Here is a 72,089-nt window from a genome sequence, read left to right on the forward strand (position 1 = left end):
CCAACTTACAAGAATTGCAATCATATTTTTTTGACAAAATTAACACTTTTATGATTTTTTTGGTGGCTTTCTTGATATCTGAATGCAATTTTGATTGTGTAACTGCATGTATAACATAAATCTAATCTTCCTTCAGTTCTGGGGGATGTTAGCATTCTACCATTGGATTGATGGTACCATGCATATGGGTGAGCAAAACTTTTGGCTACATTTAATTTATTTGTGTATATTTATTTTATTTTATTTATTCATCCTTCTTTTATGTGTAAAAGAAGGATGAGTGCTTTCTAAGAATTTTCTATCCCTATAGCTTTTCATCCAATCTTTCATCCTCAATGTCTCTACCTGTGGAAGCCCCATTGGTGCCAACCCATGCTTGCCCATCTCAAATTCAGTAAAAACTGGCTGCAAGCCGTAGTTTTCAACGAAAACTCGCTTCATAGGTTAGCCTATACCCTCTTAGTCCCCAACATGATCCTTAAGTGCATCACTATGTGGGGCAACTCTCCAAGGATTCCCCAACAACACCACCGGGTGGCGCAACTAGCAGGGGGACATGGAGTAAATGACATGGTATGAAAAAACTTTTTACTCCCCCGAGGGGAAAACTTGCCTCCTGCCCCCACCGGTTTTTTGGCAGTTGGAGGCTCTTTTCCCATTGTCAACTTGTCAGCTTGCCAGCCCTAACCTGAAAAAGTAAAAAAGTAAAAGTTGCCAACAGGATACCTCAAGCTTGTACACCTCTATTGAGCACTCAATCATCCCCCTGAGATAGCAATGGAAACATAACCCATCTCTTTCATACAATTCTTCTCAAGTGATTGTGACCTTTGGGCAACTCATTATCAACACTTATGAGTGTCCCTGCAATCGGCATTCTAGAGGCTCCTACTTTCATCTCTTTCCTTGGCTTCTTGCAAAAATTTGTGTCACCATTCTAGCATACTCTCTACACTTAGCCAAATGCTTGTGGGAGAAACTCTAAAACCCATGATTTTCAAAAGCAATTGACGAAGCGACAGCAATGCCTCTCTCCAACAGCACGGTTGACAACCAGTTGTTGTTCACATTTGCTTCATCAAATGTTGGCTATCTTTGCTTCATCTGTGTACACATACCCACTAGAGCTTTCTGGCTTTGAAAGAACAATTCCAGAATAGCACTCTCTCCCGAGGCCCCTGTCACCATGCGCTCTGCATGCAGAAAGTAAAGCTCGCCATTCTGGAGCATCAGGTGAGAAAGGGGAGCTCTTTAGTAACGTCTCCGCCTCATCTAACTTTCCTTCCCTACTCAGAAGATCGATCATACAAGTGAAGTGCCTACAACCAGGAGAAACACCAAAGCTCTCTTCCATTGACTGCAAATACGCGTTCCCTTCCTCTGATTTGCCCGAGCGACTACACACGGCCAACACGCTACAATACGTCCTGACATCTGGCATCAAGCCATGATTTCTCATGGCTTCCAGGCAGTACTTTGCTGCAAGATAGTCTCCATGCAGCGTATAGCCAGCAATCATTGCATTCCATGCCACCACATCACGGTTGGGCAGCCTATCAAATAGTGCCCTTGCTTCTCGTATATTCCCACAATTTGCATACAAGTTGATGAGGGTACTTCCAACAACCATATCAATATCACAGCCACTTCTGATTATCTGATCGTGCACAAACATCCCCTGTGCTGGTGCACCACAGTTGGAGCAAGTTTTTAGCACATCCAAATAGGAGTTTTTTTCACCCTTCTCTGCATGCATATTTGAGAACCAATCAAAGGCCAAGAGCCCATTCTCATGTGAAATGGGCTCTTGTGGCGTATGCTCAACAATCTTCCCATTCCCAAGAATGCACAAGTTGTTTTGTACATCACCAAAGGTGTTGGCGCCTAACTGCAAGTCAACAATATGATCCTTGATATTAACACACTGCTCAAGCCCATGCCTCAAGATCTGATCATGTACCCACCTTTCTTCCATGCCCGCTTCAATGCTGCTGCACGCTTTCAAGGCATGTGAATAGGTGACCTCGTCTGGTTGTACACTCTCCTCTTGCATTCTTCCAAAGAGCTTCAGAACCAAAAAGGACTCGTCTTGCTCGGTAAATCCACTGATGATCGTGTTCCATGTAATGATATCCGTGCTCATCAGCGATTCGAATACTGAGTATGACTCTTCCATATTCCCAAATTTGTTGTACATGTCGACAAGTGAATTTCCAGTTCCAAGATCACATTCACAATCACTCAGAATTTGATGATGTATGAGTCGTCCACTCCCCGTGTCCTTGATGTCACCACAAATTTTTATCACGCAAGAGAATGTGAAATTGTCAGGTGTTATCTCCTCAACCTGCATTCTCTCAAACAAATGAAGTCCAGGGACAGCCCGTCGAGTCTGGGCATATGCTGCGATCAAAGCATTCCATAATACCAAGTCCTTGTCAGGAAAATTATCAAAGACTTGTCTCCCATCATCTGGGGCTCCACAAATAGCATATAATTCAACCAGAGAGCTACCAATACTTTTGTTTGATTCAAACCCTCTCCTTATTATCTCATCATGTAGAACCATACCTTCTTCAAAATCTTCTTCACTTGTGTATGCTTTCAAAACCCATGAATATGTTACATCGTCTGCATGTACTGCATGACGTTGCATTTTCTCAAAGAGGATAACTGCAGCCGTACTATCCCCTCGTGCCGTGTATCCCGCAATTATAGAATTCCAAGACACCACGTCACCGTTTTTTTGCAGGTCACCAAAGATCTTGCATGCGTCTGACATACGTTCACATTTAGCATACATATCAATCAGCATTCGTTTAACAACCAAATTATGCTCAATTTCATTCTCTAAAATTAGAACATGTAACAGCTTGCCTATATCAAGGGCGCCTAAATTACCGCATGCCTGCAAACTTGATGCATATGTGTACTTGTCAGGCTTTGCTGTCGACCCCTGCATTTCTACAAAAAGCTGAAGGGCCAGCCATCCGTTCCCATTTTGCATATAGCCTGCAATCATAGCATTCCATGTCACCGAATCTTTGCATACTAGTGAGTCGAACAATTTGCGGGCTATATCTAGACTGCCACACTTTGCATACATGTCAATAATGCTATTTGCAACCGATGTAATTGACTCTAGTCCTCTTCTGATAATCATGTCATGTGTTAAAAACTTGAATATTGTGGGAGATTCTAGGCTGACACAAGCCTTCAACAAGCACAAGCAAGTTATATCATTAGGTACAAAACCTGACTGCATCATCACTTCACTAACCTTAGAAGCAGAAATATGATTGCCAGATTGTACAAACCCACCAATCACTGTATTCCACAGTACAACATCTCTCTCTTTGAGGCTATTGAACACCTGATAAGCATCATCCATGTCATGGAACTTTGCATACCTGTCAACAACAGCGCTTCCAATGACAACATCCGCATGTAGTCCTTTCTCAATGACATAGCCATGCAGCAGTCTAACCTGCCCCAAGCTCCTCGAGGCTTTCAATACGGCCAAGAAGGTGAACTTATCTGGCTCTACATCTAGCCAGTTCATTCTGTGAAACAAGTCGAGTGCCTTGTCGAACACTTCTAGCTGCACATGGGCATTCAAAATTGAATTCCATGAGTACAACGTTGGACAAGTGTTTTTACAGAAAATTCCATAGCCTTTGGTCAAATCTCCACACTTGGAATATAGTTGGATTAGGTGATCTCCAAAGAACCCAGACGAGTCAAGGCCAAGGCTTACCAGAAGAGAATGAAATATGCAGCTAAGAAATAGGTCTTTGTTCTTTTCACACTCATTCAAGAAATAATTTATCTCACAGTCTGGCAGTGATGCTTCTTGATGCTTAGTTTCTATTTCCCAAAGTGCATTGCGCAGCTGCTTCACCCACTGTTGTCTCAAAGGAAGAGTGCCCGTTGAGAAAGGTACAAAACCACAATCAAAACTATGATGCAGACAACCCATCAACTGTTTTCTCAAACAATGCCTGAAAGAGACGTCAGCCAATATCACAATCCATTACATCAGTCTCCATATGAATTGACCTCCTTTGCCGTCAAGGACTCAAAATCATTGTCGCTTTTAACCAAAAAAAATCCCAAAGTCAAACAATGCTCGTAGTTTAAACTCGTTCACCTTCAAGGAACAGATAAGTGTGACAAACAGGACTTCTTCAGCAGGTCCCAAGGAATTCCTAAATAATATGTATGAAGTTCATGCGAACACGTTGCCTCTGCCTTTAATCATCATCTCACATGTCCTGCATTTTCAGAGTCAATTTTATCAAGATAGTTCACAGCCAAGCTCAAAAGCGGGCAATGCCAAAGAGATTGATGATCCTCTTTTAAAACCATGAACACGCTCCTCCAAACCTTCGAGACATTATTGAGGGGTAAGAGCAGGAATGTGAAATCCTTCATGATTGTTCAGCCACCTGTCAAATAAGTCCGTATGACACAAGATATTAGATCAATCACCAATGCACAAGGCTTTAATCTTGGCCTTCCATATGCTATTGTTAGCATCCATCTTCGCAAACTTCGATAAAACCTTGTCCACAATTTGAACCCACGTAAAGGTGGGTTTGATATGCCAATTTCAAGATCTACAGTCAGCCAAACCCTGGAGAGTACATATTTCAACACAATTGAAATATGATCTCAATACATGCAACTCAAAAAAGCCTTAACATAAGTGGCTGTGATCAGCCTCTGCCACTCAAAGGGTGGTAAAGACCGTGCATCACAAAATTTGGAACTCAACCCTTCATTAAAATTGCAAACTTTCAACCAAAACTATTGATTCGTAAGGTGCAGCAGAAGTGAATGTTGAACTTTGCTCAAGATGAGTGCTCCAAACTGTGCTCAAGGGTTTCTTTTACTTATGGAAGGGAGAGCCTTCCATTCCTTTAAGTGCAAATCATCACAAACAAAGTGAAAAGACACTGTGAATGAAGGTGTTGAGATTGAGAGATAGAGAGAGAAGAATACGACACCAGAATGTTGTCAAACCCTCCTCCAAGGGCCCCACTCTCTATGACGAGAGAGGTCTATGCTATTGATTGCACAAATCTCGTACAATGGTCTAAATGCAATGGTCTTGCCGACGATGTCGACGACGATGAGGACGGCGACGAGACGGGCTGAAAACTAAAAACGCTAGGGGCTGAAATCTGCAAATCTTCTATCTGCTGAATTCCGACTCTGTCGGTGATGACGGTGATGACGGTGATGACGAGGATGCAACGACGATGCGCCGAAAAAGCAGATGCTGAAATCTGCGAATAGCGGGCTGAATCTGCAAACGCAGATTGATCTGACCGTGCGGCGAGGATCTGCTGCGGGAAGGTGAGATCTGCGAGGTTTGGGAACTGCAATGCGGAGTCTAACTGCTGAAAACTGAAAACGCTGATGCAAAAATGGGTTGTGTCGCCGGAAATCTGCAAAATGCTGATGGTAATCTGCAAATGCAAACACTAGGCTGATCTGTTGTCTGCAAAAACGCCAGGCTGACCTGGGAATCTGCAAACGCTAGGTGATCTGCTGCAAACTGCAAACTGCAAAACGCTGATCTGCTGCAGAAAACGCTATCTGTGTCTTGATGGCTGAAAAAACGCTAAGTCCTCCTGCCGGTCTTGCTGAGAAGGTGCACTGCCAGAACTGGGTTCCCTACTGCCTCTTCTGCCAGAAAGTGCTAGCGCTAGTTTTCTTATATATTAACTTACCAGAATTGCCCTACCCAGTTTCCCAACAAAGTCGGTTAATAATAATAAGTGAAAAATGGCTAAAATAGGAAAAATAGGTTCTATGCACTGCAAAATGCTCCTGATGGGTACTGACTGTAATCTGATGATCATGCTATGTGCAACCAGAGGAAATGCAACTACTCTAAGTGTTTGGACATGCACGGCCTGCGAACAGACTCACAAAGGTGCCAGAACACTTCCTAAGCTAACTGAACCCTTGTCATAAAGTAGCTTGCCCACATGCACATAGGGTTAGATGTGCACGCGACATGATTGAATAGGACAACAAAAGTGAAGGGAAGAAATGAAGAGAGAAGGAGAAAGGCAAGTGGTGGTGCATACAATGTACATGGTAGAAGTGCAAAGAGGGATAATGCGACCAATAGAGATAAAAGTCGTAGCAAAAGCAAGGCCAAACACGTGACAGTGAATGCTACCAATGTGGTAGGAAAGGTCACAAAAAGCATGATTGTAGGTTCTTCGAGAAAGAAGAAGGGAGGAAGAAGGGGATGCAAGGCAAAAAGAAAGGTGATGGCCAAAAGGAAAAGGATATTGGAGATGCTTCCTTCTCCAAAGAAGTTGAAAAGGCCCATGTTGCATCAAGTGTGGTGATCAAAGAGCTGACAAGGATGAGATACTAGTTGTAGCTAGCGAGTCTCATGCATCGAGTTTGACACATGTACAGGACATGTGCATTACTTGGCATGTAATGTGCAACGGAAGTGAATGATGGTGTATGCTCAGGATGAGTGACCAATGGGTGCTCAAGGTTCCTTTTACTGTAGGGGCGAGAGAGCCCCCCTTTCTACTTTATAAGAGATTGTGCAATGGACCAAAACAAAAGAGAATGGAAAACAATGAGAGAAAGTGTTGTGGGTGAGAGAGAGAGAGAGAGAGAGAGAGAGAGAGAGAGAGAGAGAGAGAGAAGATTAACACCAGATGGGGTCCCAAACCCCCCTCCAAGGGGCCCCCTCTCTATTGCTAGAGAGGTATTTGCCTTAGATTACACGAAGTCTGGTACGATGGTTCTAAATACTGAGATGCTTGACGACGACGACGACGACAATGATGCTTGCGATGGAGGTTGAGACTGCAAGGCTAATGGGCTGAAAACTGAAATCGCTAGAGATGCTAATGGGATACTGCAAATGCGGCGAGGCTGAGGGCTGATCTACTATCATCGATGACGACGATGGCTGAAAACGAGAAATGCGACCATGACAAGGCTATGGCTGTTCGCTGAGGTACTGCTGTGGAACTCCGATGAAGAAGCAAAAAGGTTGATGCTGCTGAAAACATTGGGGTACTGCTAAGAAAACGTCAGGAGGGCTCCTTGGCACTGCGGGTGCTGAGGGTATTGATGCTCTCCTGCTTCTTCTACCTTCTTCCCACGCCCAAGGGGCTGCCAATATAGGTGTTTTATGCTTGGTCAAGCAGGCTTCCCAACAACCCACCATTCTGAAAATTAAAAGGTCATTTTATTAATAAAATGTCTGTAAGAGGTGGTTCACACGTAGTTCTGGAAATGGTCATATGCGGTGAAAAATGCTCATGCTGGTGCTAGGTGTCACAAACGGGAGCGCATAGCAATATAAAATAGACTCGGATAAATAGAATTTATCACTTAATATTGAAGCTAGAGGATATAGAGAGGAATAGAGAGAGAGAGAGAGAGAGAGAGAGAGAGAGAGAGAGAGAGAGAGAGAGAAGATCGACATGATATTGGGGACTAGAAGATGTGCTAGTCCCCCCCCCCCCCCCGTAATAGTATCTTTATTACTGAGGAGAAGTCTTTACAAGCACTTGAAACAGAACGTATCATCACGTTCGTTCTAGAATAAAACTTGATGTTTCCTGGAAGCCTCAGCTTCCTATTCCTAGGGCAAAACCCTATTCCAAGGGACTTCCGTTCCTTATTCCAAATCCTCGAGATTCAAGGTTCTCGCCTCTAGATCTCACCTTCCAGACTCAGGGCATGGCATCCCTACAACTCTTTTCCGACTCTGTTTCCAGAGTCCTCTTCTTGCAGAACAACTCTGCTTTCTTGGACGTGAAGTCCTTTCCTTGGGAATCTCAACTTCCGGATCACATCTCGAGAGTCTACCTCTCTAAGATCCGTGGATCTACTTCCCAAACTCGGGTATGAAACCCTTGGGCTGATCTGGCTCTAGTTCCTCAGAGCGCTTTCTCCTGCAGAGGCTCATGCCTTCCTCTGCTCCTACTCCCTCACTAAGAGGAAGTACACCTGCAAACAAATACTCAGAGTTCATAACATGAAAATCGTTACCTTCAAAGTCTCAACATTCGAAACGCAACTTGGTTCTCGAAAAGAAATTTTTCCGAAAGAGATCTCTACAAAGAAAATCCTCTCTTCCAGTTTGATGAAAATCAAACGATTCGATGGTCAAGGCTTCAACCTCTGGCAAGAACGCATGCAAGGTATCCTTTTCTTAAAGGATTGTGAAGATGCATTGGAAGAGAATAAGCCGCAAGGTTTGTCTGACGAAGAGTGGGCTAGGTTGAATAAGAAAGCTATGGCCTACATCAAAATCGCTATCAATGATGACATTTTGACGGACATCAAGCGTTTGGACTCTGCTTATGCAATATGGCAAAAGCTAAAGTCCAATTATGAAAACACCAAACCAATGAACCAAGTGCATTTGATGCGGAAGTTGGTGAATATGCAGCTTGATGACTCGAAGTCATTTTTTGAGCATTTGAGTGCTTTTACAGGTGTGTTGAGTCAGTTGTCACAAACAGCTGACGTGTCAAAGCCCTGAAGAAGGGAGTCAACTGCAGATGTCGGCCGAGGGGCCTAAACCCTAAGCCAAGTCACATAAAGGAAATAAAGTAGGACCCCCCCACACACACACACAAGAAATTGAGTCTGTTGATGACGTGGCAGATTTCTGAAAATTACGCTGGCTGATGACGTGGCAGGCTGTACGGATTTCCGTAAATTACGCTGACAGCTTTTGGCATTGCTTTTGGGACAAGAAGCTTTTGAGTTTGAAGGCTTTTTACAGTAAACTGCTTTTGGTACCTAGGGCCTTTAAATATGAGGTTAGGGCTCATTCTCTGGCATGCTTCCTGGAGAAGGTGCAGAGTCTGGAGTACCGGCTTGTACTGTGTTGATGCAATATAAAGAAATACCAAAAGGGGCGCCAAGATTTGGAGCCAATACCGTGTCGCGTGTCGTCTCTCTCTCTCAGTTCTGTTTTTATTGAAGCGCTAAAAGTTTATTCAGTCTGTTCTTTTCTATTGGCCCGTGGTGCCCGTCTTGTGACAGTGGTATCAGAGCATCAGACGTGTGCTTTTCTGAAAGCATACCGGTCCTACAAAAGAGCAGACAGAGCTATTGGAATTTGATTTGAGATATACTAGCCACTCCGACCCCGAACTCACTAGTCACTCCACCCTTACTTCATGGCGCATCGGACGCGCTCCCATCTTCATCGTTGTGTCTTACAGGACATAAGCCATAAAGAACCCAAGACTCGGAATTCATGGATTCATCAAAATATTTGCAGTTTCTGCTCAACAAGCTTCACGACATTCTTTTGCGGCATCGTCAGCAGAATCTTTCGATGCTACAAAGTTTTCAACAATTTTTGAGCTACATGTTACCCCTCTCATGCCCCAGGTGGTACCTCCTCCTCCGACACCAGAAAGTACGAGAGCTTCCAACAGGAAACCTTCTTAGCCGTCTGTTGCGATCGAGGGGGTCTTCAGAAATATGATGCAGCCATCTGACCCTGATCCAGTGCAACCGCCTTTGCCACTGCCATTGGCCCCACCTCCACCACCACCCCCACCAGGCTACAATGGTTGGAGCCCATATGGATACCCTTATTATCCATACCCAGGATATGCGCCTAACCAACCCAAAGATTTCAGAGATGATGGCACGAGTCAAATTTTTCACTTTTTCCTGGGTGAAAGGTCGCGAGAAAGCATTGCAGCTCCTACAAACAATTCGACAACATCTATGCTTTGAGGAACTATACAGAAGAATCCAAGATTTCTCGAGCAGCAGGATTTCTTAAAGATAATGCTATGCAATGGTGGAGTTCAATCGCGACACAACCGCATGCTCCAAGGACCTGGCAAGCTTTCAAGACAATTTTTGCACGTAGTTACATGACTTCGATGTTTGAAGTCCGGATTTTGGCAAAGTGGGGCAACTTGAAAATGCTTGTCACCAAAACCATGGACGACTATAACCAAAAAGCTTCTCGACGTGTACCTTCCGGTGTCCTTCTTTAAGTTCATTCCCTTAGAGGACCAGTGCGAGCGCTACACCATTGGACTACCATCACCATTGCAAGAATATTGTCTCTCCAAGCAAGTCTCTACCATGCAAGAGCTTATGGACCATGCTGCGGTCGGCTACAAGCTCATGAAAGGAAAGTTGGACTTTACCACAAAAGAACCTCCGGCCACTAACCAGAACTCCCAGCACAACGATTAAATTCTAGAAAATCCCATGAAAACCAACCTCAACAGCCTCGTCTGACAAAACGTCAACGAGACGCCTTGTTACAAGAAGGCCGATGCTTCGAATGTTTCCAAACAGGGCATACGTTCAATATATGTCCTGAGCGAGCCTCGATGTCCTCAATGCAACATTCTGCTCCCTCGTCAGACAGATCCCCGGGGCCACCTCCGTGCAAGAAGGCTAAACTTTGCTATTGGACTAGTACCCGATATTTATGGTATACACCTCGAGAGTTTTAATGAATTATGCAGAGCTTATGGAAAAGTCAAAGGCTTGAAAGCCCTTATTTTCTTTGACCCCGGAGCTATGGAGAACTTCATCCATCCAGAATTCTTGAAGCAGATGCACTTTGATTATGATGCAGAGGGTGGAGAAATTAACGCTGAGCTAGCCACGGGGCAAACTCAGAAAGTGGTACCGCTCATTGGTGCACTTCCAGTGACTATACAAGATTATCATGGAAAAACCGATTTCCACATTATGAAGTTGGGCAATTGCGACGTTCTCTTGGGCATGCCCTGGCACGACAAGAATGATGCAACTCTCTAGGTCCGGAACCGAACCATCACCGTGATGCAAAAGGGCAAGCCCGTTGTCCTCAAAGTTCGGTTGTCCGAACAAAACCTTGAATGACCTCTCTAGTTGTTTTCTAGTTAGATACTTTTGAACATTGTTTGAAAAAGTATTGTTTGAAATTTGTTTGAAATGGATGCTATCTGTTTTAAACCTATCTTGGTGCCGATTTGAATTGTTTGACTCTGGTTTAATACTAGTTTCAACGATTGGTGATTTTACTACCGGGTGGAGAAGTGCGAAATACTGTTTTGGTATTGTTTGAACCTCGGAACGACGCAGGCCGATGCCTGGGGAGCGTTCTGTTGTATGCTAGAAAACCTCCGAACGACGTAGGACGATGCCTGGGGAGTGTTTGGTTGTATGCTTGAACCTCCAAGCGACACAGACTGCAGTCTGGGAGCGTTTGGTTGTAAGTCCTCTGAGCTCATGGCCCGAACCTGGGTCAAGCAGGCTTCCCAACAGCCCACCATTCTGGAAATTGAAAGGTCACTTTATTTATAAAATGTCTGTAAGAGGTGGTTCACACCTAGTTCTGGAAATGGTCATATGCGATGAAAAACTTCCATATCCTGGACAGCATGTTGGGTTAAAGGCCTAAATAATCCCTTTTTGTACATTTTTATACTTTGTCCAGGTTCAATATGAACCTGGACACGTTTTTTTTAAGTCACTTATAATAAAAGTGGGAAAACCCAAAACTCACTTATTGAGTTTTCCCCAAACACGCGAGCTCTCTCTCTCTCCCTGCTTCGATCCCTAGCACTTCCTCTCTGCTGCACTCCGCCTCCTGCTTCTTGCCCCAATCCTGCACTACATCGTGACGCGCACCTACCGGTACCTTCTGTTTCATGCTTTCAACTGGTATCAGAGCCCTAGGGTTTCAAAACAGCCCTGCGCAGTCTGCTGGACAGCGAGTTAAAATTGCTCTTCCGCGTTCAAATTCACTTCCATCGCGAAGCCCCTTGCTTTCCGGAGTCGAAAAGGTCACCAAAACAGCCAAAACAGACTGTTTTTAGGTCAAAACAAGTAATTTACATGTTATAACAGGTCAAAACAGCAATACACAGGTGTACCAAAGTTGTGGGATCACATGTATTGATGTTTGTCGCGGCAAATTGAGTGAAAAGCTGAGTACAAGTGCTTGAAATTGCACTTTTCAGCTAAAATTTCAAATTTGGACAGTTTCATGTAAAGAAATTGAGGTCTATCGAATGCAAAGTCTTGTGGTTGCTCCTATTTGCTGAAATTTTCAGCCTATTGCATCTCTCTTGTATACACACTTGTGGTTGAATTGAAATGGCTTCTTCCTCTTCCGCATCAAACACTAAAAGTTTGATAAAAATCAAACGGTTCGATGGTCAAGGCTTTGACCTCTGGCAAGAACGCATGCAAGGTATCCTTTTCTTAAAGGATTGTAAAGATGCATTGGAAGAGAATAAGCAGCCAGGTTTGTCTGACGAAGAGTGGGCCAGGTTAAATAAGAAGGCTATGGCCTACATCAAAATGGCTATCAATGATGACATTTTGACGGACATCAAGCGTTTGGACTCTGCCTATGCAATATGGCAAAAGTTGAAGTCCAATTATGAAAACACCACGCCTGTGAACCAGGTGCATTTGATGCGAAAGTTGATGAATATGCAGCTTGATGACTCGAAGTCAGCTTCTGAGCATTTGAGTGCTTTTACAGGTGTGTTGAGTCAGTTGCAAGACAGTGGGCTTCAACAATTCGATGATAAGCTGAAAGCTATTTTCTTGCTTACGGCATTGCTAGATACTTGGGAAACCTTGGTTGTCTCTTTGAGCAACAGTCCCACCCTCACGTATGACGGTGTGAGAGGGTCTATTCTCAGTGAAGAGATTAGACGCAAGTCTAGTGGGGAAGGTGGCAGTTCTGCCTACAATGCAAGAGGTAGAAATCAAAAGCGTGATGCGGGCAACAGGACTCAAAATAGAAGTAAGAGCAAGACAAAGGATAAGGATGTCATTTGTTATCAATGTGGCAGAAAGGGTCACAAGAAACCCGATTGCAGGTATTTCAAGAAAGAGCAGGAAAGAAAGAAAGAAACGCAAGATAAGAAGAAGAAAGATGAGAAAAAAGGAAAAAAATCAACAGGTGATTCCTCCAGGGATGTTGAGAATACAAATGTATCCTCTAGTGTGGTCATTGAGGAGTTGTCAGACGTTGAGGAAATCTTGATTGCGGCTTCATGCCCCTCAGATTTGGTGATAGCTAATGCAGAAGACATGCTTATCTCGAAGAAAGATGTCATCGATGCATTGCTCAGTGCTAATGATGGCCTATCCCAGTCATGGATAGTCGATTATGGTGCTTCATTCCATGTGACTCCATCTTTGGAGTGTTTTGCTACATATGCTGCAGGCAATTATGGCAAGGTATACCTTGGTGATAATTTTGCTTGCAATATTGAGGGAATGGATACTATGCGTTTGGCTCTTAACAATGGTCAAGAGCTTGTGTTGAATGATGTCAGGTTTGTACCAAGCATTAAGAAAAGTTTGCTATCTGTTGGCCAGTTAGATGCACATGGTTATACTACCATCTTTGCTAGGGATTCATGGAAGTTGCTTAAGGGCTCTATGCTTGTTGCAAAAGGGTCTAAAAGAGATACTTTGTACTATCTTCGATGGAAAACTTTGCCTGGCAAGTTTCTTGTTGTTGTTAAAGTTGTTTCACACACGGAATTGTTGCATAAGAGACTTGGCCATATGAGCCAAAAGGGTATTGATGTGCTTTCCTCTCTGAAGAGGGTTAATGTAAAAGACAAAAACTTGGATTTTTGTAACGATTGTCTTTATGGAAAGCAAAAGAAATCTTCTTATTACTCTGTTGTCTCTCGCAAAGCTAATCCTCTTGATCTTATTCACTCCGATGTATACTATGCATGTTAAGTCTTTTGGTGGTGCATTGTATTTTGTTACATTCATTGATGACTGTACTGGGTGCATTCGTTGAAAAGTAAGAGTGAGACGTTTATGCTTTTAAGAAGTTTCATGCTTTTGTCACTACGCAAAAGAGTACTAAGCTTAAATATCTCAGATCTGATAATGGAGGAGAGTATGTATCTGCTGAATTTCAGCGTTTTTGTGATGAAAATGGGATTAAAAGGGAGTTGACAACCCCTTATAATCCGTCTTCTAATGGTGTGGCTGAGAGGTATAATCGTACTTTATGCGAAAGAGTGCGTTGCATATTGTCCACCGCTAATCTTTCCCAAGAGTTTTGGGGGGAGGCATTGAAAACTGCAGTTCATATTTGCAATCACTCTCCTAATAGTACGCTGAAAAATGACATTCTAGAGGAGGTTTGGTCCGGCAAACCTGCCTCGTATGATCATTTGAGAGTATTTGGCTGCGAAGCTTTTGTTCATGTACGCAATGACTAGCTTGATATGAAGTCCATTAAAGGAGTCTTCCTAGGTTATGGGGAAGAAGGTGAAATGGGCTATAGAGTGTGGTTACCACAGTTTAGAAAGGTAATACGCAGCTGAGATGTAGTGTTCAATGAGGCAAAATTGCTTAAGAATGCAACAAAATTTGATGCTGACAAGAAAACAGTCAGATTTCAGCCTTCCGTGCCACCCATTGATGTTGAAAAAGAGCCTCATGATGCATTACCGCAAGCTAAAATTGATAATCAGCCGGTTAACCTTCAGCCAGAAAAGGTAGGACATGATTTTGATGCTCCTAATGAGGATGGGCAGCCACCTGAATTGGCTGAAAATGATTTTTAGCAGCATGATAGAGCTGAAAATGAGTTGCCTTATGATGTAGAACCGTTGCCTGAGAATGTAGATCATTGGGTACGCAGGTCAACTCGTTTGAAAAGGCAACCGCAAAGATTTAACCCCTCTTTGGATCATGTAATGTTGACAGATAAGGGTGAACCTCTTACATATAAAGAGGCCAAATCATGTGAGTCAAGCAGTAAGTGGGAGCTTGTGATGCAAGAGGAAATGAAATCCTTGTATGCAAATGATACTTGGGATCTTGTGCCATTGCCTAAAGGGAGAAAGGCTCTTCCTAACAAATGGGTATATAAGATTAAGATAGTGGATGAAAAACCCAAGTACAAGGCAAGATTGGTTGCAAAAGGATATGCACAGAAAGAAAGAATTGATTTTCAAGAAATCTTTTCTCCTGTTGTAAGACTTACAACTTTACGTGTCCTTTTTGCTCTCGTTGCGGTGCTTGATTTGGAATTGAATCAAATGGATGTAAAAACAACATTTTTGCATGGTGACATTGAAGAGGACATATACATGAAACAGCCTGAAGGTTTTGTAGTTCGTACACGCGAGGAACTTGTATGCAAACTAAAAAGGGCTCTGTATGGTTTGAGACAATCATCACGACAGTGGTATAAGAAGTTTGACACTTTTATGCTGTCTCAAGGCTTTAAACGCAGCCATGCAGATCATTGTTTGTATACGAAAAGGGATGAAGATGGTAGTCCCATCATACTTCTTCTCTATGTTGATGACATGCTGCTTGCCAAGAAACATAAGACTAGTCTTGATGCTCTGAAACGTAAGCTAAATTCAGCATTTGCTATGAAGGATTTGGGTGATGCAGAGTATATTTTGGGCTTGCGTATTAAAAGAGATAGAAAGCTGAAATTACTGTTTTTGTCTCAAGAAAGGTACATTGCAAAAGTACTTGACAGATTTAATATGGCTGATGCTAAGTCTCTTGGGGTACCTTTACCTCCATACACTAAGCTTAGCAAAGCAAATTGCCCAAAGGATGAGGTGGCATTGAAAGCAATGAAAGGAATCCCTCATGCATCAGCTTGTCACGAGGACGTGGCAACTGCTAACCTTAATTGTTGGTTTCTTTCCAATGATTTTTGTTTAATTTTTGAGACCCTCTTTTTGAAGTTGCAAATGGTCGGACATTGTATGGCCAATGTGAATGGTAGTTTCACCCGCAGACGGGAAGTTGGTCGGCACTGGAACTCGTAAAGTAAAAGGATGTCTAGGCTCAGTTCAAGATGATGTAGGTCCCCCCGTCGCACTTAGCAAGTTGGTGGATACTAGGAAATGAACTCAATAAAGGCCTAAAGTCAAGGTGTGACTACCAACAGAAAAGTATCCGACAGTTGGGCCACATTGCATTTTTGGATGCGGTCCCAATGAGGATAGATGGTCAGAAGACCAGTGAGAGCCCAACGGAAGCATCTCCTAAAATTTAGGGAACTGCTATTTTGGGCCGAGAAATGTGTTCGCGTCATTACCTCCGGTATGACTAGGAGAACATTTTACAACTCTGCCGCAAAGTCAACTGGGCGATCAGTTGGGATATTTTTAAGCGGCGAACCCGAAACGGAAAAATGCTTGTAAATGCGCCAAGTGTCACATTTTTGTGCACTTTCCAATGCAAGGAAGAGTTGGCGCTTATTTTACAGCTGGGAGGCTCATTTGCAACTCTCTGTCACACAGGTTAAGAGCTATGGAGTGCTTCCTTTCCCTCTTATGTACAGAGCGGTGCCAGGAGTGATGCCCTGCACGCTACGCACTGCTCTCTCTCTCCCCTACAAGCAGTATGTTATGCCCCACTAGTGGACTTTTCATTTGACCAATGTACAGTTATGTGGGTTCATGCGCGATTGCCGAGGCAAGAGCCTCTTGGCAATCGTGCCTCTTGCACAGGTACTGGATTAGCTAGCGGCTAATCCCCCGCAGGTACAGGTGAATTCGGAGAGGTTTCATGCCAGAAATCTCGTCCGATTCAAAGGGCAAGTAGCCCTACAGGTGCGGGAGCTTGAGGTCTTGCTACAGATGCGACCGGCACGCGAAACGGAGCCCAAAACAGGGAATTACAGCCTGCTGTGTATTTTTGCAGGTTTAGGGTTTCGGCCCTAAACGGACCCTAGTACCCCCACGAGGTTCGGGGACGTGAGGGGACCGTTGTACAGGTGAACGGGCACATTTTCCGGGCAGAAAACAGAGAATTCAGCGTGCTGCAGATTCTCGCCAGGTTTTGCAAAGTGTTCGTATGCGTCGGGAAAGTCACCTATTGCGTGGGGATACTGACTGTGAAGCGTCCTAGTACAGTTATGCTGCCGAAATCGGGCCAGAACAGGTGTTCCTTAGCCTAGATTGTGCGGGGCAGCTTGTAGGAGATCACAAGTTTTATTCCCTCTGTTAAAGAATAAAGAAATACCAAAAGGGGCGCCAATTTTGGGGCCTACAGGTTGTCGGCGTCTGCTCGGAGCATTCTAGCTTCCGAGCCGTGTGTGTACTTAGGTGTTAATCCCCGTTACAGGTTACCTTTGCAAAGTGCTCTGTGTGTGTGTCTAAAGTAAAGAATTTCGGGTGAAAGCCAACGCCTACCGCCCCACCACGGGCCGGTTTCACAGCTTGTGGTTCTCTTATGTATGCTATGGTTGCCACTCGTCCTGACATTGCTTATGCAATGCGAGTTGTTAGTCGATACATGTCGAATCCTGGCAAAGCGCATTGGGAAGCTATCAAATGCATTCTGAGATATTTGAAAGGTACACAATCAAAGTGTATCTGTTATGGCAAAAGTGACTTAAAGTTGCAAGGATATTGTGATGCAGACATGGCAGGTGACATGGATACCAGGAAATCTACCAGTGGATATGTATTTGCCATTGTTGGTGGTGCAGTCTCTTGGTGTTCTAGGTTACAGAAAATTGTGGCATTGAGTACTACTAAGGCTAAATATGTTTCAGCCACAGAGGCTTCAAAAGAGGCCATTTGGTTGGGCAGACTTACAAAAGAACTTGGCATACCTATTCATACCCCCGTGTTGGGTTGTGATAGCCAGAGTGCTATCTATTTAGCCAAAGATGCCATGTTTCATACGCGTAACAAACACATAGATGTGCGGTACCACTTCATACGACAGGTATTGGAGGATGGTCTAGTCACCTTGATTAAGAACCATACACAGGATAACCCTGCAGATGTTCTCACCAAGAGTCTTGCTAAGGCTCAACATGAGCATTGCATACAACTGTTGGGAGTTGGTTAACTTAAAGAAGTCATTTATGCCTTTAAGTGGGAGATTGTTGGGTTAAAGGCCTAAATAACCCCTTTTTGTACATTTTTATACTTTGTCCAAAACCTGGACACATTTTTTTAAAGTCACTTATAATAAAAGTGGGAAAACCCAAAACTCACTTATTGAGTTTTCCCAAAAACGTGAGCTCTCTCTCTCCCTGCTTCGATCCCTCGCGCTTCCTCTTTGTTGCACTCCGTCTCCTGCTTCTTGCCCCAATCCTGCACTACATCGCGACGCACACCTACCGGTACCTTTTGCTTCGCGCTTTCACAACATTGGTGGGAGCATGCCAAACAGTAGGTGATGTCAAAAGGACATGCCATGGTGTTGCTTGGTACTAGCTACTGATGCTAATGCTAATGGGTTGTGCAATCAGCGAGTATGCAACTACTCTAAGTGGCCTGGACATGCACGTCCTGCGCAGGACAGTTCCTAGGTTGTCCTAAACCCTAGAAATAGTAGTTACAGCTTGTCCACATGCACATAGGATTAGATATGTACGTGACACGACAAGACGTCATTGATGCCTTGTTGTCTGTACATAATGGCTTGTCACAGTCCTGGAATGTCACGTGACACATCCAACCCTATGTGTCCGTGGACAAGCTACAGTGTCACGAGGACGTGGCAGTTATTAACCATGTCACAGAGATGTGGCAACTGCTAACCTTGGTTGTTGGTTTCTTTCCAATGGGGTTTATTTTATTTGTTTTGAGACCCTCTTTTTGAAGTAGCAAACAGTCGGACATTGTATGGCCAATGTGAACGGTAGAATCACCCGCAGACGGGAAGTGGTCGGCACTGGAATTCGTATGGTAAGAGGATGTCTAGGCTCAGAGCAAGATCATATAGGTCCCCCCGTCGCACTTAGCAAGTTGGTGGATACTAGGAAGTGAACTCAATTAAGGCGTAAAGTCAAGGTGGGACTACCAACAAAAAGTATCCGACAGTTGGGCCACATTGCACTTTTGGATGCGGCTCCAATGAGGATAGATGGTCAGAAGACCAGTGGGAGCCCAACGGAAGCATCTCCTAAAATTTAGGGAACTGCTATTTTGGGCCGTGAAATGTGTTCGCGTCATTACCTCCGGTATGACTAGGGGAACATTTTATAACTCTGCCGCGAAGTCAACTGGGCAACCGGTCAGGATATTTTTAAGCGGCAAACCCGAAACGGGAAAATGCTTGAAAATGCGCCAAGTGTCACATTTTCGTGAACTTTCCTCTTGCAGAAAAATGGGCGCTGATTTTTATGCTGGGAGAGGCCTCATTTGCAACCTGTCACAGGTTAAGAGCTATGGAGTGCTTCCTTTCCCTCTTATGTACAGTGTGGTGCTAGGAGTGATTCCCTGCACACTACACACTGCTCTCTCTCTCCCCTACGTGCAGTTATGTGATGCCCCACAAGAGGGCTCCTCATTTGACTGATGTACAGTTGTGTGGGTTCATGCTTTTGTGCTGAGGCAAGAGCCTCCTTGAGCAGGAACAGGGGTAGCTAGCTGCTGCTCCAAAGCAGGCACTGGTGAGGGTCATAACCTCACCGTACAGGTGCGAAATCAGCGCTGTGTATGCGCTGTAAATTCACTGTTTTTCAGCCATACGGACGCCAGGACCATTGGGAATCGTGCCCCACTGGCAGAGGACAGTTAGGGGACTGTTTGGGGTTGAAAACATGGCAAAAACCAGTAAATACAGCGTGCTGAATTTACTGTTTTTGGACAGGAATCAGAGGGTATACGACAGTGCAAGCGAGTTCCAGCAGGGGAATTGGTTTCGCGCAAGTTTTGGGGCTGTTATGCTGCCGAAATTTGGCCAAATCAAATGGTATCTAGGTGGATACACGTGAAGGATTCCCAGGACCTTACCTTGTAATTTACCCTCCTAAAGAATAAAGAAATACCGAAAGGGGCGCCAATTTTGGAGCCTACATGTTGTCGGCGTCTGCTCGGAGCATTCTAGCTTCCGAGCCGTGTGTGTGATTAAGTGTTAATTCCCGTTACAGGTCTCCTTTGCAAAGTGCTCTGTGTGTGTGCTTAAAGTAAAGAATTTCGGGTGAAAGCCAACGCCTACCGCCCTACGGGCCGGTTTCATGGTTCCGTTGCCGGGACATCAATCACTTTTTCCTCAAAGAGTGAGCCTGGATTGTTCAGGGTAAAGACACACAGTCCAAGAACGCGGGGATTACTCTATGGCCGACAAGGGGAAGGGAATTATGGAAGAGGGTTCCTCTCCAAAGGACAGGCAGGAGATTCCTATGGTTTTTGAGATTGGCGAGAGCTCACGGCCACGTCAATCTGTACCTCCTGTCAACATGAATGTCCCTCCAATAGTACAGGGCTTTATGACAGGGCAACTTGAGGTTGATGCGTTTAAGACTCAGTTAGTTGCCGCGGTGAATGTCTTTTCGCAGCTGGTGCAGAATCCGAGGTTTATGGAATTCTTGCAAGCGCCACCAGTGCAACATCAAAATAGGCAACCTACGCCGCGTACGGAGCTTGTTGAAGCTCAAGCCCAGGTACTTCATGAGGCACAGGAGGAAAGGGAACACTCGCATGTTGCGGAGTCGGGGGCTCCAAAGCAGGTTCCTCCCGTGCTTGAACAGGTGGCTAGAACGCCAATTCCACAGGTTATGCCAATTCAGCCCGCCACCTTTCAGAGCCAGCATGCTGTCTTGAATGGGCAGAGAGCTGGATACCAGGCTATGCACTCAGTTTTTCCACCACCCACGGTACATCCTGGGTATTTCGGGGGTGGATCAGTGTTCCAAAGTATGGCTGGTTATGCGTCTGGAGGTCAGCCGTACATGCCAGGAACAGTGTTCGGGGGTATGCAAGGCATCATGCCAAACCCCAGGTACTATCGGCATGCAGCAAGGTTTCCACGGCAACCAGGGCCAGTTTGGGGTGCCACAGGGTCATTTTGGCATGGCTGGTTTTTCTGGACAGCAGCCAGATATCGCACCTCTTACGCAAAATGTGAATGGCCAAGGCGTGCCGATCATGCCTAGTACAGTGCCCATGTTGCAGACCATTCCGTATGACAACTTGGGGACACTAGAGAAGCCGAAGGCTTACAAAGAAGGTGGTGCAACAGTAAAGTTCAGTACCTTCAGTGGTTTCGAGGACAAGACAAAGGCCCTCACTTTCCTCCAGCAGTTTGATACAGCTTATGCAGGAGGGAATTTTACAGAGGCCTCGAAGGTTAGGAAAGCTGCCACTTTCTTAAAGGACAATGCGCTTACATGGTGGACGACATTGTTAATGCAAGGACAGGCACCCGCCACTTGGGTTTACTTCAAGCAAATGTTTGCATCTGCTTGGCTATCAAATGAATTTGAAGCCGATGTCCTGACAGATTGGCACCAGCTTACTTCAGCTTCGTGCAAGAGCTTGCTGGAGTACAATGGGAGGTTTTGTAAAGCGTTACTCACAGTGACCTCCTACAGATTTGTGCCACTGACAGAGCAGATAGAGAAGTACTGTTGTGGGCTGCCTAAAGGGCTTCCCGATTACTGTACAAAGAACAGAGTGGCTACTCTTACTCAGCTTATGGAAGTTGCGAACACTGGTCTTGCCTTGTTGAAAGGAGAAGACAGTGGATTTTCGAGCAGTGATAAAGGAGGGCAGCAAAAGAAAAATTCAGCGAAGAAGCCCTTTGTGAAAACGGCTCCTGATGCGTCACAGGGGTCAGAACAGGCCACCAAGGACAAGGATTCAGCTGGGACTTCTGGAGCGCAGGCAAAGAAACAGAAAAGGAAGCCTTTTGTGCGCAAGTCGCTCGAGGAAAAGAAGGTCCTAATGGCTGAGAACAAATGCTTTATATGTGAGCAGCCTGGTCATATTTCTATCAATTGTCCACAAAGGAAAAGGCCAACTGACTCAGAGGATAAAGAAGACCAGAAAGGCAAGAAGCCAAAACCCACGGCAGGTTTAGTGCCAGACATGGTGGGTGACAGGCCCAACACAGATGCCAGTGAGTTATGCAGGGCATGGGGTAAAGTTAGGGATCAGACGGCACTCATCTTCTTTGATCCAGGTGCCAAAGCCAACTTTATCTCACCAGAGTTAGCTATGAAGCTGGACATCAGAGCTGAAGAGATGGGGTACACCGCAGAGGCAAGGTTGGCATGTCCTGGCCACTCAGAGTGTGTTACTCCCATCATTGGAAAACTGCGTCTGCATATTCAGTCGTATGTGGACACTGAAGAGTTTTACATCATGCCGCTGGAAGGTTGTGACGCCTTGTTGGGGATCCCGTGGATGTTCCGAGTGCATGGAGTCTTGGATGCCTACAACAAAAAGATCACTGTACAACATAGGGGCAAAACTCACATCTTGGATGTAAAGCTTAGAGGAGAGTCAGTCCCTATTGTATCTGCTTCTGCTATCACTTCTGTAATAAAGAATCATCTTTCTGTGTACTTGATTTTTGCACGTGATGTCTCAGATAGGGATCAGTCTAATTTATCTGTGTTAGATAAAGAAAGCTCAGCATTTTTGCAAAAGTTTAGTGACTGTTTTTCTGATTCATTACCGTCGCAATTGCCGCCAGAGAGACCTGAGGACCATCGGATAGATTTGGTGCCAGGGTGTAGCCCACCAAATAGACCTCCCTACAGGGTTAGTGCGGCGCAGCAGAAAGAGATTATGGGCCAGGTTGAGGAGTTATTAGAGAAGGGGCTGATTCAGCCTAGTTCTTCACCCTTTTGCTCCCCAGTGCTCCTAGTGCAGAAGAAGGATGGCTCATGGCGCATGTGTATTGATTACCGTGCGTTGAATAAGAATACCATCAAGAATAGGTTTCCTATTCCTCGCATTGATGATATTCTCGATCGTTTAGAGGGTGCTGCAATTTTCAGCAGGATAGACCTTAAGAGTGGGTACCATCAGATTCGTATAAGCCCAGAGGATGTGCACAAGACTGCGTTTAGAACGACATTTGGTCTTTATGAGTTTCTAGTGATGCCGTTTGGGCTAACAAATGCTCCTGCCACGTTCAACAGAATGATGGACCGGATTTTCCGCTCGCATCAACAGTTTGTTGGAACATTCTTCGATGACATGATTGTGTATTCGAAGAATGAAGAGGAGCATAGGCGTCACTTGACCATTGTGTTCGAAGAGCTGCGCAGTCACAGGTTACTTGTCAATCCTAAGAAAAGTGAATTCTTCCTCGAAGAGATCCACTTTCTGGGCCACATAGTCTCAAAGGATGGTGTTAGCATGGATCCCGCAAAGGTCGAAGCTATCAAGACATGGCCACACTTGAAGACTGTGCATGATGTCAGAAGCTTCTTGGGATTGTGTTCCTACTATAGAAGGTTTATCAGAAATTTTGCAGAGATAGCATCGCCTCTTCACGCATTGCAAAAGAAAGAGGTCACTTTCAGATGGACCCAAAAAGAGATTTCAGCTTTTAGTCTATTAAAGGAAAAGTTGACTTCAGATCCAGTTATTGTTTTGCCAGATCTCAGGAAGTCATTTGTGGTCCAGTGTGACGCATGTGGCACTAGCATCGGAGCAGTGCTAATGCAAGATGGACGGGTAGTAGCCTATGAAAGCCGAATTTTGCAAGGGCCAGAGAGGACTATGCAAGTCTATGAGAAAGAGCTCTTGGCCGTGATTCATGCGCTTTCTAGCTGGAAGCACTACCTCTTAGGTGCTGATTTTGTTGTCCAAACAGATCATCAGACCTTGCGATACTTCTTGACACAGTCAAAGTTATCCGAAAAGCATATGCGATGGGCAAACATTCTTTCCATGTTCCACTTCCAGATTATGCATGTGGAAGGCAAGAAGAATGTTGTGGCTGATGCGTTATCAAGAAAGCCACAAATTTCAGCTGTGTCAATTCCTTATCATCATGAGTTAGATGACATGAAGGAACAGTATACTGCTGATGAAGATTTTGCAAGGATCTTTGAACAGTTACAAGAGGGGCAACATCACGAGCACTACCTCCTCAGAGATGGTTTTATGACGATGCATGGCAGACTTTGTGTCACTAGGCCACTGCGACATAAGGTCATGGAAGAGAGTCATGTCCCACCGTATGCAGGGCATCGTGGCATAGATGCAACAGTTAAAGCGGTAGAGACGTTCTTCTATTGGCCTACCTTGAGGAGAGATGTGGATGCCTTTGTGCGAGCATGCATAGTTTGCCAAAAGGTCAAGTTTGACAAGCAAAAGGCACTAGGGTTGTTACAACCACTCCCAATTCCGGATAAGCCATGGGAAAGCATTGCTATGGACTTTATCTTTGATCTTCCAAGGACGCCAACAGGGAATGATGGTATATGGACCATTATCTGCAGGTTCAACAAGCAGGCCCATTTTATCCCTGTCAGGAAGAAGATAAAATCTGATCAGATGGCACGCTTGTTCATGTACAATGTGTTTAAGTACCATGGTATGCCACAATCGATTATCAGTGATCGTGATCCTCGCATGACCAGTTTGTTATGGAGAGGATTGTTTGAGAACATCGGCACTACGCTCAAGTTTTCGTCTTCGTTTCATCCACAAACTGATGGACAATCAGAAGAGGCCAATTCTACTGTCTTAGATCTACTGAAATGCTATGTGTCAGATAATAAGGGCAAGTGGGAACAGTATTTGCCTATGCTTGAGTATACGTACAATAATACGGTGCATTTGTCTACTGGCAAAGCACCTTTTGAAATTGTTGAAGGCGGCAAAAAGGTTCCTCCCATTTTGCATACAAAGGACAAGATCTTTGAGGCAGATCGATATGTTGAGAACATGGATGAGATGTATAAGAAGATTAAAGTTGCCTTGGAGAAGACTCGGGCAAAACAGAAAAAGGCTGCTGATCGTCACCGTCGTGAATTGTTACTATCACCTGGTGATTGGGTTCTCTTAAGGTTCGAAAAGGCAAGGTTAAAGAAGATGAAGGGCAAGGAACGGCTGTTTCCTAAGCTCAGTATGCGTTACTATGGGCCTTTTCAAGTGCTTGACAAGATCAGCGATGTGGCTTACAGGCTGAAATTGCCTGATGCGTGGAAGATTCATAATGCGTTTCACGTGAGTCTTCTAAGACCCTTCGTGGGTGATGTGCCAGAAGATATGCCAGTTGAGGATCAGCCAGAAGTTGAGGAACTTGATGAGATCCTGGTACCTGAGCAAGTTTTGGCACATAAGGACAGAAAAGTTAAAGGACAAGTTGCAAGACGTTATTTGGTGAAGTTCAAGAACTATCCGCCTATGGATGCAAAGTGGATGGAAGAGCATGAACTGTCAGACACCAAATGTATTGCAGCTTTACCTTGAAGCCTTTGGGTTACAGCCTACTTATGCCCCAACCCAGCGTGTGCAAAGGAGGGGTAATGATAGAGCTAGTACATCAAATGTACATATGAATTCAGTGCCATAGATGGAAATGGCAAAAGTATGAAGGCCTCATTAAGTCATTTGTATCTATGTATGTTACGACCTTTCTTGCGGATACATGCGATGATAAAAGAGTGTTAATAGCACAAGATCATCAGTGGCGTGTATTTATGGTATGCAATCGAGGACGTTTGCGATTTCAAGAGGGGGGTATGTCACGAGGACGTGGCAGTTATTAACCATGTCACAGAGATGTGGCAACTGCTAACCTTGGTTGTTGGTTTCTTTCCAATGGGGTTTATTTTATTTGTTTTGAGACCCTCTTTTTGAAGTAGCAAACGGTCGGACATTGTATGGCCAATGTGAACGGTAGATTCACCCGCAGACGGGAAGTGGTCGGCACTGGAATTCGTATGGTAAGAGGATGTCTAGGCTCAGAGCAAGATCATATAGGTCCCCCCGTCGCACTTAGCAAGTTGGTGGATACTAGGAAGTGAACTCAATTAAGGCGTAAAGTCAAGGTGGGACTGCCAACAAAAAGTATCCGACAGTTGGGCCACATTGCACTTTTGGATGCGGCTCCAATGAGGATAGATGGTCAGAAGACCAGTGGAGCCCAACGGAAGCATCTCCTAAAATTTAGGGAACTGCTATTTTGGGCCGTGAAATGTGTTCGCGTCATTACCTCCGGTATGACTAGGGGAACATTTTATAACTCTGCCGCGAAGTCAACTGGGCAACCGGTCAGGATATTTTTAAGCGACAAACCCGAAACGGGAAAATGCTTGAAAATGCGCCAAGTGTCACATTTTCGTGAACTTTCCTCTTGCAGAAAAATGGGCGCTGATTTTTATGCTGGGAGAGGCCTCATTTGCAACCTGTCACAGGTTAAGAGCTATGGAGTGCTTCCTTTCCCTCTCATGTACAGTGTGGTGCTAGGAGTGATTCCCTGCACACTACACACTGCTCTCTCTCTCCCCTACGTGCAGTTATGTGATGCCCCACAAGAGGGCTCCTCATTTGACTGATGTACAGTTGTGTGGGTTCATGCTTTTGTGCTGAGGCAAGAGCCTCCTTGAGCAGGAACAGGGGTAGCTAGCTGCTGCTCCAAAGCAGGCACTGGTGAGGGTCATAACCTCACCGTACAGGTGCGAAATCAGCGCTGTGTATGCGCTGTAAATTCACTGTTTTTCAGCCATACGGACGCCAGGACCATTGGGAATCGTGCCCCACTGGCAGAGGACAGTTAGGGGACTGTTTGGGGTTGAAAACAGGGCAAAAACAAGTAAATACAGCGTGCTGAATTTACTGTTTTTGGACATGAATCAGAGGGTATACGACAGTGCAAGCGAGTTCCAGCAGGGGAATTGGTTTCGCGCAAGTTTTGGGGCTGTTATGCTGCCGAAATTTGGTCAAATCAAATGGTATCTAGGTGGATACACGTGAAGGATTCCCAGGACCTTACCTTGTAATTTACCCTCCTAAAGAATAAAGAAATACCGAAAGGGGCGCCAATTTTGGGGCCTACAGGTTGTCGGCGTCTGCTCGGAGCATTCTAGCTTCCGAGCCGTGTGTGTGATTAAGTGTTAATTCCCGTTACACGTCTCCTTTGCAAAGTGCTCTGTGTGTGTGCTTAAAGTAAAGAATTTCGGGTGAAAGCCAACGCCTACCGCCCTACGGGCCGGTTTCATACAGCATGACCAAGGTTCAGTTCAATCAAATCAGTCTAGGATAGGAAGTGATCTGGCACTATTGTTAGTTTGTTCGCAGACCGTGCATGTCCAGACACTTAGATTAGATGCATATCCTATGGTTGCACACAGCATGACCATCAGATTCCAGTCAGAAACCATAAGTAGCATTTTTACAGTGCATAGACCTATTTTCCCTATTTTTGACATTTGTCACTTATTATTTTTAAGTGACTTTTGTTGAAAACTCGGTAGGGAAAATTTGCTAAGTTTGTATATATAAAAACCTAGCGCTAGCACTGTAAGGTGCAGCGGAATGAATGTTTGAACTTTGCTCAAGATGAGTGCTCCGAACTGTGCTCAAGGGTTCCTTTTACTTACGGAAGGAAGAGTCTTCCGTTCCTTTAGTGAGAGTGCAATGGACACAAACAACGTGAATGGACACTGTGAATGGAAATGCATGAGACAGAGAGAGAGAGAGAAGAGAATACGACACCAAAGACGTTGTAAAACCCTCTTCCTGTTAGGTGCAGCGGAATGAACGTTGTATTTTCTCAAGATTAGTGATCTTTATTGCTCAAGGTTCCTTTTAGTTCTTAGGGAAAGAGAGAGCTTTCCGTCTTATGGAGAGTGCTATGATCACGAACAAAGTGAGTGGATATTGTGCGTGCAAGTGAATGAGACTGAGAGAAGGAGAGAGAAGAGATACGACACCCGAGAGGTGGTAAAACCCTCCTCCGAAGGCCCCACTCTCGTCGACGGGAGTGGTCTACTTTGATTGCACAAAGGTGTACAATGCGTATGCAATGGACTGATGCAATGGAACTATGCCGATGATGACGACGGTGATGACGACGACGACTCGATGGCTGAATCTATGATCTTCTTTGGCTGAATTTCGTGGACTGTTTCGGGGCTGAAACTAGCTGTTCTACTGTTGTCTTGATGGCTGAAAATGATCGGCTATGTCGGGGGTCATGCTGAGGATGAAAACGCTGATGTTGCTGGCTGGAATTGCTGCGTTTTCTGCTGATGATGGAGGCTGAAAAAACGCTGGTTACTGCAGGTGTTTTTCCATGCTAAAAATGGCAGCAATAGGCAGCAGATACTGGCATTAGCATTTGCTGAATTTGCTGAAGAAAACGCTGAACAGCAACAATCCAAAAACGCTGGCTTTTGGGGCTGCCGCTGATGGTCAAAACGCTAAGGCTGAGGGTGTCACAAAAATACGGAAGCGAAAACTGACTCTTAAATGCAATTTATATACTCAAGAGACTTTGGAGAGAAAGAGAGAAAGCTTGACACATCATTGGGGACCAGAAGATGGGCTGGTCCCCCCCCATAAAGAGAATATCTTTATTACTAAGGGAGAATTCTTTACAAGCACAGGAACGGGGAGAAAGCCCGTCCTCTATTCTTTCTTGTCCTCCTCCTTCTTCTGACTGAGAGAGTAGAAGAACTGCTCTCCTGACTACTAAGAGGATCTTTCCTCTTCTGTGAGATTTTGGGAAGCTCTCGTAGATGAGAGTCTATCTTCCACAAAACTCATCGGAAGCTCTCAAAAACGAGAGTATCTTCAGCTAACTATGTCTCTTCAGACATGATCATTCCTGCAGTCAACCCACGAAGGAAACATGCAAAACACACGCACACACGCTTGCTGTAATTTTCTGCACATAACCAGAAATTGTTACCTGAACGCGTTCCAATGCCGAAACGGAGGTCCTTTTCGCGACAGAAATGCTCCAAACTTTGTGTGTGTGTATAGTAGGTAGAGAGGAATAGTTTCCTACTAAAGCTTTGCTAAAATTCACCCTAATACATGTGATTAGGGACTGAAAACAGAGAATTTGCAGCAGCTAGTAGAGAGAGAAAAAGAGTTTTCTACTACTTTACGCGATGAAACTTCTCCCACAGCTGCCTATGACCATGAGAGGCCTTGTTCTAGGTGATGGGTGCACATAGGCTCCACATACACCACAAGGTGCTGCTCTCAAGCTTCAATGGAGAGCTTCACTGCGTAGAGGACGTTCAACTTAAGGGGGGTAGTGCACTGCCAACCCGGCAAGAGGGGGAGGGGCTGCTCTCTTATAGCCTCCCAGAAGAGGGGGCGCTAGCATGGAGAGAGAGAGAGAGAGAGAGAGAGAGAGAGAGAGAGAGAGAGAGAGATTGCATGAGAAAGTGTGCCAAGTGGCACACTTACTTTAAAATTTAAAAACCATTCAACTTTTGACTTTAAAAATCCTATGCTAGTTAATGAAATGTGCAATTAAGTGCACAACTGCACACATAGATGCAACCAATTAAATTGTTAGCTGCTCCCCAACGCAGTGCCGTACCGACACTGCTTTGGCATTACCTGTTCGTACTTGTCCGACCATTTGGTCCAGCGCAAATCATTTAAGAATACTTTAACTAACTTATCCTAAGGGCGTAAAATAATCAGGCCTTAGGGTTATTATTCTAAGGACCCCATCTCATTCCTGTGGTTGCACTAGCGCGCGTAATTTTCTGAGCTTGAAATCTGAGGCTACTATCTACCCCTTCATTGAAGACCCGATTTCCCAATCGCTAGGGCTTCAGGGTATTTTTTGCTAGGGTCTCCCTGAGGTGCACTTGCCCAAACTTGGGCGCACCTGAGGCCCCAGAACTGCTCAATCTATTCTGATGTGCACACAACTAATTAGATAATTCTTTTCTCGTAAATAAATTAATTATTTACAAAGTTTGATCTGCTGAGGGGCGATTCTGCTAGGGATGGGGGGATCTGGGTCTGTGGCGATGTAGTCCTGCTAGAAAACGCCAAGGTGTCACGAAGGGGGGTACTGCTGAGAAGTTGCCTGTTGAGCGGGAAGCTCCTGCTGCCTCTTCTGCCAGAAAGTGCTAACTTGGGTTTGGTTATATATTAACTTAGCAAAATTGCCCTACCTACTTTTGTTGGAAAGTCACTTAAAAATAATAAGTGAAAATAACCAAAAATAGGAAAATAGGCTAAATGCACTGGAAAATTCCCCTAACTGATGCTAATGGATTCTAATGGGAATTCCGATGATCATGCTGTGCAACCGGAGGATATGCATCTATGCTAAGTGATTGGGCATGCACGGTCTACGAATAGACTCACAAAAGTGCCAGATCATTGCTAATCTAAACTGATTGGACTGACTGAACCCTGCTGTGGTGTAGCTTGTCCGCGGACACAGGGTTGGGATGTGTCACGTGACACCTCCGAAGGCCCCACTCTCTATGGCGAGAGCGGTCTACTTATGATTGCACAAATCTCTACAATGCTTGGACTTGCCGACGATGTCGACGACGATGAGGACGGCGACGAGACGGGCTGAAATCTGAAAATGCTAATGGCTGAAATCTGCAAATCTTTATCTGCTGAATTCTGACTCTATGTTGATGACGATGTCGATGGCGGATGACGACGCGATGAAAACACAGATGCTGAAATCTGCGTTTTCCGGGCTGAAACTGTAAACCTTCCGGAAACTGACCGTGCGGCGAGGAATTGCTATGGGAAGGTGAGATCTGCGAGGTTCGGGGGTTCTTCTGTGATGTCTAAAGGCTGAAAATTGAAAACGCTCGTGTTGCTCGAGGTTTCGTCGCGGTAATCTGCAAAATGCTGAGGTTGGTCTGCAAATCAAAAACGCTAGGGCTGAATTCTGTGCTTCTGTAAAAACGCTAGGCTTCTGCTGTGTCTTGCTGTCGTCGGGTTGGTCTGCAATGCAAAACACTGGGGCTGATCTGCAATGGAGAAAAACGCTGGCTGTCCTTGGCTGAAAACGCTAAGTCTCCTGTCGGGGTGGGTCTTGCTGAGAAGTTGCCTGTTGAGCAAGGTGCTCCTACTGCCTCTTCTGCCAATTAGTGCTAGTCTAGGTTTGGTTATATACAAACTTACTCAATTTGCCCTACCTACTTTCCAACAAAAGTCACTTAAAAATAATAAGTGAAAAATGTGAAAAATAGGTAAAATAGGCTAAATGCACTGGAAAATTTCCCTGAAGGATTCTGATGGATTCTGATGGGAATGCTTATGATCATGATGTGTGCAACCGGAGGATATACATCTACACTAAGTGTCTGGACATGCACGATCTACGAACACTCACAAAAGTGCCAAATCACTTCCTATTCTAGACTGACTTGATTGAACTGAACCCTGGTCATGCTGTAGCTTATCAACGGACACATAGGATTGGATGTGTCACGTGACATCTCCTCCTTTTCAAAGTGAGGTGCTCGTACCGAACTGTATGGCGTCGAGAGAGATCGCCAATACCATCCGGAATCCTGGAAGGGACTCTTCGCCGGCCCACTCTGATGTGTGGGTCGTGCGGTACTTGAACTTCATAAAGGTCTACAAACGCTTGCTTCTTTGGGCCGCGCCGAAAGCGACACAAAGTCTTCTGTGGCTCCTTCAATGCTTCAACTTCGTCGAGAGTCATGCTTCTTTCTCTTTCAAGAATCTCCATGGCTGAAAATTCCTGAAACCATTTCCAACACAAAACCATGAACATACCTATTCCATGTAAAGTGAGTGGAAAAAATATTGTCGTCCTAACAGACTGTACATGCAATGTAGATGAACAAAAGAGAGAGTACCAAACGGTTCACCATACACACGCAAACAATGAGATCGAATCTTTCTCTTCTGATCTAAAACAATCAACTGTGGCAATTCACAACGGAAATGCCCATGCTTGGTGCTCATACTTTCATGTGCTCTTTCGACGAATGTGTCATGCCAAGGAAGAGACATAGAATGTGACTTCTTTGAATGCATACTTTTCAACTTTTCATGAACAATCCACATGCAGTCGTGCTCATTCATGAGTGAAACGTGCACAACGTACAATATGGCATGCCTAGGAAAAGAGATCACATAAAGACACTGACTAAAATACAGGAAACAATCACCCCAAGAACCCAAGACCCACAAGAACCCAAGTTCCTCGTGAACTTAAGAACCCAAGACTTCAGTGGATGGTCACCACCCGAAGCAATGGATACTTCGCATGGAGGTGATGAACATGGAGGTGGCGAAGAACTTTCCCCACCAAGAGGTTTTTCTGACCCTCCCCCTTCCCCATCTACGCCAAGGATTGCACTAACTCCTATGGAGGAGTTGGAGCATATGTTTATGGACAGCAAGTTAGAGCGCGAAGCAAGGAAGTTAGAACGCGAAGCAAGAAATGCAGAAAGAAAAGCAGAAATACAACGTAAACACGAAGAAAGAATGGCAACCATAGAGCATGAGCACAATGAAAGGAAAGCCGCTTTGTTCCGATTCTTTTCTCGAGTACAGGCACAGATGCAGGAGATTCGGGAAAAGGACTCTCTCTCAGTCTCGTCTTCTCCAAAGCAAGACAGGCAAGATTTGCATGATGATTTGGATGATAATGACAAGCATTTGCATAATCAAGATGTGATTATTCACGAGCATGATGATTTGCATGATCAAGATGTGATTTTTCACGAGCATAATGATTTGCAAAAAAAAGATGTGATTGTTCACAAGGATGATGGTTTAGTTGATGCATTTTCTAGCGAAGCTAGCCTCATTGCAGATTCGATCAATCACGAAGAACTGATCTTGGCTCTCGAGTCGAGGTCCAAAGAACCCCCACAAGAAGATTCGATCGATCACAAAGAACCCATCTTGGCTCTCGAGTCGAGTTCCAAAGAACCCCCACAGGAAGTATTATGTGTTCGTATGATTAGTCAGCACGCATTGTTCAAGTGTTTCATTCGTGATCGTTTCTTGTATTTTAGTCAGCGTCTTTATGTGATCCCTTTTCGTAGGCATGCCATATTGTACGTTGAGCACAATTCACTCATGAATGAGCACGGATGTATGCGGATAACTCATGAAAAGATGAAAAGTATGCATTTAAGGAATTCACATTCTATGTCTCTTCCTTGGCATGACATAGTTGTCGAAAGAGCACAAGAAGGATTGAACATAAGCATAGGCATTTCCATTGTGTTTTTGCCACAGTTCATTGATTTAGATCAGAAAGTCAAGATCGACCCTATTGTTTGCGTGTGTTCGATGAACGGTTTGACACTCCGTCTCTATGTTTATCTCCATTGCATGCACAGTTTGTTCGAGAGTCTAGATTTTTTCCAGCCACTTTACATGGAATGGGTATGTTCATGTTTTTGTGTTGGAAGTGGTTTCAGGAATTTTCAGCCTCAGAGATTCTTGAAGAAGGAAGAAGCATGACTATAGACGAAGTTGAAGCATTGAAGGAGCCACAGATGACTGTCGCTTTCGGCGCGGCCCAAAGAAGCAAGCGTTGCAGACCTTTATGAATTTCAAGTATCGCATGACTCACGCATCACAGTGGGCCGGCGAAGAGTCCTTTCCAGGATTCCGGATGCTATTGGCGATCTCCCTCGACGCCATACAGTTCAGTACCAGTACCTCACTTTGAAAAGGAGGGGATGTCACGTGACACATCCAACCAAATGTGTCCGTAGACAAGCTACAGCATGACCAGGGTTCAGTTCAGTCAAGTCAACCTAGGATAGAAAGTGATCTGACACTTTTGTTAGTCTGTTCGCAGACCGTGCATGTCCAGACACTTAGATTAGATGCATATCCTCTGGTTGCACACAACATGACCATCAGATTCCAGTCAGAAACCGTAAGTAGCATTTTTACAATGCATAGACCTATTTTCCCTATTTTTTATATTTTTCACTTATTAGTTTTAAGCGACTTTTGATGGAAACTGGGTAGGGCAAATTTGCTAAGTTTGTATATATAGAAACCTAGCGCCAGCACTTTCTGGCAGAAGAGGCAGCAGGAGCACCTTTGCTCAACAAACAACTTCTCAGCAAGACTCACTCCTTCAGCAAACCTAGCGTTTTTGCTCTGGCAAGACCTAGCGTTTTTGGACAAGATCAACCCCTGGCGTTTTTCTTTGCAGATCAGCAGATCCACAACAAGGCACAACAGATCCACAGCAAGACACCACAGACTCCCTAGCGTTAGCAGAATTCCACAATAGAACTCCAAATCAGCCTAGAGTTTTTGGATTTGCAAAACCTCCCAGCGTTTTGCAAATTCTTCGCGACAAGACACTCATAAGCACTAGCGTTTTCGGTTTTCAGCAGTCAGATCTTGCAGTACGACCCCCAAAGCTCGCAGATCCCACCTTCCCGCAGCAACAGATCCTCGCTGCACGGTTAGACCCCGCGAAGTTTGCAAATTCAGCCTGGAAAACGCAGATTTCAACATCTGCGTTTTTAGCCCGTCGTCGTTGCATCGTCGTCATCGACATCGACATAGATGTCAGAATTCAACAGATAAAGATTTGCAGATTTCAGCCATTAGCATTTTCAGATTTCAGCCCGTCTCGTCGTCGTCCTCATCGTCGTCGACATCGTCAGCAAGTCCAAGCATTGTAGAGATTTGTGCAATCATAAGTAGACCGCTCTCGCCATAGAGAGTGGGGCCTTCGGAGGAGGGTTTGACAACATACTGGTGTGGTATTCTTCTCTCTCTATCTCTCAGTCTCATGCACCTTCATTCACAATGTTCATCACTTTGTTTGTGTCCATTGCACTCTCTCACTAAAGGAACAGAAGGCTCTCCCTTCCATAAGTAAAAGGAACCCTTGAGCACAGATCGGAGCACTCATCTTGAGCAAAGTTCAACATTCATTCCACTGCACCTTACATGGAAAGTGGACAGTGGTGCCTCTTTTCATGTGACACCTTCATTGGAGTCTTTTCACACTGTTGGTTAAAAGCTCGTTTAGGTTAATCTCGTTTTTAACCTAGCATTAGATCCTAATAGGGTGTTGTGTTATCTGTTTCCTCATTTACCCTTGCATATCTTAGTTAGATTGCACTATCTAGTTATAGAGAATTCTTCTTTAACTCTTTGGCACAAATAAAGTGAGTCTTTTGAAGGCCTAGCTAATATTGCAAGAAAGTGTGGCCGAGCATCTGACCTCAAGTTAATGGAGTAGCCTTTTTTGAAAGGTAAACTTATTCCCACACCTAATTCAAGGGTGGTGAGCCCATACCCGTAGGAGATGAGCCCACTCTGCTCGTAACAAACCGTACTTCACCATTAAGGCTCCCTCGGGCCTCAAACCTCGCCATCAACAGAGCCTCACATTGCATTCAAGGTGCTCTAAACTCTTGCTTCTAATTTGCTTTCAAGCTTCTGCTCACGACACAAGTCTCAACAACCTGAGAAGTTGGCTCCGTCGGAAAGTTTCAACCGGGAAGCGTTGCTGTTCTAATGACCTCATCCTCTCACCTCAGCCAGCTACCCACCATAAGCCGACCACCATCAAGGCCTAGCTTACCACCACAACTACTGTTTGCCCGGCACTTGAATGAACCACCTCTTTGAAGGACTGTGCCCCAAGGTCACCTATGGGAAACCTGTTCTTGCTGGTATTATTATTCTTAAGTACTTCTCTATGTAACAGCAAGATGGACCACCATGTCTATGCGTTACCTTTCATAAAAGATGCCGCCTTTCGCACCTTAGAGGCTTCCGAGAAACAACCTCCCAAAAAAAGAGATATCAAACTGCTTTATAAATGCAAGGACTCGATGGATATTCTTGAAGCTTGAAGACGTATCAAACTTAACTCCTTGACCTCCATCCTTGAACTCCTTGGCCTTCTTACCCTTTTTCTCAAGATAATCATACTGAGTTGGAAGCATTAGGGGTTTCCGTGTCTTTCCATAGATAGTCTCATAGCTTTCTAGACGTCTTCCAAGATTTTCTTTTCTTGCTTTTCTTTGTCTTGCTCGCTTCTTAGATGAATCCAAGGTAAGCCCAAATTCACCCTTAATGGAAAGTGCAAAGTATAGACTCATGGTAGTTACCCACAAGAGAATATAACCATCAGCTCCATCATGCATAGCATTGACTAAATACTACGACATCCCCACTAACGTCGTCAGCGCCAGATAGTGGGTGTAGAACTCGGTACCAATATATGCTCCCACACACCCATACCACACGCACACACGAGCGAGCAAAATATGTATACCTAGATGAATCTAGGATAAGCCCAAATTCACTCTTAGAGGAAGTTGAAAGGTATAGATCCATGGTAGTCCCCCACAAGACATTATAACCGTCAGCTCCATCATCGATCCAAACTCTTGAAACAACTCCTTTCTCAGCAAGACAAAAGATAAGAAAACAAGATTTCAACAATAGCATCAATTTCTAATGCAAGGAACACAGCATGATGCAAAAATTAAAAACTTACTGCCACATCCAAGGGAAGGGTTGAAGCTAGATTGACCTTCTATAGGTGCAAATAATAAACCCTTCCATGTCGACATTGAGGAGCTTTTGCGAGGCTTAGGTAGCATGTGGGTGATTCTTTAGGTAAGAGTATATGCCAATGCCCTTGCATGCCTTCAATTATATGGACCATTTGCATTCCTCCCAATCTGCCTTTGCTTCCAGGCTCTTTTCCCCCTACTTAAAAAAATGCTTGAAAGGTGTCTCATCCCTATACCTGTTGTGAACTTTCAGCTTGAATCGATCCCCATAACACCGTGTGTTTGAGCTAAAAGGTTTAAAGTCTTGAATAGAACCAAGGCAACATAGGTCCATAAGCTTGTGTAGAGAAGACTGCATCACCTTGAGCAACAAGCAGCAGATCAGCATCGTTCTCAATGAATGGTCAGCATTCTTATTGAAAGTCCGATGGTCTTCTGTCTAACATTTCCTCCAATGAGCAAAAACGGTCCATCCACAATCTCAGCTGTAGACAACCGACACTTTCACGTAGTCGAAAATGGACTGCACAGAGCCGTTCAAATTTCTGTGTAAAATTGACGATCTGTGTACCTTGTGCTGCGAGGCGTGCTGTCAACTGCAGGGCTAGAAACGCTCTCATTTATAAAATGTCCTCGACACATTTTAGTCCTAAAAAATGAGGGAAATTTACCAAACCAAAAACTAATACCTCGCAATTTTTAAACATACTCAAAATAAATGCACTCCTACAAATTTTGCATGGATTGCTTGAATTTTCACATAGATTTATTCGTATTTATGATAGAGATCTATCTTGATGTGTCTCGAGCAAAAAAAATCATCAATAAGCTGACAAATAATGGTTGTTTTTGTCTACAAATCTCATCCCAATAGCCCACAATACTAACAAAGATCTTAATTATGTAGTCTCAAAGGCAAAGGCACACAAGACACATACACGTACACAAGGTAGCAAGATTTAGACGGGCTTGCACTCAGGGGATAGGTACACAGAGGTAGATTCGATGGATGGGCTGCCGACGTCGATAGTGCGCACAGACACCGACAGACGATGGATGGACAGGGCCATAGAGGGAGACGAGGGAGCTGATAGGGCGTTGATAGCAGCAGGGACAGCAAAGCTGCACTACAGCGTGGAGGTAGCATAGGCTTTACAAAGTCAGATCTAGGGCTAATAGGTGCAGGGCAACGGCATTGCAATAGTCGAGGGCAAGCTGGCAAAGATGGCTCTTGAATGGGGCGTATAAGATGAGGATGTGGCGAACTTGCAAGGTTCAGCCACGGGCAGTGGGGGAGGCATGCACATGCAACATGGCTATGGCAAGAGGCAATGAGTGATGGTGAGAGCTCACGACAATGGCGAGATCTGCTTGAATATTATTTACATGGTAAGCCTAATACCGTTTTTTGGTTCTTTGAGCCCAAAGTCGACCACGTGGCATCATCTAGACCACTTGCGCACGGGCGATGAAAAACTCCTAGTGTTTAAAAGCTCATAGCGTAAAGCTCCTTTCATGCTTTATAAACAGAACCGCTCACTCTGGAGAGACAAAAGAAGAACGTGATGGGCCATTTGATGATAATTATGATCATGATGATGCTGATGAAGATGACGACTCCAATGATGATATTGTTGCTTTGTACAAGAAAGGCTATGAAGACAAGGATTGGATGCCTAAATCTCAGCACAAGAACCATGATGTCCAGTAACATATGGATACACACGTCTCCAATTGCCATGCTTTTCATGACATCATGTCTACACTGGATATTAAGAGGAGGTAGCGAGCAGAGTTGAACGAAGCATCGAGCGTGGACATAGTCCCGTTCACATTCGACTTCCACGCCGAAGCTTTCACAATCCTTTCAGGTAAACTTTTAAGCAAGTCAAAGTTGCAAAATCTGTAGAGCAAGGAGTGTTGGATTCAGGAGACTTGATTACCACTAAGGAGAAGTGTCGACTTAGAAGACGCATTTGGTCTTTTGAGCAATTTATTACCTATAGCAATCATGTTTTTCTTAACTTCCTCCCCCTAAAAGCAAGACCACATTGTTGGTTGTGATAATACCTCAAGTTGTATGGCTTTCGTGCCCAGTCTGTATGACAGTCCTAGTTGCACGGCAGTGAGGACCACGAGGGGGGACACAATGCAGTAGTTCAGGATTGAACCATTGGGATGACAACAGTCAGATGGGCACAAGTTAGAAGTGGAATACATCTACATTAATCTGAAGATTTCATAGACGAAATTGATCGAAGGCAAATGCATGTTGTCTTCTGGCAGTCATGTATCCAGAGAACCTGCATTTTCAATTGAGGTGTTGATGGAGTAAAAAATAGGCCCAATTGAAAAGTAACAGATGGGATTGATTTCATTAGCCATATTGCACCATAAGTTTTGATGCATTTTGAAGATCTACACAAAGCTAGAAGGTAGCATCAACTATTTCCACAGAGTGTACTTAGCAATGTTCATCGTGTATCTCGCCTAGAAGAGTGAGAAGCAGGAAAGATTTGCTGAAAGCCTTAAAGAGAGTGGCGATGAGCTTTTTGAGCACTTCATCAAATGTTTTCTCACTAGTATTCATGTTGTTCTTCTCAACAAGGGAAAACCAAAAAGGAAGCATTCAAATTCATCCTTCCCTAGGCTTTCTGTCATCACTGATAACAGGGGAAACTCAAAGACCTATAAAAAAAGCTTGACCATGAGGCTAAGTTGAAAGGTGAGGGAAAACAAAAAAGCAATGGTGGTGGTAGACATGATATAAAATGAGAACCCCGTAATCAACAAGATGACAAAAGTCATAGAAGAGATGTCGATATAGATTGCAATAGCCATGATCTACATAATAATGGATATTGCGGTAGACATGATTGACAAAAGAGAAGGTATGAAAGATGAAGAGATCATGAGAGAATATAGAAGGAATTGTAGCCACAGGGATGATGATTGAAACACTTACAAAGAGCACTATGATTGTAGGGATAGATACAGTGTATATGTTGCCACTGATGATGATGATGAATGTAGAGACAGGAGAAAGAGGGATTTAGAGGAATGTAGCCCATGTATGCTTTTTGGCATGCAAAAGGGTGACTATGGGTTGAAACCATAAGAATACTTGTCCCTTGTTTTGAAGGTCTTCACAAAGACAACATTGTTTGCTCTTACATAGGTGTGACAATGGCAAGTTTTGATATGGTGGTCCCTACATAGGCGAAGCTACCCAGAAGAAAGCACAGAGAGAGAGAGAGAGAGAGAGAGAAAGATTTGAAGACTGTTCTTGCGGTTACAGAGGGCAAGAGGTGAGATGGGAACTCACAAATAGTCATAAGCGAGAAAGGTTTGCTGGAAGCATGGCAATGATGAATACGGACATCAAAGCCGGATCGATTAACCATGACTCTAGCTCAACAACACTGCAAGGTCCATTATCTGCATCCAATTTCCCATGCTATGCATTTTCTTGGTCCAACACGTAAGGCCTACCTGGCAGGGCACTGCGTCCATTTCTTATAATTTTTGGAGAGACCACATTGCCAACTCTCCACCATACTTTTGTATGGTAATTCTGCATGGTGTGCACTATATAATTAACATTTTCACTCTGTGACGCTTCACTACAAGACGAAATGTTTAACTATTTACATTGGTTATATGTATCTTGACACAAACATTGTCCTTCTACTTGGACAATCGGATGACACCTATACACGATTATTAGGTCGATAGTGCAGTTTAATTTTTATAGTTTGTTGATGCTTTCTGTATCTTTTGAGATTGTCAAGACTTCCTCAAGTTTAGTAGCTACATGTTTTCCTCACTAGTACATGCTCACTCTCAATCATCATATCTGTATATCAATTAGATACACACTTTTTTTCTCATAGTTGGACAATTCAACTTATGTATTGCAATACTCAATACACTCTATACATGTTTACTTTATTCCTAGGTGGTTGATGTCAATCTACGTATGTCATCGTTTGACAATGCATTTTATATATTTCAGCTCAACGTTCTCCTCTACAAAACCATTCTTTAGCATAAGGACAACCCTTTATCCCAACGTTTTCCTCCTTGGATATGTTTTGCATGATCAGCAGCTAAGACAACACGTAACTCTCTCTCTCTCTCTCTCTCTCTCTCTCTCTCTCTCTCTCTCTCTCTCTCTCTCTCTCTCTCTCTCTCTCTCTCTCTCTCTCTCCCCCAAGAAATAAGGAAAATTTGACTACGCTTGATTTGGAATAAGATGGGTCCCCGGTCTAGAGACTAAATGGCCGATATTAGCAGGTTGAATGGCAATTTGCAAAAAACTACCAAAGTCAATTAAGGAGTAGGGTTTAAGCAGAATGATTAAGCTACAATTACCCCCCTTAGTAAACCTTTGTTGTATAGTCATGTCTATGGGACACAACTTGCTTCTTCCCGATGCTCATCAACCCAAGCTAAGCTATTGTTGTTGCCTATCAATTGGTTCTACTCATCTGCTCATGTTCCACAACAAAATACGATGCAATAGCAATCACAACCAGTTAAGCAAGTAACCAACTATCTCCAAAAACTATGAGAACATGTATGACAAATAGCAGTGTCTTGGTCTCACTGCTCAAACAGTTGTAGAGAAAGCCATGAAATTGGATGTAATGGAATTGTCATGTTAACTTGAGAGTAGCGGAAATTAAAGATAATCCTTCCACCCAACAAGATGACAAGATAACACCTGTGTTATAACAAGGAAAATTTGGTATCATGGTAGAAACTCCTCCCTCTTTTTTTTTAGAGAGAGAGAGAGAGGGAATAATTCCTTCTAAATAAAATCATGGCACGACACAAGAAATGTTAAGTATGGAGCTTAAATGTTTTATTCTAGAAACGCACATTTTTACGGTCACTGTTACATGAGGAGAAGCCATTGCGAGCGAGAAAACGAAAAACCAAAAATCCATACCCAATCTCACTCACTAGAATATTCTCTTTCATCGAAAAATCACTCACTTGTCCATATATTCCCTTTCATCAGAATATATTGCTCGGACGGTGGTTGAAAATGGCCAGTTGCCGACATCCAATGGTCGGTGGGTGGAGTGATGGTCGGTTTTGGGTTGACACATCAACACATGGATATTTGCCTCTCATGTGAAAGGGCAACCCATAGAGGCTCTTTTTCATCTATAAAAGTAGGTCTCATCTACACATGAAGGAGAAGAAAGAAGGGTAAGGAAGAGAGAGAATTAGACAGGATGACCATTAAGGGCTTCTAAGCTCTTTGTAAACCACTTCAAGTTTGAAGTGTAAAGCCATTGAGTGGTTGCTTTATTGTGGACGTAGCCCAAACTTGGGTGAACCTTGTATATCTTGTGTATGCTCTCTCTCTCTCTCTCTCTCTCTCTCTCTCTCTCTCTGTCTCTCTCTCGTATATATTTTATCTCTCTCAACTCTTTGTAAACCACTTCAAGTTTGAAGTGTAAAGCCATTGAGTGGTTGCTTTATTGTGGATGTAACCTGAATCTGGGTGAACCATGTATATCTTGTGTATATGCTCTCTCTCTCTCTCTCTCTCTCTCTCTCTCTCTCTCTCTCTCTCTCTCTCTCTCTCTCTCTCTCTCTCTCTCTCTCGTGTATGTTTTATCTCTCTCCATTATGTAATCCACTTTAATTGCTTCTTGTTAACTCATTAATTCTAACAATTAGTATCAGAGAGGGAGGTTTATTAGTAGCTAATACATGTAAAGGAAAATATTCCTTGAATTGAGTGGGAGTGATTACAAAGGAGGGTAAATTCAAGATTGAGAAATTCAATGGTAAGGACTACCAACATTGGAAGATGCCAATCAAAGATTATCTCTACCAAAAGGATCTCTATTTGCCATTGGGAGGTCTTACAAAGAAGCCTGCAACAATGGCAGATGAAGCTCAGAATGTCTTTGATTGAAATACGTTGGGAATCATTTGGATTTGCTTAGCATCAACAATGGCATTCAACATTTCAGAGATGAAGACCATGGAGGACTTGATAAAGTCCCTTGACGGCCTCTATAAGAAACCATCTACATTTCTCATGAAGCAATTGTTCAACTTAAGAATGACAGAGAATGGTTTGGTTGTAGAACACTTGAATGACTTCAACACCAATATAAGTTAGCTTCGATTAGTGAAAGTCAATTTTCAATGATGAAATGTGAGCTCTCCTAATACTATTCTCTTTGTCGGATAGTTGGGACAATCTTGTGATAGTCGTAAGTAATTCAATCTCTAGTAAAAAAACTTTTAAGTTTGATAACGTTGTGGGTGTTCTCTTGAGCAAGGAAATGCAAAGGAAGAGCTTGGACGAAACATCAATTGTTACATTGTCAGTATAAAAACAAGAGGAATACTAATGGATAAATTCAGGAACCAAAAGAGTCATGATCGCTCAAGGTGTAGCAAGTCATTGTGGACAAGTCATTGTGGACAAATATTAGTTATAGAGTGATGAAATTGTGGCAAGAAGGACCATGCCAAAAAGGATTTTTGGTCCAAGAAGAAGGAGTTGGAATCTCAAGAAAGCAAGCCAACATCAAAGGCCCGTGTGGTAGGTAAAGTAGAGCAAGATGCTTTAATTCTTTCATTATACAATGTGTCAAACTCTTGGGTAGTAGACTTTGGAGCTTCATTCTATGTAGCACCCCACATGAAGTATTTTCAAGATTACACCAAAGATAATTTTGGGTATGTGTACTTGGGAGATGATGAAGCTTATGAAATTGTTAGCAAATGATCATTTTTCATTAAATCTGAAAATGAAAATGAATTGAAAGTGCATCAATGAATCTATACCTACAAAGACCTCCAAAGGTTAGTGTTAAAAGCCCTTTGACCTTAGGTAAGCTAGGGTTGAGCTTGAGGTAGGAACCCGGCCCAAGCTTGAGGTGCTTGTCGTGCTTGCTGACTAAGGTGCTTGAGGTGCTTGTCGTGCTTGATGACTAAGGTGCTTGAGGTGCTTGTCATGCTTGATGACTAAGATTCGTGAGGTGCTTTTCGTGCTTGCCGACTAGGGAGCGTGAGTTGCTTGTGGGAACAGTACCCAAGCTTGAGGTGCTTTCTCATGCTTGCCAGCTAAGGTGCTTGGAGGTAAGGTGTCCAAAAAGCCAAATCACATCCTTATGAGAGAGAGGGCGAGCCCTAAAGCTAGGGGGATGAGAGAGAATGCACGTCGCACACACACACACACACACACACACACATACACACACTCACACTCACAAGGCACGCTTGGTACAAAGAAAGCAAAATGGACACTTGTCAAGCTCCTCCTCATGTTGCCCTCATGGTGTGCCTAAAGCCTATTGGTTGGCCTTCCAAGGGATCCAATGTTAATTGAATGGATTTAATTAATTGTTTTTGCATTTATCAAGTCCTCTCTCTCAAAGGGGAAAGGGGGACACTTGTCCAAAGACTACCCTTCTTGCTTGTAATGCATCCTGCATGTGATTGGTCAGTCTTGCAGGGTCCAATGAGCTTCAAGCATGAGCTACAAGGGGGGGTCGACCAAGGAAGCTAGGGGCATGCTTGAGGGCTATACTCTCCCACACACACTCATACACACTCTCATTGTGTGAAGTGCAAAGTGCAAGAGCTCCATCTCTTTCTCGAAGCTAGTAGAGAAGTTGAGAGCCTACACCAACACTCTTGTCTATGGAATGCAAATCCAACCAAGAGCCATGCTTCAATGCTTAATATTGCCATCTTCTCCATCTTCATTACTATGCTATTATGTATGCTGGCAAGAAGAGTGATGATAAGTGAGGAACTAATTCTTTCTCCTATGAAATGTTTCTTCTTCCTCTTCCCTACCCTCATTCCCTACTAGCTCTCTCCACCTCAAAGGTGTTTGAGGCCTTGGGATAGTTAATGATTTTTGAAAAGTTAATGTTATGCTCGTGATGCATGAAGATTTCCATCTTCATTTCATCATCTAGGTCACAAGGAACACAAATATTGTATTGTACCAAGTCTCTCTTAATGGGAGTCTATAATACAAATGCCTATTGGAGGGGGGACTGGATCCACATAAATCTGGTCCTCAATTATTTTCAAGTTCGCTAAACTCTCTCTCTTGCAAAAGTATTGTTCATGCCAAGTTAATTAAGAACTATGTTTATGTTGCTACCATCAATTAAGTTCACCCTCTATGCTCACAAAGTATTCTCACAAAAGTGCTTTCTTTAATTTCCTAATTCCGCTACTCTCAAAGTTAATAGGCCATTTCCATTACATTGATATCAGAGCATTTGGTTTCTCTTTTTTTTTTTGCTTAAGAAGAGAGGTCCTTAAGTAGCCTATAAATGGTTGATTTTGTTAATTATATTAGGGTAAGTGGGATTGAGCTCTATTATCGGTTTTGTTGAGCTCACTATGTGGAATATGGTGCAGACCTCAGGAGCTTTGGACTTAATAATGGGGTCTTTCTAGACTTGTAAATGGCTTTACCATTATTGAGCCATAAGAAGTCCAAAAGGATCTAGCCCACGCCAATTCTGCAATATTAGACCCACTCCACTACTCTCTATAATTAACCACTTCAAGTCGTGGGTGTAGATACTTAAGGGCTAATTTTCAAAGGCTAAGAGGAGTAGCAAGTAAGGTTTTGAATTGCCAAAGATACACTAAGTAAACTCATAATTATAATTATCATGGCTGACAATAACCAAGAGATTAGAAATGAACATTGATAACTTTGATTTTGCACATGAAGGTGCTAATGATGATGCCCCCATGTTTGTCAATTATCTTGTTACTAGGTTGCAGCAAGTTATGGGCAACCCTGCTTTGCAAGCCGAAGTTACTCAACAACTTCGCACTTATGGGATTACCCTTCCTCTCCAAGAGGAGAGAGAGCTCAGGAGGCCTCTTGAAGAGACTCCCAAAAGAAAACTCTTTCCTATACGAGAGGAGGAATCCAAAGAGCAAGAAAGTAATGAATCTTTAAGTTCCTCCGAAGAAGTGGCTCCATGAAGATGGCAGTCTAGACGATTGCCAACTCCTCCCAAGGGGAAACGTCCAACCCATTCTCCTCGTCACTTAAAGTGAAGAAAGGAAACAAAGAAAGAAAAGGGCAAGAAAGAGGCCACACTCTTCTCCTTCTTCTTCACCTTCCTCCTCTTCCGACAAAAGCTATGGCTATACTCCTAGAGAATACAACAAGGGAGGACATCGTAAATCATACCTAGCATGGCGAAGGTCACAAAAGCTTAAAAAGTTCAAGGAGGGAGGAAAGAGTATCTCTTTTCTCACCTATGATGGCACCTTTGGTGCTATCGACAAAGAGTTGGCCTTCATCCAACAATTTGATGCGGCCTTTGGAGATGAGGGCTTTATAGAGTCCTCCAAGCTACGTCATGTAGCTATGCACTTCCAAAAATCGGATTGTGAATGGTGGGCTAGCCTTCGTGGCAATGATGAAGCCCCAAAGACATGGAAAACTCTACGAGTTTCCATCATGAAGCAATTCCTTGCAAGCGATGCAAAGGACAAAGTGCTTACTGAATGGTGCAGTTTGAAGCTTCTCTCTCATGAGTCTATCCACAAATATATAGACAAGTTTTGATTTACATCTCAAGGCTACTGTCTTCCAAAAGATAGACTTTGTCGAGAAAAAGAAACAATTATGTGCGGAATTACCTGAAGAAATGGCCGAGTATGTCAACTCTCAACAGCCTGGTTCTATCACTAAAGTAATCCACCACACCATGGTTGCTTTGCGCATCAATTTCCAAGAAGGGGCTACATGGAATGTCAAGCCCATGGAAAACAAAGACAAAAATGATGCAAAGGGGAAAACCAATGCCCAAAATTCTTCCCAAGGCAATTCCAACAACAACAAAAACAACAACAATCGGTCCAAGGAGAAGGGAGTTTACAAAGGTAAAAATTAACTCTCTCTTGAAGAGCTTGAAGCTTTTCACAAGGACCATAAATGTTTTAAGTGTGGGGATCAAGGACATGGATATCGTTCTTGTCCCAAGAGTCACAATGAGACTCCTAGGGCTTCCGCTATCGAAGCTCCAAAAGAGGATGCTCATTGCAAAGGTTCACTTCTCTCCTATGCTTGGGAAAAAATAAGGGATCATGATGCCTTCATGTTCTTTGACCATGGCTCTACTCACAACTTCATATCAATGGAGTTGGCCACCAAGTTGGGCATTCAAGCTTTCGAGATGGGAGATGTGCATGAAGATATCCTAAAGACCGCGTTTCGTACAACGTTTGGCCTTTATGCATATCTAGTCATGCCTTTTGGATTGACTAATGCACCAGCCACGTTCAATTGTCTAATGGAGAAAATATTTAGACCCTACCGCAAATTCACTGGAGTGTTCTTTGATGATATCATCATCTACTCCAAGTCCTTGGAGGAACACATGCAACATCTCCAGGTGTTTTTTCAGGCATTGAGGGAGAACAAGCTTTTTCTCCAACCAAAAGAAAAGTGAATTTTTCCTTCAAGAGATTAAATACTTTGGTCATATTATCTCTCAAGATGGTATCTGTATGGATGCATTGAACTTAGAGGTAATGAAATCATGGCCTAATCCAAGGAATCTACATGAGCTAAGAAGCTTTATTGGTATGTGTGCATACTATAGACGCTTCATAGCAAAATTTTCTCAAATACTAGGACCACTACATGAATTAACAAAGAAGAACGTTAAGTATTCATGAACTGCTAAGGAGCAAAATGCTTTTGACAAGCTCAAAGAGAAGCTTACCTCCCAACCAGTCCTCATGCTTCTGGATCTCTCAAAGCCATCTGAGGTCCAATGTGATGCTTGTGGTGATTGCCTTGGAGCAGTCTTGCTTCAAGAAGGGCATGCCATAGCATATGAGAGGTGAAGGCTCAATACGCATGAACGGGTCTTAGGCATTTATGAAAAAGAGCTTTTAGTTGTTCTACATGCCCTAGACACATGGAAGCACTATTTATTGGGGACTCCATTCATCTTACGGACCGACCATCAAAGTCTCAAGTACTTCATGACGCAAACCAAGCTTTTCAACAAACAAATGAGGTGGGAAAATTTTCTTTCGCACAATCAAGTGGCTGATGCACTTTGACAATGACCAAAAGTTAATGCGGTGTCTATAGCTACTCACAATGGTCTATCTTCTATGATAGATGAGTATGCTACTGACCCTGACTTTAGAGACATAATGCCAACCCTTGCTTTGGGGATAAAGAGGAACCATTCACCTTGTAGGATGGTTATCTTCTCCACAGCAATAGGCTATGTGTTACCCATTCCCTTCGTGAGAAAGTTATGTATGAATCCCATGCTTCTCCTTATGCAGGGCATAGAGGCATTCAACCTACTCTTCAAGGAGTAGAAACATACTTCTATTGGCCTACCATGAAAGTGGACATACAAGAGTATGTTTCAAAAATGTGTAGTATGCCAAAAGACCAAGTACGATAGAGGGAAGCAACCTGGTTTACTCCAGCCATTGCCAAATTTCACCATGGGAGAGTATATCCATGGATTACCCAAGTCTATCCATGGGAATACGGGAATATGGACAATAGTTGACAGGTTTATCAAGCAAGCACACTTTATTCCTGTCAAAAAGACTATTAAGGCACACCAAATGACAACTCTCTTCATATCACAGATTTTCAAACACCATGGATTGCCAACATCCATCGTGTCAGATAGAGATCCTAGAATGAACAATAATTTCTGGAAAGGTCTCTTTGAAAATCTAGGTACAAGATTGAATTTCTCTTCGGTCTATCACCCACAAACGGATGGCGAAAGTGAGATAGCCAATCTTAGAATTCTTGATCTACTAAAGACTTATGTTACCAAAGTAGATCAACGCTCACAATGGAAAAAGTATTTACCTTTTGTAGAGTATCCGTACAATAATATTGTACATACTTCTACGGGAAAAGCACCTTGTGAAATCATTGAGGGAAGACCTAAAAGGCCCTTGATACTTAAGGTATATGGAAAGATCTTCGCTGCCGATGAGTATAGCTGTGACATACAAGAATCTTTTCAAAAGATTAAGGAGGCTATATCTATCTCTCAATAAAGGCAAAAAGCTGCTGCTGACAAGCATGGAAGGGCCTTAATGTTCAAAGAAAATGATTGGGTCTTAATTAAGTTTCCCAAGGCTCGATTGAGGCAAACGACGGGTAAAAATTCTACGGGCCATCAAAAGTATTATGCTAAATTACCAAAAAGATATTGTTGTCCTTTTCAAATTTTGAAGCGAATCAATGATATGGCTTATCAACTCAACTTGCCCAACCATTGGCTCATACACAATGTTTCTCATGTGAGGTTGCTTAAGCCCTACAAAGGAGAGCCACCTGTTGGGGTATAAAGCCCAATGTGGTCGCCCAGGTAAGTGGGCGGGCCGCCAGGTATGTACACATATTCTTTTGTAAAAACCTAATAGAACTCACGATGCTCCACACATTACAGTAGAGCGAGTTCACCATATCGTCGTGCTCTTCTTCTCGCACTCTCTCTCGCGTCGCACTTCCGCTCGTACTCCTTCAACTGGTATCAGAGCTCAGATCGAGGCTCGAGGCAGCATTTGCAGGTAGCCAGAGTCACCTGCTCAGATTGGAGTGAGATTCGACAGTCGAAGACACGGCCCAAATTCCTGTGGGACAGCCCAAAGGGCTTGGTGTTCTTAGAATTTCATTCTAAGATCATCTCGGCCACCGTTCGGCTTCGACAAAGTTCTGCACAGGCCATTTTCGACTACGTGGTCTCAGCGGGTGCAAATCCGACTCTGCAAATTTGGGGTTTTCGGCCTACGACTGCAGGTGCTGAGGATATCGGCACTCCCAGAGTGTTGATTTGTGGCTACAAATCGAAGGACGGCTCACAGTTCTTGGAGGCGTGTCACATACGACACGGGCACATCTACACACAGATTGTAGGCGACATTCACTAGTTCATCAGGTAGCTTGTGTTTGCTGCTTGATATTCTAGATTTCATCCTGACATTGCAGGTACTTCCACATGGGATGTATTGTCAGAGATGATGTATGTCTGTTGAGGGTTTGCTGGCTGTGAGTCACGCAGCAAACAACCGCCGCAGCGGTTACAACATATAGTGGGAAATTTGTGGATGTATGACTTTGTGGGAAGTCTATGTACTATCATATTTACTGCAGCCTTTGTTGAGGGTCGAGTGAGGTTTTATTGAGCTGGGGGATTCTCGAATGTTGATATCCTTTCGGTGATACAGGTCTTGGAGCGATCCCTCGAGCACCCTTAGATAGGCAGCTAGGATGTATTGACTGTGAGTTAGACAGTTGGGATTGCATCTTTGCTTTACTGCTGTTGAGACATTGTCGCAGTCTATGCTTACAGGACAGTGACAGGATAGTGAGAGACAGTACAGGTGCAGGACAGGTTTACCCACAGCTTACAGTGTTAGAGAGATAGTGGTTTTTTGAGATGTTTTTGGTCTGTTTTTGAGTACACCAGAGCCATTTTACAAAGGAGACTCTGCCGAAATTTCTGCAGAATCTGAAGCTTTCTTGGTTCATTTCACAGGTTGATATTGGTTCAGAGGTCAGTTTACAGAGGAAACTCTGCCGAATTTTTCCCAGGAAAGTAAACTACTGTGAAGCGTAGCTATGGCTGGATCACAAGACATTGCTCTTTACAATATCAAGAAGCTGGATGGAACCAATTTCCCATTGTGGAAGAAGCAGATTTGGCACGTGTTGGTACAAAAGAAGCAGATAAAACCTATAAAGCTCAAGGGGATAAAACCAGAAGATATGGACGAAGATGAATGGAGCGAAATGGATGAATTGGCACTTTCTACCATTATTCTAACTTTGGCAGAAAGCGTTTACTTGAATGTAGCAGACGAGATGTCGGCTTATCAAGCATGGTTAAAGCTGAGTGATCTTTATGAGAAGCAGAGTGCAGCTTCACAGGTATACTGGCTTAAGAAGCTTGTTGACTTGAAGATGAAAGAAGGGACACCTATGTCCAATCATCTGAATGAATTCAACACAATCTACAGTCAATTGTCAGCCCAAGGTGTCAAGTTTGATGAACCTGTTAGAGCTATGTTCCTGTTGATCACATTGCCGGAAAGTTGGGACACTTTTTGCACAGCTTTGAGTAATTCTGCACCTCCAGATGGTTTGAACATAGCAGGTGTAGAAGGAAGTCTGCTTACTGAAGAAACCAATAGAAAGACAATGGACAAAGGCAAAGGAACAGCCTTAGTTGTCAGGGGAAGGACCAAAGAAAAGTACAAAGGTGGAAAGAGGAATCAGTCTCGTAGCAAGTCCCGCAGTGCTAAAGGCAAGAGTGACATAGAATGCTACCATTGTGACAAGAACGGTCACATGAAAAGAGACTGCAGAGAATGGAAAGCAGAAAAAGGTAAAGAGAAAGCTGAAGACCATGGTGAGAAGAACAAGTCCTCAGTGAAGATTCAAGAAATAAATGTGACAAACACTGTTGCAGAGGATGACAGTCTAGTGTCAGGAGACATCTATTTTTTGAAGAATACAATGGACTCAGCTCTTCTTACAGCATCTGATGGAAATGCACTGAGTGACTGGATTATAGACTCAGGGGCATCACTTCATGTGTCTCCAAACAAGGAGTGGTTTACCTCTTATGTGACCACTAAAGATCATGTTCGGCTAGGCAATGGGCAGACATGTGAGATCTTAGGTGTTGGAGATGTTCAATTGAAGTTTCAGAATGGCTCTTCTTTCACGCTGAAGAATGTGAGACATGTTCCCGCAATTACAAAGAGCTTGATCAGCACAGGTTTACTTGATGATGCTGGCTACGACACCACTTTTGGACAGAACACGTGGAAGATATCCAAGGGTTCTATGACAGTAGCACATGGAGTAAAGTCTGGAGGACTTTACATGATTTATGTATCAAATGTCTCTAAAAATGTAATCAATGTAACCGAGCAGCCGAACGTTTCTTTGTGGAATAGCCGGTTAGGACATATGTCCAAGAAGGGAATGGAAATCTTGTCTCGTTCTGGTTATTTGCCTGGCTTGTCATTTAATGATTTTGAATTCTGTGAACATTGTCTGTATGGTAAGCAAACACAGCAGCCACATAAGCATAGAAGCAGTAGAAGAGATACACAGTTGGCACTTGTTCATAGTGATTTGTGTGGACCTATGCCTAACCTATCTCTAGGGGGAGCTTCTTACTTTATGACATTTATAGATGATTACTCGAGGAAAGTATGGGTTTACTTTCTCAAGCACAAGGATGAAGCGTTTAGTGTTTTCAAAACATTTGTGACACTTGTGGAGAATCAGAGTGGCAAGAAGCTTAATTGCTTACGCACTGACAATGGTGGAGAGTATGTTTCAAAGGCCTTTCAGGACTTTTGTGAGTCAAAAGGTATAAAACGTGAACTTACTGCTCCTTACAATCCTCCTCAAAATGGTGTTGCTGAGAGGTGACTAGGACCATACAAGAGAAGGTCAGAAGTATGTTGTCTAATGCACAACTGCCAAATGGGTTTTGGGCTGAAGCTGTATCAACAGCTGTTCATCTTATAAATAGATCTCCTAGCAAGGTTTTGCCAAAGGATTTAGTGGCAGAGATGGTATGGTCAGGCAAAATGCCCTCATACAAGCATCTCAGAGTCTTTGGCTGTGAGGCATATACTCATGTTCCAAAGGAATTTAGGAACAAACTTGAGCCAAAGAGTAGAAAGTGCATCTTTCTAGGCTATGGTAATTCTGGTGAGATGGGGTACAGACTTTGGGATCCCGAATCCAGAAAGGTTATCCGCAGCAATGATGTTCACTTTAATGAAGCCAAATATCATTCTAAACTAGAGAGGGTTGAGGAGATTAGAAGAGTTGTCTTCCAAGAAGATGGACCTGCACGTGCAAGACAAAATGTAAGGGCTCAAGAGGAGCAAGGACAGGATAGAGTGGAACCACAGGTTGTGGCTGAGCCTGAGCCACCTATTGTGCGTAGATCTGGACGTATCACGCGACCTCCTGATAGGTTTGTTCCATCTATGAACTATGTCATGTTGACTGATTGCAATGAGCCTTCATGTTACAAGGAAGCAGTGCAAATGAAGGACTCCGGGAATTGGCAATTGGCCATGCAGTCAGAGATGACAGCTCTGCATAAAAACCAAACATGGAAGCTAGTTAAATTACCACAGGGCAAAAAGGCTCTACCTTGTAAATGGGTTTACAGGTATAAGATCACCGCTCATGATAGTCAGCCAAAGTACAAAGCAAGGCTTGTTGCCAAGGGCTTTAAGCAAGAACAAGGCATTGACTTTGATGAAGTCTTCTCTCCGGTGGTCAAGATGACTACATTGAGATGCTTTCTTGCATTGGTTGCCATATTAGATTTGGTGTTGCACCAAATGGATGTCAAGACAGCGTTCTTGCATGGTGATTTAGATGTGGAAATTTACATGCAGCAGCCAAAAGGGTTTGTTGAGAAAGGCAAGGAAGATTTGGTATGCCAGTTGTTAAAGAGTCTTTATGGCTTAGAACAATCACCGAGGGCATGGTACCATAAGTTCCACAAGTTTATGCTTTCTCAAGGCTACAAACGTACTGAGTTCGATCACTGTCTATATACAAAGAAGGCTAAGGATGGCAGTTTGCTGATCCTTATTTTGTATGTGGATGACATGTTGATTGCTGGCAACAACTTGGAAGAAATTTCAGCTTTGAAGTCAAAGATGGCAAAATCGTTTGACATGAAAGACATGGGTGAGGCAAGTCATATACTTGGTATGCGCATTGAGAGAGACAGATCAAAGAATTTGATTTGGTTATCTCAAACAGAGTATATTGACAAGGTTTTTCAACGTTTCAATATGGAGAAGGGAAAGGCATTGAGTGTTCCATTGCCACCATATGTGAAACTTAGCAAACAAGATTGTCCTGTGTCTGAGGAAGAACAGGCTGAAATGGATAAGATTCCATATGCGTCTGCAGTGGGTAGTTTAATGTATGCAATGATTGCTACTCGCCCAGACAGTGGGAGTAGTAAGTCGATACATGTCAAACCCAGGCAAGAAACATTGGGAGGCAGTGAAAGGAATATTGAGATACTTGAAAGCTACAAAGAGTATGCGTATATGCTATGGGAGTCAGGAGCTAAGTGTAAAGGGTTTTACAGACTCAGATTATGCAGGTGACTTAGACAACCGAAGGTCTACGTCAGGGTATGTCTTTAGATTGGCTGGTGGAGCAGTATCATGGCATTCTAGATTACAAGATTGTGTTACTCAGTCTACTATAGAGGCTGAATATGTTGTAGCATCAGAGGCATGCAAAGAATCAATTTGGCTTAATCGACTAGTAACAGATTTGGGAATCAAAGAAGAGATGCCTGTGTTATATTGTGATAGTCAAAGTGCTATACAATTGGCTCGCAATCCAGTTTATCACTCAAAGACAAAGCATGTGGATGTGAAGTATCATTTCATCAGGGAAATGCTCGAGGATAAGCAACTTCAGCTTGTCAAAGTTCACACCACAGAAAATCCTGCTGATCTACTTACAAAAGGACTTCCCTCAGAGAGCTTTGCGCATTTTCGCAAGCAGTTAGGTGTAGGGTAGTACATCACTTCTCTACATCTCTTGTATATTAGCTTGTATAGTAGCTTCTCTCACACTTAAAGTACCACATTGAACTTTAAGTGGGAGGTTGTTGGGGTATAAAGCCCAATGTGGTCGCCCAGGTAAGTGGGCGGGCCGCCAGGTATGTACACATATTCTTTTGTAAAAACCTAATAAGAACTCACTATGCTCTACACATTACAGTAGAGCGAGTTCACCATATCGTCGTGCTCTTCTTCTCGCACTCTCTCTCGCGTCGCACTTCCGCTCGTACTCCTTCACCACCAAGTGAATCAATTAATGAAGACCCTCCCAAAATTGAAGACCAAGAAGAGGTGCTACAACCTGAAGCTATTCTTCGGCATAAAGACAAGGTACTACGACATGGTAAGATTATCTGACGGTATCTTATTAAGTTCATAAATTATCCTTTTGAAGATGCTAGATGGATGCAAGGAATACAGCTTAAGGATAGTATGAACCTTGTCAATGCTTACAATGCTACACTAGAGTAAGAAAATGTACAATTTTTTTTCAAATGCTTACAATGCTACACTAGAGTAAGAAAATGTTCAATTTTTTTTCAAATGATGAATGTTTTTGTCGAATAAGACTAATTTTCTTTTTATTGTGCACAAATTTAAATAGTATGCATGCTTAGAATCATGTTTGTGATGACGACGTCTCTCAAACACTAAGTAGAATTTGTCACTTTACTTTGGGAGAATGAAATGGACTAAGGAGTAGATATGCTTGCGGCAACTATGTCTCCCAAGCACCAAATGGATTAGTCATCCATCTTGGAAAGATGTCGTAGGGTAAAAAGGGATCCTCTACCCGCTAAGAAAGATTGACTAATGACTAAGGCTTTGTCTCTTCTATCTCATAGTTGAGGACAACTATGATTTCAAGAGAGAGGTAATGTCATAAAAATCTAATATCTAACCAATCCAAACGATTTTCTCATATGAAACTGATCATTTAATGTGGGAGAATAGACGGGAACAAGGGTTAGAATATAGACATGTGATTTCAGGATTATCGACATGGGGCCAATGGTAAAGGGACGCAAATGAGAGATGATCTGTCAAAGAGCAAGGTTAGCCGATGGAGCTTAAAGACCGTAGGATTAGCTTAATTAAAGACCTCCAAAGGTTAGTGTTAAAATACCTTTGACCTTAGGTAAGCTACGGCCGAGCTGGAGGTGGGAACCCGGCCCAAGCTTGAGGTGCTTGTCGTGCTTGCTGCACTAAGGTGCTTGAGATACTTGTCATGCTTGATGACTAAGGTGCTTGAGGTGCTTGTCGTGCTAGATGACTAAGATGTGGGAGCCTGAGGTGCTTGTGGGAACACTACCCACGCTTGAGGTGCTTTTGTCATGCTTGCTGACTAAGGTGCTTGGGGGTAAGGTGTCCAAAAAGTCAAATCCCATCCCTACAAGAGAGGGGGCGAGCCCTAAAGCTAGGGGGATGAGAGAGAAAACACACATGCTCACACAAGGCAATCTTGGTACAAAGAAACTGAGGTCCGCTTTTCAAATTTTGCTCCACCTCTCTTGGTATGCACTTGGTGGCAAGGCTTCAAGGACCCTAAGAGGAGGAAGGACCTGATGCATGAAAATCACAAAAAAATCTATGTATTTATTTTGTACTTAGCTATGGTTTTGACACATTTGGATCTCAAAAAAAAGGAGAGGTAGGAACAAACCCTATGAAAAAGAAAATTTCACTGGATGCCGATTCTACCCGACGCTCACTACAAGTAAAGAGTAAAAGTCAATAGTGAAAGGGTAGAGATTATGCATTATGGAGTTAGAGTCAACAAAATATTATCAAATTCAAGCCTAATTCACTTGTGGACACAAGGCTTGTACATGAAGTCAAGAGGGCACCACCTGAAAGACTTTTGGAAGGGAAAAGATGGACACATATTTTTGTGGGATTTTTCTCTATTTTGTCCATTTCAAATTGGAAAAAGTTTTCAGCAAAAAAAGTTGTAGGCATTGAGTCGATCTTTCGGCTCCTATTTTTTTAATAATTTTTGGAGCTACAGTTTGGGAGATATGGCCGAAATGGTGGAGCCTATTTGTCCACATGAGAAGAAGTCCTGATTATCCAACTCCACACACACAATTTCTTATAGGTTTCTCTCCATTATTGCTTTAATTTCTCTTGTTTTATCAAAATTCTCTCAAATATTATAAAGAAGCTCTTGGACTCAAGCTATGAAAGGTGGCATGGAGACAAAGCTCGCCATGATGAAGGTGATTAGGAAGAAATTGGTCAATAAGCAGGGCACACGGAGCTCTCTCATTGGGGGAATGCCTTTAACTGAGTTTACTTTGTGATAATTCCTCTTGCTCATAACCTCTATCCTAATCATTCTCTTGGCCTATAAAAGGAGGCCTCCTCTTTTCTAAATGGGTACACACACCACACACACACACACACACACACACACACACACACACTACCCATATGCACACTATCCCATACCCACACACCTACACGTACACACCCTTGTGCTACATGCTAGTAGCATGAACCATAATCACATAATATCAACACCATCACTATGCACAAAATGAGCACCATATCTCCACACACTTGTAATGAAGGATTGAAGGCATGATTTCAAGAAGAGGAATGATAGCTACACTCACGATATTCCTCCACTATCAACTCCCATCCCTCCTTCATGCATCCTACAGTCTTGTCCCCTTCTTATCTTCTTGCCTTATGCTACCTATTGTATTCATCTTTTGCAAGAAACCAACACACCCTATCTTGGTGCCATACCTTGTGTCGTTTAGGATATACTTCATTGTGAGTATGGTTTATGCTTGTTTCTTTCCATTTTGCTTATGTTGAGGTGTGCGGATTTGCCACCATACACACACACACACACACACACTCTCCCTCTCATATTTTTATCATCTTGCTACTTGCATCTTAAGGTTTGTAGATTCGCCACCTCTGGTATGAGAAGTGAGCATACTTTCATGTCTCCCTTACCTCATCATCTTCCTTACTACATGCACAAGTAGCAAGCCCATTCTCAATCACTCACCATTCCTTTCATCTTGTTTTTTCGACCACCCATTCCCACACTTGGACGTGGATCTTGAAATTGTTTTCCATGGCATGTTTGATTGTGTATATTTATGCGTCCTAGCCACATATCTTGCTCGGTGGGGCCCCTATTCTATACATCCCATGATGAAGCCATCGTGCATAGTCTTGGTGTAGAGGCCACTGGGTCCGGTTTGTGCTTCCACCTCTCAAAAGCAAAAGGGACACTTGTCAAGCTCCTGCTCATGTTGCCGTCATGGTGTGCCTAAAGACCTGGCCTTCCAAGGGGTTCAATGATAATTTAGTGGATTTAATTAATTATTTTTGCATTTATCAAGTCCTCTCTCTCAAAGGGAAAAGGGGGACAATTGTCCCAAGACTACCCTTGTTGCTTGTAATGCATTATGCATGTGATTGGTTAGTCTTGCAGAGGTCCAATGAGCTTCAAGCATGAGCTACAAGGGGGCTCGAACAAGGAAGCTAGGGGCATGCTTGAGGGGTATACTCTCCCACACACACTCACACACACTCTCATCGTGTGAAGTGCAAGAGCTCCATCTCCTTCTCCAAGCTAGTAGAGAAGTTGAGAGCCTACACCAACACTCTTGTCTATGGAATGCAGATCCAACCAAGAGCCATGCTTTAATGCTTAATCTTGCCATCTTCTCCATCTTCATTACTATGCTATTATGTATGCTAGCAAGAAGAGTGATGATAAGTGAGGAGCTAATTCTTTCTCCTATGAAATGTTTCTTCTTCCTCTTCCCTACCCTCATTCACTGCTAGCTCTCTCCACCTTCGAAGGTGTTTGAGACCTTGGGACCGAGGCTTGGGATAGTTAATGCTTTTTGAAAAGTTGATGTTATGCTCGTGATGCATGAAACTTTCCATCTTCATTGCATCGCCTAGCTCACAAGGAACACAAATATTGTATTGTACCAAGTCTTTCTTAATGGGAGAATCTATAATACAAATGCCTATTGGAGGGGGGATGGGCTCCACATAAATTCGGTCCTCAATTTTTGTCAAGTTCTCTAAACTCTCTCTCTTGCAAAAGTATTGTTCATGCCAAGTTAATTAAGAACTATGTTTATGTTGCTACCATCAATTAAGTTCACCCTCTATGCTCAAAAAGTATTCTCACAAAAGTGCTTTCTTTAATTTCCTAATTCCACTACGCTCAAAGTTAATAGGCCATTTCCATTACAAAAGTAGATACAATGGACTGCATAAAAGACAAGATAACAGGGAGATATCTAGACACAAAACATTCACATCAACAAAACCAAATGAAACCAAAGTCGCACAAGATTGATAAAACCAAAGGATAAGAATCTTAGATAACAAAAATGGAACACAAAACAAAATGCAAAGAGCTGAAACAGACTTTGAAGAAAGTCTGGACCACGGAGATGGAATTGGACAGTGACAAACAGAGAGAAATCAATGTTCCATCTCATTACAAAAAGTACATGTTGCAACATTAAAGGATCATTGTTGAGAAACCCTTGCAACAACCAAAAGAACCAGGGAAAATCTCATGAAGGTCCCGAGAGCGCCAAGCAAATTGACCTTGTAGAGCCTCGAGAAGAGTCAAGACCATCATACATAGCTATCACGAGACTAAGAGAGATTCTCAGTCGTATGTTAAAGGAATATAGGGACGTATTTTCATGGTCCTACAAAGATCTCAAGGAGGTGGATCCTACCATTTTCTTGCACAGTATCCCTATGAGAGATGATGCTAAGCCAAGCAGACAAAGACCATGTACCCGTAATGAAACATTTTCCAAAAAGATCGAGAAATAGATCGCAAAACTCAAAGAGGGCGAGTTCTTCTATGAGATAGAACACTCTGATTGGGTATCACCAATCGTTGTGGTGCCTAAGAATAATGACAAACTCAGACTATGTATGAATCTCAAGAAGATGAACGCCGCCACTATACGTGATAACTATCCTCTTCCTATCACAAACCATGTGCTAGAACGAGTAACTGACAAAGAGGATTATAGCTTTTTGGATGGCTTCTGTGGATACAACCAATTGACTATAGAACCCAAAGATCATTTTTAAACGGCTCTCGCCATGAAATGGGAAATTTTTGCTTATTGACCAATGCACCAGCAACATTCCAAAGGCTAATGAGCTATGCTTTTGAGAAATATTTGTGGAATTTTTTAGAAGTCTATATGGATGATCTTTGTGTGCACTCCACAAAACGAGAGTCACTTCACACATTTACGATGCGTCTTTGAGAAATGCCATTTATATAGGATTTGCTTAAATCTTGGAAAATGCGTTTTTATGGTTAGACAAGGAAAAATTATTGGACACATTGTGTCAAAAAATGGTATATCCACAGACATGCGAAAGGTGACAACGATTACCAAAATGGCTAGACCAACATCTATCAAAGAAATTCAGGAATTTATGGGACACTGTGGTTATTATCGTAGATTTATCCACATGTATGCAATAATAACTAAACCCATTTATAGACTTATCACTCATTTTGAATGGACCAACGAATGTGACAAATCATTCCAAAAGCTTAAGCAAGCTTTGACCACAACACCAATACGGAAAGCTCTAGACTAAAAAAAATTCCTATTTTGAAGCAAGCACATGCAGGTCTGACACGGGCTTACTTATCTCATGAAACCACAACCAAAGCTATATTGATGGCAAGCATCTGGTGACCAACTTTGTATGCCGATGCGAAATAATTTGTTCAACTATGTGATACAAGTCAACGAGCAAAGATGCCAACAAGAATTGATAGTATGCCACTGCAACCTATGATGGGAGCACGTGCATTTGCTAAGTTGAGTATTGATTTTGTGGGACCAATAAAACCACTAGCTTACAAAACTCAGGCGCAATATATAATTGTGGCCATAGATTACTTAACCAAATGGGCCAAGCACGAGCCACTAGGAAGAACGATGCTAGAACTACTATTGCGTTCCTGTACGAATGCATATTTACTAGATACAAACTTCCTATTGAGCTTGTAAGTGATTGCGGATCGGATTTCCTCAATGAGGTCATAGAACACTTACTAGACAAGTTCATGGTAATCCATAATAAATGTGTACCCTATCAGGCTCAAGTGAATGGTCAAGCAAAACATAAAAACAAAATTATGAGCTCTGTACTAGCTAAGATTGTTAGTTTAGGCAGAACAAACTGGGAGATGCATTTTCATTCAACCTTGTGGAAGTATCGAGTTTCATTCAAAACAAACTTAAACATGACTCCTTTTAACCTAACCTATGGCATGTATGCCAATGGAGTTCTTATTACCTACTCTCAGAGTTGCACGTGAGTTGGAATGGATGGGGCACTAGTTGTCAAAACGACTCGAGGACTTCGAACAACTAGGTGAACAACAATTAGCGGCCATTGCCCATATCTATGCACAAAAAAAAAAAAAGTTTTTTGACTCACATTTTCTAAGTAAAGTTTTCAAACCAGACGATTTGGCTCTAGTGTACTCCTTGAAACAACATATACCCAAATCCAAGAATAAAGGACACGGTCCTTTTGTCATTGAAGATGTTTCACCGGGTGGTGCCGTCAAACTAGTTGCCTTAGATGGAGAAATCATGGAAAATTGGATTAGTGGATGTCAACTCCGTAAGTACCATCTACCCTTGACTAATGATCTTTTGCAAAGAATGCATGCAGCAAAGGAAAGAAAGCTTAAAAGACAACAAGTGATTGAGGAGGCCCAAGAGGAAGTGCGCATTTGAGTTTTGAAGCAAAAAGTGGCAAGGCAACCTATTTCTCAAGCTCTGCCCCTCTTTCATATTCAACTCCTAGTTGAGGATGAAGTTGAAACTAATGACGAATGGTTGGGTGGTCTTGATATGCAAATCACAGTGAATTTGAAAGAGAATCACATGGCAAGGCCTTAACAGATATAGGTGCTAGAGTCAATGCAGTCAGCTATTCTACTTATCCCAAGGCAACTACTCAACCACTTGAGTATTACCAAGCCACTGTTAAAGGATGCAGCAAAAAAATCACTCCAACTTTAGGAAAAATCAACTTGAATATCATGGTCCATGGATTCTCTTGCCCACATAATTTCATCTATATAGCTGATGAACACATGAATAAAGACTTAATCTTGGGAGTTCATGGATGCGAGCCCATAAGGCAACTCATGATTGGAATACCAAAATTCTAGAGCTTACACTTAAAGGAGGACAACTTAAGGTACCATTTGCATACAACAAGGAAGAATGGAAAGAAGCTCTCGGTGATTTCCCGTCGACAAAGTAGGAGTCATTGGATACAATTACAACTGCTGCTTTGTTAAAGCCTTCTTCTTACAGTTATACCATGCAAGAAACCAAGAAAATTTGGATACCCAAAAGTCAACTCATCATCAATCAACCTTGGAAAATTTGGGTGCCTAAAAACCTACTACACACCACCAACAAGCCTACTGTAAACCAATCCTACCCACCTCAACAATGGAGACCGCCATTACAAACAACAAAGTGGGTTTGGCAACCTAAGCACAAACTAGAAATCACAAACAAAGAATGTTGTAAAATGGTTGTCAAGGTAAAGCCCAAAGACATAAGGTACAAGTGGGTACCAAAAGTGAAGCCATCCTCCACAATGGTGACCACGGATTTCAGTCATCATGCAATGGACCATGCATATCACACAATCAAAGAACAAGCTCAATTGCTACAAGATTTACTCTTCAAGAGAGTTCTAACACAAGATACCTTGCCATTGAAAACCCTTGAGTGCAATACTCAAGACCCACCTCTTGCACCATATAGTGTGTTTACATGCATTGACTTCAATAGCATGATAGGACCAATTAGGCCCATGCATAGATACGAATTAATAGCCCATGCACTGCACAACGTGGACAGTACTCTGTCGTTGTGGTGGACTTGAGCAAGGAGGGGGAGAGACATTCTGAATGTGGACCCAAGCGTATGAATCTAGAAGAGAAAAGAGAACAATGTTTTGAAGTAATTGTGTGTTAATGTGCGCATTTTTCTGGGAAAGTTAGATGATATGCCATAATAACAAGATGAATGGGGAATGTAATATGATAACCCTAGGTGTGTATATATTATACATACAATTCAAAAAGTAAAAAATAGTGCAATTTTTACTTGTATTGTGTGTCTTCAGACCAAAAACATGATCAAAATGGAGCAATCCACAAAAATATGGCCAAATAATAATATTAGAAGTTTTTTAGTATTTTTGAGTGTGGAATGTAATTTTTGTGAGTGGTTTGGTTAATTTCCTTCAATTTTTGCCAGTGTTCAAGAAAAATGTATCTCAACTTAATATTGTGTAATGGAAATGGCCTATGAACTTTGAGAATAGCGGAATCAAGAAAATTAGAGCAAGCATTTTTGTGATATTACTTTGAGAACATAGAGGGTGAACTTAATTGATGGTAGCAACATGAACATAGTACTTAATTAACTTAGCATGACCAACACTTTTGCAAGAGAGAGAGTATTGAAGAATATGACAATAGTTGAGGACCGGATTTACTTGGAGCCGGTCCCCCCTCCAAAAAGTGTTTGTATTATAGATTCTCCCATAAAAAAAGACTTGGTACAATATAATCTTTGTGTTCCTTGTGACCTTGGTGATTCTATGAAGATGGAAAGCTTCATACATCATGAGCATAACATAAACTTTGCAAAAAGCATTAACTATCCCAAGCCTCAGTCCCAAGGCCTCAAACACCTTCGAAGGTGGAGAGAGCTAGTGGGGAATGAGGGCAGGGAAGAGGAAGAAGAATCATCTATAGGAGAAAGAAATAGTTCCTCACTTATCATCACTCTTCTTGCTTACTATAGTATAATAGCATAGTAATGAAGATGAAGAAGATGGCAAGCATAAGCAGTGAAGCATGGCTCTTGGTTGGATTTGCATTCCATAGCCAAGAGTGTTGGTGTAGGCTCTCAACTTCTCAATAAGCTTGGAGAAGGAAATGGAACTCTTGCACTTTGCACTCCACACAATGAGAGAGTATGTGTGTGGTTGTGGGAGAGTATACCCCTCTCATGCTTGGTTCATCTCTCTCTCTCTCTCTCTCTTTTGTATTATTTAATTATATCATTTGAACATGTGTCCTCTTTTTCCTCTTTGAGAGAAAGAACCTAATTATTTATTTCTATGCATCTTAATTCTCATTGGACCCCTTTAAAGCCTATCTAATAGGATTTAAACACATCATGAGGGCCCAAATGGGGGAAATCTTAACATGTATCTTTTATGCTTTTTAAGTCATTTTGTTTGAATTGAACACTTCAAGCACCTAGTCTTTTTAGCATGGAAATTGTTTATGCCTCTTGAGAGTTTATCTTTGAATTGAACACTTCAAGAAACTTAGTCATTTAAGCATAAAAATCACCTCAAGCTTTGGACAAGGTTCCCACAAACACTTTAAGCACTTTAGTTAGAAAGCCGACAAGCACCTCATATTTGGGTAGGATTCCCACCTCAAGGTCAGCCCTAGCTTGCCTAAGGTCAAAAGACTTTCTAACACTAACTTTTGGAGGTCTTTAATGAAGCTAACCCTAAGGTCTTTTAGGCTCTATTAGATGCATGTTTCTCTTTGATAGACTACCTCTTTTTGGACCCCTATTGAGATGTAACCATCTCTCCTCTTGGTCCTTTGCTGAGGTAAATCTAGAAGCACTTATTCCACATTGCTCTTTGGTAGACCATCTCCTTTTGGACCCCTATTGAGATCCAACCATTTCTCCTTTGGGTCCCCCTGTTGAGATAGGTCTAGAAGCACACATATACATCCTAACTCTTGTTCCCCTTTTATCTTCCCATATTAAATGATTAGTTTAATAGGAGAAAATCATTTTTGTAAAGCTAGATATTATATTTTATGACATTACCTCTCTCTTGAAATCATAGTCGTCCTCAACTATTAGGTAGAGAAGATAAAGCCTAGTCATTAGTCCATGTTTCTTAGCGGGTAGAGGATCCCTTTTTACCCTACGACATCATTCCAAAATGGATGACTAATCCATTTGGTTCTCGAGAGACTAGATGCAGTAAGCATGTCTGATCTTTAGTCCATATCATATTTCCAAAGTAGAGTGACAAGTTCTACTTGGTGTTTGGGAGACGTCATCACCACAAACATGATCCTAAGCATGCATACTTCTTAAATTTTGTGCACAATAAAAGAAAGAGAACGAGTCTTATAAGGAAAAAAACATTGTTAATTTGAAATGCATTTTTATTTGCTTACTCTAGTCTAGCATTGTAAGCATTGACAAGGTTCATATTATCTTTAAGCTAGGTTATTTGCATCCATCTAGCATCTTTAAAATGATAATTCTTAAACATAACAAGATATCATTGGATAACGTTACCGTTTCTTAGTACCTTGTCTTTGTGTCGAAGAATCGATTCGGGCTGCAACACCTCTTCTTGATCTTCGATCTCTGGCGGGTCCTCCATTATTGATTCTTTTTGTGGCTCTCCTTGTAAGGTTTGAGTAGGCTCACATGGTTAGCATTGTGAATGAGCCAATGCTTGGGCAACTTTAACTAATAATCCATCTCATTGATTGGCTTAAAAATTTTAAAAGAAAAGGACCATAGTATCTTTTTGCTAGTTTAGCATAATACTCTTGATGGCTCATAGGATTCTTGCCCGTACTATGTCTTAGACGAGCCTTAGGAAACTTTAGCAAGACCCAATCATTTTCTTTAAAGACTAAGGTTCTTCTGTGCTTATTAGCAACAACCCTTTTTGCCTTTGCTTTGAGATGGATATAACACCTTTAATCTTTGGAAAAGATTCTTGTGAGTCTCGGCTAAATTCATCAGCAGCGAAGATCTTCCCATATACTTTAAGTAGTAAGGGACTTTTGGATCTTCCCTTTTTAATCTTGAAAGGTGCTTTCCCTATAGAAGTATGTACAATTTCATTGTACAGATACTCTATAAGAGGTAGGTACTTCACTCATTGAGAACATTGATCTACTTCCATGACATAGGCTTTTAGTAGATTCAAGAATCATTAGATTAGTTATTTCATTTTGATCATCTGTTTGTGGATGATAGGTCGAAAGAGAAATTTAATCTACTTCCTAGATTCTCAAAGAGACCCTTGTAGAAATTACTGGTCATTCTAGGATCTTTGTCCGACACTATGGATGTTGGCAAGCCATGATACTTGAAAATTTGAGATCTAAAGAGGGTTGCCGTTTGATGTGCCTTAATAGTCTTTTTGACAAGCATAGAGTGTGTTTTCTTGCTAAGGCTGTCGACTAAAACAATGCTTCCCTCGACCAAATTTCAATTTTTGGTATACCACACATTTTGAAACATACTCTTGTATGTTTACTTTTCATGGTAGACCAACAGATATACATTTCTACTCCTCAAAGAGTAGATTATGGAATCCTTCTTTGCCCCGCATAATGAGAAGCATGGGATTCATACTTGACTTTCTTATTGTATGGGTGAGTAACACATAGCCTATTTCTGTTTGGAAGATAACCATCCTCCAAGGTGAATGGTTATTTTTTTCTTCCCTAATGAAAAGGCTATAATTAAATACTTAAAGTCTTGGTTAGTAGCATACTCATCTATCATAAAAGATAAATCATTGTGAGTTGCTATAGACACCACATTTACCCTTGGCCATTGTAAAAGTGCATCGACCACTTGATTGTCCTTGCCAGCAATGTGAGCAATATGAAATTTAAATTGTGAAAGAAAATTTTCCCACCTCATTTGTTTGTTAGAGAGCTTGGTTTGTGTCATGAATTTCTTGAGGCTTTGTGATCCATTCGTAGGATGAATGGAGCCCCCAAGAGATAGTGCTTCCATGTGTCTAGGGCATGTAGAACAACTAAAAGCTCTTTTTTTGTATATGCCCAAGACCCGTTCATTGGCATTGAGCCTTTGGCTCTCATATGCTACGACATGCCCTTCTTGAAGCAAAAGTGCTCCAAGGAATCACCACAAGCATCACATTGGACCTCAAATGGCTTTGAGAGGTTCGGAAGCATAAGGACTGGTAAGCTTCTCTTTGAGCTTGTCAAAAGCATTTTTTTCTTTAGCAGTCCATGAGTACTTAACATTCTTCCTTGTTAAGTCATGCAATGGTCCTGCTATTTGAGAGAATTTTGCTTTGAAGCATCTATAGTATGCACACATACCAATAAAGCTTCTAGATTCCTTGGATTAGGCCATGCTTTTATTACCTCCAACTTTGATGGATTCATACATGTACCATCTTGAGAGATAATGCGACCTAAATATTGAATCTCTTTTAGGAAAAAATCATTTTTCTTTTGATTAATGAAAATCTTATTCTCTCTCACAACTTGAAAGATTACCTGGTGGAGGTGTCACTTGTACTCCTCAAGAGAATTTGAGTGGCATGAAGATTTTTGTCCATCGTGGATTTGAATGTGGTTGGAACATTTGTCAAGCCAAAACTTGTAACTTATCAAATAGATCTTCGTCCCGTGGCACGATATATTTTTTTATTTTTTATTTATAGTGATTCTATTTAGTGCTCTATAGTCGACACACATGTGATGTGTGCCATCTTTCTTTTACACTAAAAGTACTGGTGAACGAAATGGATAGGAGCTAGGTCTCACCATCCCTTTTTCCACTAATTCATGCACTTGCCTCATGATCTCCTCTTTTTGAGCTTGTGAAACTCAATAAGGAGGTTTATTAGGCGGTGAGCTTCCTAGTAGAAGCTCTATTGCATGGTTATCATCCCCTCGTTTTGGAGGTAGCTCACCAGGGATGTCATCAATGAAAACATCTTGGAATCCATTTAGAAAATTAGACAACTCTAATTTCTCTTGATTTCCTTTATTGCTACTTGTGAAAACATTAGAATCATTTACAAATTCTCTAACAAAAATCATATACGCAAAAATAAAGCTTTTCATTGACTTATAAAAAACAAGCGTATTTACCAGGGATATGGTGCTCCGCGACTCATTAGCATCTATGTACATGCTCTTTTCCTTGTAGGTGATATAGATTCTCCTTTTAGGAAACTTCATGTTGGCAGTCATGCGGTTGAACTATGGTGCCCTAGGATAACATCCTCATGTTGGAGAGGAGAGATTAAAAAAAAGTCTTCTTTGTCGACGTAGATTTGGACATGAAGCCTCAACTTCCCAATCAAGGGAGTAATGGAGGCTTGCTGTCCCTTGAAAGGTGTGTCAAGGTATCTCCCATCTCAAAAGCTTGAATGCCGCTTGGTGGCCAACTCCGTTGATATGAAGTTGTGAGTAGAGCCAAGGTCAAACAAGATGAAGGTATCATGTTCCCTTACCTTTCCCCAAGCATAGGAGAGGAATGAGAGTTTGCAATGAGTACTCTCTTTTGGAACTTCAACCATGGAAGCTCTAGGAGTGTCATTGCGTACATTTCTTTTGGGTCAAGAACGATAACAATGTATTTGCTCCCCACACTTAAAGCATTTATGGTCTTTACGAAAGGCCTCTAATTCTTTGGGGGAGAGCTTATTTTCACCCAATAAGCTCCTTTCTCCTTGGCCTTATTGTTGTTGGTGTTGCCTTGGGAAGAGTTTTGAGCATTGCTCTTCCCTTTAGCTTCATTTTGATCCTTGTTTTCCATGGGCTTGAAATTTCTTCTCACCCCTTGTTGAGAATTGATCCTTGAAGCAACCATAGTGTGGCCTCCGTGAAGCCCTCGTCTCCAAAGGCCACATTAAATTGTTGGATGAAGGCCAATACTTTGTCGGTGGCACCAAAGGTGCCATCATAGGTGAGAAAAGAGATACACTTTCCTCCCTCTTTGAATTTCTTGAGCTTTTGGGACCTTCGCCATGCAGGGTAAGTTTTGCAATGTCCTCTCCTCTTGTATTCTCTAGGAGAATAACTATTGCCCATCAAAAGTTGTAGGGTGTATGATGCCCATCAAAAGTTGGTAGAGGATGAATATCTCCAAAGTGTCATGTGGTGTAGTCCACAACCCCTTGACATAGAGATTGTGGAGTCATAGTGTATTGTGCAAAGACATCAAAACCGAGAGCTAGCTTAGCAACAAAAGGAAGCACACATTCATGAAAAAACCTTAGCACAACAAGAGCACGTAGACTTACACTCCACACTCAAGCATTTCAAATCTTACACCATGGAAGAGTGTAAAGTCGTGTACGTAAAAGCTACCAATAGGAGTAACGGTGCCTATGATGGTCCAGCGATAGTTAAAGAGATAGAATTAGCAAAACCAGGTGAGGAATCTAAACTAGTTTTTATTACTCAAGATCTCACCAAAATTGAAGAAGAGGTACTTAAAGCACTTCTTAAAGAAGTCAAGGATATATTTTCTTGGACATACCATGATATGAAGGGTGTTCCACCTTCCCTAGTACAACGTACGATTCCAATGATTAGCAATGCTAAACTAGTCTAGCAATGTTCCTACTCAATGAATCCCAAGTATGCAAAGATTATTCAAGAAGAAATTGGAAAGCTTATAAAATGTGGGTTCACATACCCTAATGAGCACTCTAAATTGGTTTCTCTGATAGTCATTGTGCCAAAAAAGAATGGGAAACTCAGAGTACACGTGGACCTCAAAAAGGTTAATGTGGCCACCTGAAGAGATTATTACCCCTTGCCATATTTGGAACATGTGCTTGAGAAGGTTGCAAGCAAGGATGCTTATAGATTTTAGATGGGTATTCTGGCTACAATCAAATCACGATTGCACTAGAAGACCAAGGTAAAATTGCTTTCACAACAGAATTTGGAGTGTTTGCATTTTGTGCTATGGCCTTTGGCTTAACCAATGATCCCACTACATTCCAATGATTAATTATCACTGCTTTTAAGGACTATTTAAGATGTTTTGTGATGCTTTCCTAGATGACTTGTGTGTTTATTCCTCTCGAAACGAGCATCTGTCTTGTTTACGGAAGGTGTTTGGAAAGTGCAGATTATATTGCATCTCATTGAACCCTTTGAAGTCCCAATTTTGTGTTAAACAAAGATATATTTTAGAGCATATAGTGTCCAAAAATGGAACTTCTATAAATGAGAGAAAAATTAGAATCATTCTAGAATTTTCCCCACCCATAAATTATAAGGGAGTTCAAAGATTCATGGGCCCATGTTACTTGTTACTTATTCTTGATGGTTTATATAATTCTTTGCCAAGATAGATCTTCCCTTCTAAAAGCTTCTTATCAAGTTTATTGGGATCAAAGATTGTGACCATGCTTATGAGTTGTTGACAAAGGCTCTGGTGAGTGCTCCAATCCTACAATGCCGAATTGGGATGTGATCTTTCATGTGCATATCAATGCATCAAACTTTGCTATTGGGTGTGTTGTAACTCAACCTGGAGAACATAACCTAGATCACCCCATTAGCTTTGCCAGTTTTGCCAGTTAAATGATACCAAGATAAACTACACCATGATAGAGCGAGAAGGGTTGACTATGATTTATGCAATAAACAAATTTTGATAGTAACTTCTTGCTACCAATTTTGTTTTTTATGTGGATTACCACAAGCGTTGTTGTATCTGGTAAACAAATTGTGCTCTATGGGCTAGATTACATGATGGTTGTAAATTCTTTTTGAGTTTGACTTCACCATTGTGGTGAGACATGGCAAATAACATGTCATGGCTGATCATTTGTCTTGTATACCCAATGCTAAATCTCTTATAGGGGTCAATGATGATTTACCTTAAAAAGTTTGAGATCTCTATAGGTTGGATTGCATAAACTATTGTTGAGATATAAGTCTACAACATCAAGTTTATACTCTTTGATTTTCTTTTCATGCATATATATATATATGGAGATATATCATGTGCGCTTGACAAGAGGATATATTATAGTTCTCAAGAGTTATGGATTTATACTTACAAGAGGAGTTTTTAAACTAATTTCCAAAAAAAATTATAAGCTCATGAAGAAAGAGGGGTAGTTTTATTCCAACTTGGATAATGTATACAATGGTTTTTCTTATTAGCCTTTGATCGCACGTGATACACAAGACTTTTTGGGGTGCACCCCTGAGAGCATAAGCTCACAAAATTGATCATTGAGTAATAGCTATCAATGTACTCTTACGGCTAAGGAAATTGGCTACTAGATTTTCTTTGCTAGGACTATATTGTATTCCAAAATCATAATTAGACAATAACTCCATCTTATGTATTACCTCATATTGAGGTCAGGTTGATTCAAATTCCATTTGAAACTCATATGATCTATGTGGAGTTCAAACGTTTGGACTACTATATATTATTCCTAGGCTTTCAAAGCATGAACTACAACTAATAACACAAGATCATGAGTTGGGTAGTTTAGCTCATGTGGTCAGAGTTTCCTAAATACAAATGCTTTAGGTTTTCCTCCTTGAGATGAACCACCACCAATAGCTTATCCACTACCATGGTGAGTGAGAAGTTTGGCAGCTGTAAAAATGGTGCATTCACGAGTTTCTTTTGATTCTCAAAACTTTGTTGATCCTTTTTTGTCCAAATGAAAGCCTTGGCTTTCTTGAGGATAGAAGCTAAGAGTGTTGCAATAGCTCCATATCATAAAGATACAACACCACTTAGTAAGACCAAGAAATCTGTGTACTTCTCGTACATTTTGGGATTGAGACCAAGCTATTATTGCTTCAATATTTGAAGGATCAATACCAACATTTTTAGAAATAATAAACTCTATGTATTCCACCTTTTTAATGAAGAAGGTGCACCTGCTTTGTTTAGCATAAGAGTTTTTTTCCTGATACTTTACGCACAGTATCACACACATGTTGTTGGTGTTCCTATGGATCTATTGAATAGACCAAGATATGATCAAATAAAACTAAGACAAAATTATCAAGATGCTGACAAAAAATATCTATCATGAGTAGATTGAAAGTTTTAGGAGCATTACTACGTCGAAAAGGTATCACTATGAACTCATAATGACCAAAACGAGTGTTAAAACAAGTTTTGGGTATATCTCCCTCATTGATTTTCATTTGATAAACTCTAACTTCAAATCAATCTTGAAGAAGATAGATGCTCCATGAAGTCTATCAAGTGACTTGTCAATACGAGGTATTGCATATTTATTCTTGACAGTAACTTGATTTAGGCCTCTATATTCAATGCATAGCCTCAAAGTACCATCTTGATTACGAGTAATAAAGACAAGGATTCTCCATGGTGATACACTAGGTTGTATAAAGCTTTGATCTAAGAGTTGGGTAACCTATTCGTTGTATAAAGCTTTGATCTAAGAGTTGGGTAACCTATTCCTTGAGCTCTATATCTTTTTGGAAGAGACGTTTTATAGGGTCTCTTTGCAACTGCTTGCACTCCTAGAGTAAGATCAATTTGAGGTGGTAAATCACTGAGTTCTTTAGGAAAAATATCTTCAAACTCTTTTTGCCATTGAGGTTCATGTTGATAGATTTGTTTGTCTATTGGGTCTTCTTTATTGACCTTGTTTTCCTCGGACTAAAACTCTAGTACCAGGTGGCCGTTTACAAAGATTAAAAGAGAATCTTTGCAATGAAGATGTGCATCATTGTGTTGTAGCCAATCCGTTCCTAATATACCATCATAGATCCCCAAATGTAGAACTCTAAAATGCATTGCAATGTGTTTAGAATCTATATTGAAGTTAAGATAACCTTTATTAGTCAATGATTTTGTTCTCTTGCTTGTACCTAACTCTGTAAAGAGAATAGTGTTTGGGTGTTCATGCAGATTGAGTTTTTAACACATTTAGGAGAAAGAAAAGAGTAAGCACTCCCAAAATCAATCAGTAACATAAATGGTTTACATTCATACTCCATGGGAGTCTCAAGTATTGAGAATTCTTGATTTGCACCTTGATTCTCTATCACATCATGAATATAAGCAATAAGTTGTTCTTATTTTTTATTTGAAAGTTGACTTACCCTTGCATTTTTAGGTTTGGGGGTCTAATTAGAATGGGGTAATTGATGAATGCTAGGCCTAATAGGTAAGGGATTTCCTATATAAGGTGATCTTCTCAGTTGAAAACTTTGTTGGGTTAATTGGCCTTGACATTGAGGGTTAAAATTGTTTTGTTGTGGAATAATGGGGTATTTGTTAAAGGCCAAAAAAGATTTGAGAATACTAAATTCTTGAAGGAGTATAGAGTAATGGCTTTCTAA

At 42.3% G+C, this 72,089-nt stretch overlaps 1 protein-coding gene across 20 annotated transcripts; it reads right to left on the reverse strand.

Annotated features, from left to right (window-relative positions):
- Positions 1–311: 311 nt before the first annotated feature.
- Positions 312–36,826, reverse strand: LOC147427693 (pentatricopeptide repeat-containing protein At3g09040, mitochondrial-like). Of its 20 annotated transcripts, XM_086497140.1 has the most exons (4): positions 36,190–36,826; positions 35,965–36,091; positions 4,151–4,274; positions 312–4,001 (listed from the first exon to the last, which is right to left on the reverse strand). In XM_086497140.1, exon 4 carries the CDS (start codon positions 3,977–3,979, stop codon positions 1,079–1,081), a length of 2,901 nt encoding a protein of 966 aa, XP_086353266.1. In that variant the 5' UTR covers positions 3,980–4,001; positions 4,151–4,274; positions 35,965–36,091; positions 36,190–36,826; the 3' UTR covers positions 312–1,078. The 20 variants fall into 20 exon arrangements, with proteins under 20 accessions (XP_086353266.1, XP_086353263.1, XP_086353276.1 ...); XM_086497137.1 differs by lacking the exon at positions 35,965–36,091 and adding an exon at positions 4,387–4,448 and having other exon boundaries at positions 312–4,274; positions 36,226–36,826; XM_086497150.1 differs by lacking the exons at positions 4,151–4,274; positions 35,965–36,091 and having other exon boundaries at positions 312–2,775; positions 2,902–3,012.
- Positions 36,827–72,089: the final 35,263 nt, after the last annotated feature.

Source organism: Adiantum capillus-veneris, chromosome 23 (assembly GCF_014529385.1).
Source record: "Adiantum capillus-veneris isolate H3 chromosome 23, ASM1452938v2, whole genome shotgun sequence".
In the NCBI taxonomy this organism is placed as follows: Eukaryota; Viridiplantae; Streptophyta; class Polypodiopsida; order Polypodiales; family Pteridaceae; genus Adiantum; species Adiantum capillus-veneris.

Excerpts from the sequence above, each read along its gene's own strand:
- LOC147427693 (XM_086497138.1), bottom strand. The coding sequence starts at position 3,979 with ATGGGTTGTCTGCATCATAGTTTTGATTGTGGTTTTGTACCTTTCTCA.